The sequence below is a fragment of the Dendropsophus ebraccatus genome, chromosome 1 (assembly GCF_027789765.1).
Source record: "Dendropsophus ebraccatus isolate aDenEbr1 chromosome 1, aDenEbr1.pat, whole genome shotgun sequence".
NCBI classification, from domain to species: Eukaryota; Metazoa; Chordata; class Amphibia; order Anura; family Hylidae; genus Dendropsophus; species Dendropsophus ebraccatus.
In genome coordinates, this window is record NC_091454.1 from 11,289,182 (window position 1) to 11,361,270 (window position 72,089).

At 46.0% G+C, this 72,089-nt stretch overlaps 2 protein-coding genes across 2 annotated transcripts in view; both read right to left on the reverse strand.

Annotated features, from left to right (window-relative positions):
- Positions 1-11,555: 11,555 nt before the first annotated feature.
- Positions 11,556-46,090, reverse strand: PTN (pleiotrophin). Its single transcript, XM_069952059.1, has 5 exons — positions 45,721-46,090; positions 29,509-29,606; positions 26,350-26,523; positions 25,871-26,032; positions 11,556-12,679 (listed from the first exon to the last, which is right to left on the reverse strand). Exons 2-5 carry the CDS (start codon positions 29,603-29,605, stop codon positions 12,627-12,629), a joined length of 486 nt encoding a protein of 161 aa, XP_069808160.1. The 5' UTR covers position 29,606; positions 45,721-46,090; the 3' UTR covers positions 11,556-12,626.
- An 11,774-nt stretch (positions 46,091-57,864) lies between these two features.
- Positions 57,865-72,089, reverse strand: part of DGKI (diacylglycerol kinase iota) — a 152,509-nt gene continuing 138,284 nt past the window's right edge. Inside the window, exons 31-34 of the mRNA XM_069967037.1 lie at positions 67,238-67,340; positions 61,006-61,042; positions 59,932-60,031; positions 57,865-58,783 (exon numbers count right to left, since the gene is read on the reverse strand). Coding sequence (XP_069823138.1) covers positions 58,667-58,783; positions 59,932-60,031; positions 61,006-61,042; positions 67,238-67,340 — 357 coding nt within the window. The 3' untranslated portion in view covers positions 57,865-58,666. The remainder of the gene's footprint in view (positions 58,784-59,931; positions 60,032-61,005; positions 61,043-67,237; positions 67,341-72,089) is intronic.

The window sequence follows — 72,089 nt, forward strand, 5'->3', positions numbered from 1 at the left end:
CTTATGGTTTTATTATCATATTACTGGTGGTCCAGGAGTTTTACTATTATATCCCTGGTGGTCGAGGAGTTTTACTATTATATCCCTGGTGGCCGAAGAGTTTTACTATTATATCCCTGGTGGTCTTATGGTTTTACTATTATATCCCTGGTGGTCGATTATATCCCTGGTGGTCTTATGGTTTTATTATCATATTACTGGTGGTTGAGGAGTTTTACTATTATATCCCTGGTGGTTTTATGGTTTTACTATTATATCCCTGGTGGTCGAGGAGTTTTATACACTACATGTTCCTGGTGGTCTAGGATATTTTAGTAGTTGATACTTCCATGTTGGTCTACAGTGAGAATGAATCCTGGAGGGGAAGAGTGGGAAGACAAGGGTTAAGCCCTCATCCCCTGGCCTGCTGGAGGTGGTCGGGGAGAGGACTGGATGGAGGCAGGAGGCGACTCCCCCTGTGGTGCGGCCTCTGAGGCTCCAATGTCCCTGGATCCCGGTGACACTCGGGCTGTAACATTAGTGACCTGAATCCAATAGTAAATGTGGTTACAGAGAGACGGAGAAATCAATGATACATTAAGAGCCGGAGCGCGGAGAGAAGGCCGCCGCTTGGAAGGGGTCGCCACAAAGAAGGAGCGATATCGAGCCGGGAATATGGCCGAAAGGACAAAGGACTCTCCACAGGTGAGAGACTGATATATATATATAGCCCACACAATATCACCATATAGTGCTAAGGTAATAGAGCTGTATATAACCCACATAGTATCACCATATAGTGCTAAGGTAATAGAGCTGTATATAACCCACATAGTATCACCATATAGTGCTAAGGTAATAAAGCGGTATATACCCCACATAGTATCACCATATAGTGCTAAGGTAATAGAGCTGTATATAACCTACATAGTATCACCATATAGTGCTAAGGTAATAGAGCTATATATATAGCCCACACAGTACCACCATATAGTGCTAAATAATAGCTATAGATATATATAGCCACACAGTACCACCATATAGTGCTAAGATAATAGAGCTATATATACAGCCCACACAGTACCACCATATAGTGCTAAATAATAGCTATAGATATATATAGCCACACAGTACCACCATATAGTGGTAAGATAATAGAGCTATATATATAGCCACACAGTACCACCATATAGTGCTAAGGTAATAGAGCTGTATATAACCCACATAGTATCACCATATAGTGCTAAGGTAATAAAGCGGTATATACCCCACATAGTATCACCATATAGTGCTAAGGTAATAGAGCTGTATATAACCCACATAATACCACCATATAGTGCTACGGTAATAAAGCGGTATATACCCCACATAGTATCACCAGATAGATTGGGGAACCTCAGGTAGTGGAGCTATAGGGGAACCTCAGGTAGTGGAGCTATAGGGGAACCTCAGGTAGTGGAGCTATAGGGGAACCTTGTATGTTCTTCACTCAGCAACTGACATGAAGATTTATTTAGTACAACTTGTCCCGCAAAAAACAATCCCTCCTATGGCTTATCCACATGTGAGAACACTCCATTCCCACATTTCACCAGCCCATCTGGCATTTCCAGAAATTCCATATAGTGAGTCCAGCCCAGAATATACCTCCCGATGGTATACATCCATGTATATGTGTAGCTGGAGATATAGATAGATACGGCACCTAAATATTTCATACTAGGCCTGAAGCGGAGCAGCAATAAGATGGTGATCCGACGGCATCTGTAGAATAGCTGAATGCCGTCCGTGCCGTATCGATCCAGATCGCTGATCACATAGAATTATATATGAGAACACCACGCCGCCGTTTACACGGAGAAAGGATGACATCTATATGAGCCTACATCTTATTACCATCCAGATCTGAGACCCTTAGCTGGTCGCGCCATTGCGGTATCTGCTCACTGACGTGTAATACACCGCTACACACTGTAGGGGGCGCCGAGTATCTGATGAATACCTATAAGTCTATGAGTCACCCTGTTCTGTCAATGATAAATCCACCAATATTCAGTATATTTTAGCTCCGCCATACAATACCCCGCCTCTGACGTATACCGTACAGTAAGGATTTACCATTTAGAAGTCAGATTGTCGAAGCAAAGCGCAGCCTCCAATTAAAATGACAAGCTGAGCTCCAAGACACGCCGCGGCCCAGGAGAGCGTTACAGAAATCCCCTCGTACTTATCCGGGCAGCAGGAGATATATATATATATATACAGGGCCTGTGATATCTCACGTGTGCATAATGTATGAGACAGGAGCCGAGACTGGGTGCCCCTGGGCAAACACTCTGCAGGGGGGTGGGGGTACGGGCGTCTACCCCAATACAGGGTATAAACATAACAATACAGAAAAAACTGTGTTATAGCACTGCCATACTGTGCTGAAATAACAGTATAATAAAGTGACAAAATAATAGTGCCATATAGTGCACAGAAACAATACTAAACAGTGGCATAATAAAAGTGCCATATAATACACAGAAACAAAAGTGAACAATGACAAAATAATAGTGCTACATAGTACACAGTAAGAATGCTGTACAGAGCCAAAATAATAGTGCCATATAGTACACAGAAACAATAGTGAACAGTGACAAAAAAAATAGCGCTGTATAGTGCACAGAAAGAATAATGAACAGTGGCAAAATAAAAGTGCCATATAGTACACAGAATAGTGAACAGTGACAAAATAATAGTGCTATATACTGCACAGTAAGAATACTGTACAGAACCACAATAATAGCGCTATATACTGCACAGTAAGAATACTGTACAGAGCCAAAATAATAGTGCCATATAGTACACAGAAACATTACCGAACAGTACCACAATAATAATGCCATATAGGACACATGTACAATATTGTACAGTGCCATAATAATAGTGCTATACAGTACACAGAAACAATAGTGAACAGTGGCAAAATAATAGTGCCATATAGTACACATATACAATACTGTACAGTGCAAAATAATAGTGACATATAGTACACATGCAATACTGTACAGTGCAAAATAATAGTGACATATAGTACACATGCAATACTGTACAGTGCAAAATAATAGTGACATATAGTACTCAGAAACAATACTGTAGCGTTCCATAATAATAGTGCCATCCAGTTCACAATAGCAACAACAATGTACAATGCCTAACAAAGAGTGCAGAGTGACAACAATACTGTACAGTGCCTAAATAATGGTGCCAGACAGTGCCCAATAACACATACTGTCCAGTGTGAAAATAATATTGCCATAAAGTGCACAATACTAACAATATTGTAGACAGTAAATATAAACATGTGATTAAGTGCACAATCCCAACAACACTGTACAGTACCTACGGTGCAGAGTGCAGTGTACAGAGCCAAAATATGAATGCCATACAGTGCACAGTAACATTACTTTAACACGCTAAACACAGAGCGTAGAACAACAACAGTACTGTACAGTGCCAAAATAATAGAGCCATAATGTGCACAGTAACAGCTACACTGCACAGTGCCATACAGTGCACATTAACAACAGTACTGTAAGGTGGCTAAATAATAGTGCCATAGTGTGCACAATATCAACTACACTATACAGTACCAAAATAATAGTGCCATATAGCAACAGTACTGTATAGTGGCAAATTAAAGGGGTATTCCACTCAAACATAACTTTTGATATGTTGCTGCCCATAATGAGACTAACAATTCGTTCCATACTTGTTATTATCTGTTCAGTCGCCTTCCCCCAGTTCTGAGCTGCTGCTTTCTGTTGAAAACAAAAAAATCTGTGTGTGAGCGTTCTCTCTGTCTCCCTCTCCTCCACCCCTCCCTTCTGAGACGGCTGATGTAAACAAGTCCCTGTCAGGCTGTATCTGCTACTTTGTAATGCTAGGAAGGTTATTCTGTGGTCAAGTTGCTGATGAATTCAGTGTGATTATTCTCCTAGCATTACAAAGAAACTACAATGGTGCAGATAAAGCCTGCCAGGGACTTGTTTACAAAAGCCCAAAGTGCTTGGCAGTAACGGTAAAAGGCATAAAATGCCATAAAAACGCCATGAACTGCCCAGTGATGCCATGGTACAGCTATGTGATCCCTATATTGTAGCTTTAGGCTGCATCCAGCAGCTCCTCGGGGGAGGGGAGTCCAACACACATAGTAAAGGAATGAGCCAATGAGCGAGTGCAGCTCTGGCTGTGAGTGGAGCACATAATTCTGCAGATTGGAGTACGGCTTCTCCTTTGCAGCAACAAGAAATGGAAGTTTCTGTCTCTCTTCATTGACCATAATATTTATGTTGTTCTATATAACTCTTCTGCCAAGTGTTTGGATTGCAGCACAACACATTGCGGCCCATCTGGCGGTGTAAGGGTCAGCGCGCTCAGTATAGTATAGTATACGCCACATTCTACTGTTGGTGATACACCGCCATATGTTGATATTTCAGCAGAAAAAGGCGAAAGGGGAAATTTTGATTCCATTTTGAAGCCTGACATATTGTATTGTGATGTGTAGACGCGACAGCACAGACTGGAAAACACGTCAACGGCATCCACCTGTACAGCGCAGCGCTCCACATCTTCTACTACCAACGATCGGTTTACCTTCAGTATCATCATGGTAATTATGTAGGGTGAAAACACACCGTTTCCTGTCTAGGTGTATATATTGAGTGGTGATCAGCTCAAAGTGGGAACTCAGGGGCGTTTCCATAATAATCAGGGGTGGGGCCTAAATTCTCAATGTTGCCTTTGAAATAGAAGGAGAATATCAATGCAGTAGGACAGCCAATGGCTATGGGGTCCTTGGTAAAGGGTCTGGCCTTCATTGGTCGTATCTCCTATAAACTGTATTGGATTCCCCGCCCCTGAGGAACTGCAATGAGTGAGTAATTGGCCCAAAGGTCATGGAAGAAGTATAGGGTTGTGTAAAAGCAGACACCATTAATGGTCTTTGGCGTGGGGACTCTTTTCTCATAGGGCATCCAGAAGTATTGTTTATACCTTATGCCTATATAGATATGGGCAATGGGCTACTGGGTAAGAGTGAGACCTGGGTCTACAGGTACTAAAGCTAACAAGACACTACCAACCACTGCAACCATCACATGCTTGACTTACCAATCATAGCTATGGCTAGGATCAGATTAGCATTACCTGCAACTACCGGTCCCACCCTCCTCTTTAAAAAAACACACCAAAAGTGGGAATTCAGGGGTGTTCCCATATTAATCAGGGGTGGGGCTTAAATTCTCAATTTTGCCTTTGAACTAGAAGGAGAATATGAATGCAGTATTACAACCAATGGCTATGGGGTCCTTGGAGAGGGGTCTGGCCTTGGTTGCTCGTATCTCCTTTAAACTGTATTGGCCTCCCCGCCCCTGAGGAACTTCAATGGGTGAAGAATTGGCCCAAAGGTCATGGAAAGGGTACAAGGGAGGCGTGTAAAACCATTATGTGAAAACAGACACCATTTATGGTCTTTGCCGTGGGAACTGTTTTCTTGGTGCAACCTGAAGTATATTTTTATACCTTATGCCTATATGGATACGGCCAATGGACTACTGTGTAAGAGTGAGACCTGGGTCTACAGGTACTAAAGCTCATGGGCCTCTTACCAACAGCTGCAACCATCACACACTTGAATTACCAATCATAGCTTTCGCCCGCACCAGATTACCATTACCTCCAACTCCAGGTACCAGGGGTGGGGTTTAAATGTTCAATTTTGCTTTTGAAAAGGTAGGACAATATGAATGCAGTGGTGCAGCCAAGGACTATGGGTTCCAACCTTGACTGGTTGTATCTCCTATAAACTGTATTGGACTCCCCGTCCCTGAGGAACTGCAATGGGTGAAGAATTGGCCCAAAGGTCATGGAAGAAGTATAGGGTTGAACCATTTATGGTCTTTGCCATGGAGCCTCTTTTCTCATAGGGCAACCAGAAGTATTGTTTTATACCTTATGCCTATATAGATATGGGCAATGGGTAAGAGTAAGACCTAAACTTTTAGGTACTAAAGCTCATGGGTCCCTTACCAACTGGTGCAACCATCACGCACTTGACTTAGGATACCAAAATGCCTTGGAGGAGCACTAAGGTTTTGGGCACCTTCTAAACATTGCATGCTCTCTGAGAGGGTATATCACTGAGGGTTGTTCCATTGAAAGTCCAAAATACACGATGATGGGGGTCCACTGGCTTAGACCCTCCACCAATGTAAAAAATGAATGAATCCCATGGAATGATGGAGCCTGCATGGACACCTCATCTTGAAGTCTACAGGACACCATAGTAGGTCTGATTTCATTGGAGCGTTAGTCCTAGCACCATTATAATTGCCACTGGGGCACCTATAGAGCCCCACAACGAGCCCCTTTAAACCAGTTTTTGTCCACTATAAAGTCCCACAAACTAGTTCATTCTGCCATTGCTGCCTCTCGGAGGTTTCCGATGACCGGCAGTCCGCCTGCCGCTGCTGGGCGTCATTAAACTTTGTAATTAATGACTCTCTTTAGGTTCAGGACTCATATTGAAATTTACGAAAATAAATATAAATAATACGGTGTTACTATGGAAACTGTGGTTACTATGGTAATGGTTCGACTTTTTTTTTTTTTAGGGGAAGTTATTCCCGTCTTACTAAAAGACAGGTTGACAACTTTATAGACAACTTTTTTTTTTCAACAATTTTTTTGTATTCTTTACACATCTCTATGTGCTTTTTTATGTTTTTGTGTTTAGTCTATACTAGCCGCAGTGCAGGTTTTGTAGGATCGGGGTTTCCGGTGTTCAAGGAGCCCAATTCGAACATGCTTGAGTCCGATCGTTCGGCATTTCATTACTTGACGCTAGCTTAGCTTGGGTCTATCTTGGGTTCTAAACTCATGGAATCTTTGGGGGGTTCAAATGTATGTAGCCTACAGGAGGACTATGAGGCTACTATTAGGCCATGAACATGGTGGACAACACCAGTAGTTGAATCTCTCTAGGTTCTACTAGGGGTCTAAGTGTAGGAGGTACATAGGTAGACCTTGAGTCTTCTATATAGTGCATGAACATGGCGGACACCAACTCAAGTTAAATCTTTCAAGGTTCTATTGGGGGTCCAGGTGTAGGAGGTATAGATTAGTGTTGAGCAGAGATGTGGAACTGTTTGGGTTCGCCAATGTTCTCCTAACCCGAACATTCGGCATTTGACTCCCCATGGTTGCAGAAGTTGGAATCCGCTCTAGGGAGTCCAGGAAAACAGGAGCCATAGCTATGGCTGTATCCATGTTTTAGGACTCCCCAAGGCAGCATCAAGGGGGAGTCAAATGCTGAGCGTTCAAGTTTGGAGAATGTTACCGAATTATTATATGGTGAACCTGGCAATCCAGGTATTTGTTGCATTATATGATGGGAATCAAAGTTGCATCATCTTCCATTCACCTTCCCATCCACCGTAATACTTCGGTACCCACTCGAGAGGCTCCATGAACATTATCTCTCATTGTTTCCTACCAGAAAGGAGATTGAAAAAGACCACCAGATGCCCCATAGCCGGCAGCTCGTAAGCGTTCTGGAGGGACTATAGTGCAGGAATGCCAATGCCAGGACCACCGGAGTGGGAGAGTCAAAGGTCATATAAGCAAGGGATGGTATAGATATGTTCTCTAGGGTCAGTATTAGTGTAGGGGGTTTTCTCTCTAGGGTCTGTATTAGTCTAGGGGGTGTTCTCTCTATGGTCTGTATTAGTGTAGGGGTGTTCTCTCTATGATCTGTATTAGTGTAGGGGGTGTTCTCTCTATGATCTGTATTAGTGTAGGGGGTGTTCTCTCTATGATCTGTATTAGTGTAGGGGGTGTTCTCTCTAGGGTCTGTATTAGTGTAGGGGGTGTTCTCTCTAGGGTCTGTATTAGTGTAGGGGGTGTTCTCTCTATGGTCTGTATTAGTGTAGGGGGTGTTCTCTCTATGATCTGTATTAGTGTAGGGGGTGTTCTCTCTATGGTCTGTATTAGTGTAGGGGGTGTTCTCTCTAGGGTCTGTATTAGTGTAGGGGGTGTTCTCTCTAGGGTCTGTATTAGTGTAGGGGGTGTTCTCTAGGGTCAGTATTAGTGTAGGGGGTGTTCTCTCTATGGTCTGTATTAGTGTAGGGGGTGTTCTCTCTAGGGTCTGTATTAGTGTAGGGGGTGTTCTCTCTATGATCTGTATTAGTGTAGGGGGTGTTCTCTCTATGATCTGTATTAGTGTAGGGGGTGTTCTCTCTATGGTCTGTATTAGTGTAGGGGGTGTTCTCTCTAGGGTCTGTATTAGTGTAGGGGGTGTTCTCTCTAGGGTCTGTATTAGTGTAGGGGGTGTTCTCTAGGGTCAGTATTAGTGTAGGGGGTGTTCTCTCTATGGTCTGTATTAGTGTAGGGGGTGTTCTCTCTAGGGTCTGTATTAGTGTAGGGGTGTTCTCTCTATGGTCTGTATTAGTGTAGGGGGTGTTCTCTCTATGGTCTGTATTAGTGTAGGGGGTGTTCTCTCTATGGTCTGTATTAGTGTAGGGGGTGTTCTCTCTAGGGTCTGTATTAGTGTAGGGGGTGTTCTCTAGGGTCTGTATTAGTGTAGGGGGTGTTCTCTCTATGGTCTGTATTAGTGTAGGGTGTGTTCTCTCTAGGGTCTGTATTAGTGTAGGGGGTGTTCTCTAGGGTCAGTATTAGTGTAGGGGGTGTTCTCTCTATGGTCTGTATTAGTGTAGGGGGTGTTCTCTCTAGGGTCTGTATTAGTGTAGGGGGTGTTCTCTAGGGTCAGTATTAGTGTAGGGGGTGTTCTCTCTATGGTCTGTATTAGTGTAGGGGGTGTTCTCTCTAGGGTCTGTATTAGTGTAGAGGGTGTTCTCTCTAGGGTCAGTATTAGTCTAGGGGGTGTTCTATCTATGGTCTGTATTAGTGTAGGGGGTGTTCTCTCTATGGTCAGTATTAGTCTAGGGGGTGTTCTCTCTATGATCTGTATTAGTGTAGGGGGTGTTCTCTCTATGATCTGTATTAGTGTAGGGGGTGTTCTCTCTATGATCTGTATTAGTGTAGGGGGTGTTCTCTCTAGGGTCTGTATTAGTGTAGGGGGTGTTCTCTCTAGGGTCTGTATTAGTGTAGGGGGTGTTCTCTCTAGGGTCAGTATTAGTGTAGGGGGTGTTCTCTCTATGGTCTGTATTAGTGTAGGGGGTGTTCTCTCTAGGGTCTGTATTAGTGTAGGGGGTGTTCTCTCTATGGTCTGTATTAGTGTAGGGGGTGTTCTCTCTAGGGTCTGTATTAGTGTAGGGGGTGTTCTCTCTAGGGTCTGTATTAGTGTAGGGGGTGTTCTCTAGGGTCAGTATTAGTGTAGGGGGTGTTCTCTCTAGGGTCTGTATTAGTGTAGGGGGTGTTCTCTCTAGGGTCTGTATTAGTGTAGGGGGTGTTCTCTCTATGGTCTGTATTAGTGTAGGGGGTGTTCTCTCTATGATCTGTATTAGTGTAGGGGGTGTTCTCTCTAGGGTCTGTATTAGTGTAGGGGGTGTTCTCTCTATGGTCTGTATTAGTGTAGGGGGTGTTCTCTCTAGGATCTGTATTAGTGTAGGGGGTGTTCTCTCTAGGGTCTGTATTAGTGTAGGGGGTGTTCTCTCTATGGTCTGTATTAGTGTAGGGGGTGTTCTCTCTATGATCTGTATTAGTGTAGGGGGTGTTCTCTCTATGATCTGTATTAGTGTAGGGGGTGTTCTCTCTAGGGTCTGTATTAGTGTAGGGGGTGTTCTCTCTATGGTCTGTATTAGTGTAGGGGGTGTTCTCTCTAGGGTCTGTATTAGTGTAGGGGGTGTTCTCTATGGTCTGTATTAGTGTAGGGGGTGTTCTCTAGGGTCTGTATTAGTGTAGGGGGTGTTCTCTCTATGATCTGTATTAGTGTAGGGGGTGTTCTCTCTAGGGTCTGTATTAGTGTAGGGGGTGTTCTCTCTATGGTCTGTATTAGTGTAGGGGGTGTTCTCTCTAGGATCTGTATTAGTGTAGGGGGTGTTCTCTCTAGGGTCAGTATTAGTGTAGGGGTGTTCTCTCTAGGGTCTGTATTAGTGTAGGGGGTGTTCTCTGTATGATCTGTATTAGTGTAGGGGGTGTTCTCTCTAGGGTCAGTATTAGTGTAGGGGTGTTCTCCAGGGTCTGTATTAGTGTAGGGGGTGTTCTCTCTAGGGTCTGTATTAGTGTAGGGGGTGTTCTCTCTAGGGTCTGTATTAGTGTAGGGGGTGTTCTCTCTAGGGTCTGTATTAGTGTAGGGGGTGTTCTCTCTATGATCTGTATTGGTGTAGGGGGTGTTCTCTCTATGGTCTGTATTAGTGTAGGGGGTGTTCTCTCTAGGGTCTGTATTAGTGTAGGGGGTGTTCTCTAGGGTCTGTATTAGTGTAGGGGGTGTTCTCTAGGGTCTGTATTAGTGTAGGGGGTGTTCTCTCTATGGTCTGTATTAGTGTAGGGGGTGTTCTCTCTAGGGTCTGTATTAGTGTAGGGGGTGTTCTCTCCAGGGTCTGTATTAGTGTAGGGGGTGTTCTCTCTAGGGTCTGTATTAGTGTAGGGGGCGTTCTCTAGGGTCTGTATTAGTGTAGGGGTGCTCTCTCTATGGTCTGTATTAGTGTAGGGGGTGTTCTCTCTAGGGTCTGTATTAGTGTAGGGGGTGTTCTCTCTATGATCTGTATTAGTGTAGGGGGTGTTCTCTCTATGGTCTGTATTAGTGTAGGGGGGTGTTCTCTCTAGGGTTTGTATTAGTGTAGGAGGCGTTCTCTATGGTCTGTATTAGTGTAGGGGGTGTTCTCTCTAGGGTCTGTATTAGTGTAGGGGGTGTTCTCTAGGGTCAGTATTAGTGTAGGGGGTGTTCTCTCTAGGGTCTGTATTAGTGTAGGAGGCGTTCTCTATGGTCTGTATTAGGGTAGGAGGTGTTCTCTAGGGTCTGTATTAGTGTAGGGGTGTTCTCTCTATGGTCTGTATTAGTGTAGGGGGTGTTCTCTCTAGGGTCTGTATTCGTGTAGGGGGTGTTCTCTCTATGATCTGTATTCGTGTAGGGGGTGTTCTCTCTATGGTCTGTATTAGTGTAGGGGTGTTCTCTCTAGGGTCTGTATTCGTGTGGGGGGTGTTCTCTCTATGATCTGTATTGGTGTAGGGGGTGTTCTCTCTAGGGTCTGTGTTAGTGTAGGAGGTGTTCTCTAGGGTCTGTATTAGTGTAGGAGGTGTTCTCCAGGGTCGGTATTCGTGTAGGGGGTGTCTGCTCTGGGTCTGTATTTTTTAGAGGGTCTAATCTTAGGTCCCTGTCTGCTGGGTACGATGATTTGGGATAAGTATTTATTTACTGTGTCAGAGCAGAGGTCTATATTTATCAAGGAGTTCTGTTTTGTACTCCTTGGGGGCGTGATCCAAGTAAGTGGGCGGGGCATCAGTAGATAATATTTGACCAGCACATTGCACACCACCTAACAGTCTCTGACCTCTCGCCAGTATGTGTAGGATTTGATCCAATAGGGTTTATACTTTATACACAACATGAACAGAACTGAAGCCTCGTGTGTAGTTTTAAACGGTTTATTTCCTTGCAAATATCCCCCTTATAATAAAACACACAGACGTATTGATTAGTCGATTAAATACAGTCATTGCGTTAAACCATTGGATTATACATTGACCATTAGGACCCTTCGTCACCCTCACAATGCTTCATCGCCCGTCGTCACTTCTATCTCATCTCCACCGCCCATATGACATGCCAATAAAGTATTCATTGATGGGGTATGTACAAAAATCCTAGGCCCCCTCTAATTTTCTGACACTTGTTTCCCCTCCATACTGTGATATAGTTACTGGCTGCTAACACTAGGGGGAGCTGAATGGATAGGAATTTATATGTAGTAACTCCCATTAAACTCATTGGGATCTGTATTCATGTTTGTGGTGAGCTCCCCCTAGTGGTGGCCGGAGGTAAACATAATATTAGTATCTAACTTGAGAGTGGTTCACTCGCTCCCCTCTCATATGGGTTCACAGTAATAAAAAAAAAGCAATTATATTTTAAATTTTTGTAAATTTTTTAAAGAAAAAAAATCAATGTTAATGGCCTATGAACCAGTATCCTAAACCCCAATATAGGTGCACATGTAGGAATGCATTGTGTTTGACCTAATATAACAGGCACCATTGGAGTTGTAACCGTCTCCCACAATTCTTGCATGGTGGTCACATGACTTTTACCCTGACATCTATTGGAAGAAGACAGATGGCCCACCTGGTCTACAGTACATATGAAGATAACAATATAGACAAGATATAAACACCCCAAGCCTCACTTACACCCCCCTAAGCCCAAAAGATAGTACTACAAAATGCTACGGCCCCTTCCTACTGCTATATACACGTCTAATTAAGGGTAAATACTTTGTTCTTCAAAGTCACCTAACACAGTGTTACGGTTTAAAAGAAATCTTGCCCCCCCTTCCACCAAATACAACGCTACAGAGTACGTGCCCCCCTTCCCTTCGGCTACTAAAGGTAGAAAGGTAGATAATTTGTTATGCCATCTCGGGTCTGGCACCGATGCCCCCCCATATGTCTTCTTGATGGGCTTCCATGTTTGTCGTTGTCGCTCAGTCCACCATCTTGTCCTGCTTCTTCCCTTCCTTTTTCTTCTTTTTAGACTCTATGAGACATTAAAAAAAAAAACTTAAATGTGTCATAAACCAGACAAAGGATAAGTGGGAAGTGGTGTTTCAACAAACTTTGCATAAATCAATAGTACAAGTGAATGTAAGAAACTTTGTAATATATCTTATCAGACAAAAAACTATATATATCTTATAATCATATAATATATCTTATCAGACAAAACTACCAATACAAGTCTATGGAACGCTCTTCCTCCTATAATCTAGAAAACAATTTTCATAATTCTTGTTGGTCTTGTTAAGTAAGAAGTTGACCTCTGTATACCCATTAGTGTAGGTCTATAAATGGTTAAGATCCCTGGTGGTCTAGGGGACTAAAAGGATATTAGCATCTCTTGTAGTTTAGGAAAGTAAGAGGGTAATATTAGCATCCCTGGTGGTCTAAGAAGTAAGAGGATAACATTAGCATCCCTGTGGTCTAGGGGTAAACATAATTTCACCAGTCCCCCAACATAAGACCCGAAGCAAGAAGTTAGGGGGAGATGCTGAACACCTAGTGGGACGGAAAAGCCATCAGATTACACCTGAAAGAGTTGGAACTACCTGTATCTTTTTACTGCTCGAGTTTTGGAAGTCCCCCTGATATAAAGCTGTAGCCCCCCTGATATACAGCTGTAGCCCCCCTGATATAAAGCTGTAGCCCCCCTGATATACAGCTGTAGGCACTCCGACTGTATGGTGCCCGGTATGGCGATATATCGTACGGTAGTCCCATGTTATTTACCATGTCTCTGTCTATGTGTCAGTCTGTACTGCAGTTCCGGCATTTTATTCATAGACCATAGGCAGCATCATTATACAGCCCGGCCGCATCATTATACAGCCCAGCAGTATCATTATACAGGCCGGCAGCATCATTATACAGCCCGGCAGTATCATTATACAGGCCGGCAGCATCATTATTCAGCCCGACATCATCATTATACAGCCCAGCATCATCATTATACAGCTTGGCAGCATCATTATACAGCTTGGCAGCATCATTATACAGCCCGGCATCATCATTATACAGCTTGGCAGCATCATTATACAGACCGGCAACATCATTATACAGCCCGGCAGCATCATTATTCAGCCGACATCATCATTATACAGCCCGGCATCATTATACAGCTTGGCAGCATCATTATACAGGCCGGCAGCATCATTATACAGCCCGGCAGTATCATTATTCAGCCGACATTATCATTATACAGCCCGGCATCATTATACAGCTTGGCAGCATCATTATACAGGCCGGCAGCATCATTATACAGCCTGGCCGTATCATTATTCAGCCCGACATCATCATTATACAGCCCGGCAACATCATTATACAGCCCGGCAGCATCATTATACAGCCCGGCATCATTATACAGCCCGGCATCATTATACAGGCCGGCAGCATCATTATTCAGCCCGACATCATCATTATACAGCTTGACATCATCATTATACAGCTTGGCAGCATCATTATACAGACCGGCAACATCATTATACAGCCCGGCAGCATCATTATTCAGCCCGACATCATCATTATACAGCCCGGCATCATTATACAGCTTGGCAGCATCATTATACAGGCCGGCAGCATCATTATTCAGCCCGACATCATCATTATACAGCTTGGCAGCATCATTATACAGGCCGGCAGCATCATTATACAGCCCGACATCATCATTATACAGGCCGGCAGCATCATTATACAGCCCGACATCATCATTATACAGGCCGGCAGCATCATTATACAGCCCGACATCATCATTATACAGCCCGGCATCATCATTATACAGCCCGGCATCATCATTATACAGCTTGGCAGCATCATTATACAGGCCGGCAGCATCATTATACAGCCCGACATCATCATTATACAGGCCGGCAGCATCATTATACAGCCCGACATCATCATTATACAGGCCGGCAGCATCATTATACAGCCCGACATCATCATTATACAGCCCGGCATCATCATTATACAGCTTGGCAGCATCATTATACAGCCCGGCAGCACCATTATACAGCCCGGCAGCATCGTTACACATCCCGGCAGCATCGTTACACAGCCCGCCAGCATCATTATACAGCCCGGAAGCATCATCATACAGCCCGGCAGCCTCCAGTGTGAGGAGGACATAATAAATATGTATTTCCTGCCTGGCTGTGCGGCCCCCATAGTGTTAGATGACAGATGGGCCATGAAGGGGGACGCCATTAATTCTGACTGTGTTCAGCGATTCATCGACTGTGACGGCGAGAAGTGTACGAGAGCCCAGAGAGAGCGGCGAGTCAGAGCGCAAGGAGAGTCCAAGGCCTTCGTGTCACTCATCATTGCCATGCTACAGGAGGAAGAAAGCAGCGGGTGGCCTCCGGAGGGAGCGGGTCAGGGCTCAGGAGGAGGGGAGCACTGGTTTTATATTTTATCTTACTATCTTAATAATATTACTAATGTAATTGTAATTTACTTCTATTAAAAAATCTCTAGTCTTCCAGTACTTATCAGTTGCTGTATTACCTGCAGGAAGTGGTGTATTCTCTCCAGTCTGACACAGTGCTCTCTGCTGCCACCTCTGTCTGTGTCAGGAACTGTCCAGAGCAGGAGAGGTTTTCTATGGGGATTTCCTGACATGGACAGGGGTGGCAGCAGAGATCGCTGTGTCAGACTGGAGAGAATACCTCACGTCCTGCAGGACATGCAGCAGCTGATAAGTACTGGAAGACTGAATATTTTAACATAGAAGTAAATTACAAATCTATATAACTTTCTGAAACCAGGTGATTTGAAAGAAAAGGGAATTCTTAAAGGGACCTCATAGCAACATCAAGAAAGACCCCCTAATCCTAGTAAATTGAGCTGCAGTAAATGGAGCTCAGCGGGGGAGGGCCATGAGGAGCCATCAACAACCAATGGATGATGGGAGAGAGAGGGAAGAAAGAGAAGGGGCTGTAGAGAAATGTGAGAGTGGGGGGGAGAACGGGAAATGTAACTGAGCACCAATCTGCCAGATCATCGGCCTGTTACACAGCTCGAGGGCTGTATATACATATATATTTGTATGTATAGAAAAAAAGTAGAATGATTCTTACCTGTCCACATTCCGCAATGTCCTCCTAACTTGTTTCTTCATTCTCCACTGAGCGCAGATGCTTCTCTGTCGTATTGGGAACTGCAGGGCTGCTCAAACCCTAGTCCCAGCACAGATACATACTGAGTCTCCCCTGATGTCTATATAATATATGTTAGCGTTAGAATAAACATCAGTGTCAGTAGCACTGCAGCAGCGGCACAGTGTAGCAGGGCAGGCAATGATTGACAGTTGTTTCTAAGGTTCAGTATGTGCTGGGACTAGGGCTTGAGCAACCCTGCAGTTCCCCACACAGCTACTCAATGTTTAAAAAAAAAAAAATAATATTACATAGTTATATAACTTGTAAAAAACATAACAACACCAATCTTTATTTGCTGGAATCCCCCGGACTAAATGTATTTTTTAATATGTTATTACATAAGGAAAGTTAGACAAATTCCTAATATACTCTTATTATGGGAAATGCACATATACTGTTTTTTCCTCAATTAAGTAGATCATGCAGACTTCAATTCCTCTTAAAAAAGAAAAAACGCTGTCACGAATCAGGGCAGAGCTGGGTGTAATTCCTATGAAGCGTCCAGCAGGGGGCGCAGTACATGGAGAAATTACATTGTCATTTCGGTTGCATTGCAGTCATCTATAGCAGCTTGCGCACTCACCGGGTGGTAGGAAGAGGCTCCGCAGCACCCGTCTGGACGTTTCATAGGACTTACACCCAGCTCTGCCCCGATTTGTGACGTCACGGTTTTTTAGAGAAATTGAAGTCTGCCGGATCTACTAAATTGAGGAAAAAAGCAGTATATGTGCATTTCCCATAATAAATGTATATTAGGAATTTGTCTAACTTTACTTATGTAATAACATATTAAAAAATACTTTTGGCCGAACTTCTCCTTTAAGTCTCTTGTTCCCGCCTCCTTGCTGAGGATGCTATATCCTAATCTGCAGTACAATGTCCATTCTCCTCTGTGTTTGGCAGCATAAGAAGAATGGATGAATCAGGATTGGAAGTGAAGCGGTTGTGTCCCGGCTCCGGGTTGTCAGGGAAATGATGCGCTCCGGGGAGGGGGGGGGGGGCTCATTTTGAGGGACGTCACTCTCTCATTTTGGGTCGCAGACTAATAGCCAATAGCTACTCCGAGCGGACTCCAGGTTATTTGCTGCCACAAATCTCTATTCTAGTTCCCATTATCGCTTTCAATATCTGTTTCTTTATGGCAGTGAATGAGACTATAACAGAATCCGGTCTAGACAACGCTCTGTGAGTTACTACAGTGTAGCTGAGCATTGTCTAGCTGGTGTATTTGACACAGTGCTCTCTGCTGCCTCCTCTGTCCATGTCAGGAACTGTCAAGAGCAGAAGAGGGATTCTATGGGGATTTGCTACTGCTCTGGACAGTTCCTGACATGGACAAAGGGGGCAACAGAGAGCACTGTGTCAGACTGGAGAGAATCCACCACTTCCTGCAGGACATACAGCAGCTGATAAGTACTGGAAGACTGTCGATTTTTTTTTTTTAACAGAAGTAAATTACAATTACAAATCTGTAGAACTTTATCACACCCCTTCCTCCTCCTCCTCCTCCTCCGATTTGATTGTCAATTAGAAAACCACTTAGATTTCAGGAGACGTTGCGATGGCCGTGTAGCCGATCTGCGCCTAAAATAATCTCTTGTCATTATCAGCCGCTGAGATTTTTGACATTACAGCCGGGCGGCTGCCAACCTCGATTCAGCGACTTCTCCATCTTCTTCCCTCTACAATAGGCCATTGTCTTATTCCTGGAGTTATTACAGGGCAGCTACACAAAACCTACCCCCCCCCCCCCCCTTGTTGTACCAGGGTCCGAATAATGCACCTCATTCCCTCTGTACATCAAAGGGGGCTCCCGCGGGGGTCCCTACATTCTTTACAGAAACAAGAAACTGCAATGGTTGTGGGTCAATGGTCGCGGCAGAACAGGTGGGCTCCGGGATAAGATAGGGGGGGCGCCGCATCTCTATAGGACAAAAGGACTTTTCTCTGGGATTGGCCGGACGCCAGCGGCTAGAAGGATGTGATAGAGGAGGGTCCGGAGGTGACTGTACACACAGCGCACCATTGTTAGCACACATGGAGGCACACACAGGGCTGTAAGACACCATATCGGTCAGTTATCACGGGACCTATAAGGAAATAAGGCTCCGGCATGTGTGTATACAGGTGTATGGGATAAGCTCCCCCTAGTGGCAGCTGAAGGCAGACAGAACTTCAGCACTGAATGCTATGCTGGCACTGTTAAATGGAGGGCACTCTGCGGGGATAGTTTGTGGCACTGCTGGTACTATACATATGTGGGGCACTGCTGGTACTGTATATATGTGGGCAATGCTGGCACTGTATATCCATGGGCACTGCTGATACTGTATATATGTGGGCAATGCAGGTACTATACATTTGTGGGCACTGCTGGTCCTGTATATATGTGGGCACTGCAGGTACTATACATTTGTGGGCACTGCTGGTACTGTATATATTTGGGGCACTGCTGGTACTATACATATGTGGGGCACTGCTGGTCCTGTATATATGTGGGCACTGCTAGTACTGTATATATGTGGGGAACTGCTGGTCCTGTATATATGTGGGCACTGCTGGTCCTCTATATATGTGGGCACTGCTGGTACTGTATATATGTGGGCACTGCAGGTACTATACATATGTGGGCACTGCTGGTCCTGTATATATGTGGGCACTGCAGGTACTACACATATGTGGGCACTGCTGGTACTGTATATATGTGGGCACTGCAGGTACTATACATATGTGGGCACTGCTGGTCCTGTATATATGTGGGGCACTGCAGGTACTATACATATGTGGGTACTGCTGGTACTGTATATATGTGGGGCACTGCTAGTACTGTATATATGTGGGCACTGCTAGTACTGTATATATGTGGGGAACTGCTGGTCCTGTATATATGTGGGCACTGCTGGTCCTCTATATATGTGGGCACTGCTGGTACTGTATATATGTGGGCACTGCAGGTACTATACATATGTGGGCACTGCTGGTACTGTATATATGTGGGCACTACAGGTACTATACATATGTGGGCACTGCTGGTCCTGTATATATGTGGGGCACTGCAGGTACTATACATATGTGGGCACTGCTGGTATTGTATATATGTGGGGCACTGCAGGTACTATACATATGTGGGCACTGCTGGTACTGTATATATGTGGGGCACTGCAGGTACTATACATATGTGGGCACTGCTGGTACTGTATATATGTGGGCACTGCAGGTACTATACATATGTGGGCACTGCTGGTACTGTATATATGTGGGCACTGCAGGTACTATACATATGTGGGCACTGCTGGTACTGTATATATGTGGGCACTGCAGGTACTATACATATGTGGGCACTGCTGGTACTACACATATGTTGGTACTGCTAAGGCTGTATATCCATGGGCACTGCTGGTACTATACATATGTGGGCACTGCTGGTACTATACATATGTTAGTACTGCTAGTGCTGTATATCCATGGGCACTGCTGGTACTGTATATGTAGTGTCCCAGCACAGGTGTGCCACTAAGTTACTATTGCACCTGGGCAAAGTAACTGGTGTCAGGTTCACAGAGTGGGATATAGTCTAAGAGTGTTCTGAGTTTTCCCCACTAGGTGTCACTACTGTGTTTCTCTATGCTTTATTCCATGTACAGCTGAAGGAAACAATGGGTTAACTGTTGTATGTCATGTGTTCGTTTTCCCCCCTTTATCTGACCTATCCTCTTCTTTCTCTCTTGCACCACACAACCTCCACCAATCACTGGGAGGTTTAGTTCGCCCCTAGAAAAGGAGATTAATTCCTGGTGGGGGGAGTTCTCTAGTCAGTCAGTGAAGAGAGAGCGACCTAGAAAGACAGTTCCTGCTGCAGTGAAGCCAGGGCCTGGCTTAGGCCAGGACCTTTGTCAGGGACCAAGAGACTTAGCTTATTTTCTTTATGCAAGTAACCACCAGCATGCATTGCTAGTTGCCTCAGAAGGAAAGGACGTCCTCTGAGGATCACCTTGTCCACGCCAGGGATACTCTCTACACAGTACAGGGCAGTGACCTGTATCCAGTAAGGCATTGAACCCAGTGGAACAAAGTTGCACTTAGCCTATGTATTCCACTGCGTAACGCAAAGGTTCAGGCAGTCTGTTGGACCGAAGGCAGGGACCTGGGACCTCGTACTACCCTGCCAGGACGGGTACCCCGAGACTGTAAGTCATTCGGTGGTCAGTAAACATAAGTATGAGTATCTTCTCTTCCCCTCTACTACTCTCAGCTACGCTGTCCCGGCAGAGTACACAGCTACATTAGACAGGGCCCTCAAGACGCTCCTCCAGGCTACCGTAAATAGTGTCCAAGTGACCCTACACCCACCTAGCTGCCACAACATCGCTAAGCTAGCCCCGACCGGGCAGTCAACACTCCTGTTGCGTCCTGCATCCTCGTATATGTGGAGCACTGCTGGTACTTTATATGTGGAGCACACAGTGGCATTTAATTAGTAGTAGTGGGTGTGGCCTGTATGCATGGGCGGGGTTTGCATATAATGTACCTGTATATGGTTCAGCCGTATAATATAATATCATTCCATTATTTTTTTAGCTGATTTTACAAGTTGATGTTGACGGATCCCATTGGTTTATGATGTGGCCCATCAGGTTTTTGTGAGGAGAGCGGACAGATCCTTTGACCTATAACTGACTCTCTATTTTTAAATATATTGCTGCTGTTGATGGATCCTATAGGTTAATAGGTGCATTGGGTTTATGTTAGGAGAGCAGGCAGATCCTTTATATGGGACCTATAACTATCTAGTATTAGTAACTAGCGATCTATTTATAAATATATCCCTGCTGTTGACGGATCCTATTGGTCTATAACGGGGTCTATTAAGTGTATGTCAGGAGAGCGGACAGATCCTTTATAATGGACCTATCACTAACCAGTACGACTGATCTATTTATAAATATATCCCTGCTGTTGATGGATCCTATTGGTTTATAACAAGGTCCATTAGGTTTATGTCAGGTTTATGGACCTATAACTAACCAGTATGAAAGATCTATTTTTAAACATGTCCTAACTGTTGACGGATCCTATTGGTTTATAACAGGGTACATTGTGTCTCTGTCAGGAGTCCAGTGTTTTTTTTTACTCTACACATATCCAGCCATAACAAGGCATGGCGCTCCAGTCTATGGGGTCACCTCGCCCTCCGCGCTCTGATGCTCCGGCTCACACCGTCTCTTCCGTTCTCACCAGGGGAGACAGGACAGCGTTCCGGCAGATTTCTCCGCCTGACACAGTGACAGGCGGGTGACAGCGAGCGGCTGTGAGAACGGAGCAATTATCCCAGGCTCCTGCATTAAACATTGTGATTTACTAATACGACTCTAAGCCCCAGATAAGCTCCTCTTCTTCTCTCTTCTCGAGACTCAATTTTCCGAAAATTTCTTAAAGGCACAGGCCGCCAATTCTACTCAGCTAGCTGTATCTAAACTGATCGAGTACATACTTTAAAGATGTATTCCAGATCTCTGCTGGGGAGGGGGAGGGGGGTCTGTAGCTCTGGCTTATTAACATATTAACGTCACCAGACCTTTCACGAGGTAGTCACAATCCAAATGACAATAGATACAGAGAAATGACAAGATCAGTCAACAGCAGCAGTGGGGAAGTAAACCTCTTGTTATATGCAGACTACAGTGAAAACGCCAATAAAGACCAACAACCTATTCTCTACCATACAACTGTGTTCACAAACTCATTAGAAACATAGAAGGCAGGTAGTAGATCAGTCAACAGCAGCAGGAATGGGAGGTTTATTGTTACTCTTATTAATTTTACAGGCTTTTTCTTTTAGATTAGAGAAGGTTCTGAAAGCACGCTCGACATACCATGCTACCTGCTGCCATAAACAATTGCTCTCTAAGTATTGTTAATGTGGCTCCTTGTGGGCGGGGCTGTTAAAGTGGCTCCTCATGGGTGGGGCTGTTAAAGTGGCTCCTCGTGGGCGGGGCTGGTAAAGTGCCATGTACTTAATGTATGTGCCATACTATTAAAGGAGAGGTCCGGACACAGACTTTCCAAACAGACGGGCTCCAGCACTGGGGTCCTTCGCTTATCAGCTGCTGTATGCCCTGCAGGACGTAGTGTATTCTTTCCAGTCTGACACAGTGCTCTCTGCTGCCACCTCTGTCAGGAAGAGGTTTTCTATGGGGGTTTGCTACCGCACTGGACAGTTCCTGACATGGACAGAGGGGGCAGCAGAGAGCACTGTGTCAGACTGGAAAGAATACACCACTTCCTGCAGGGCATACAGCAGATGATAAGTACTGGAAGACTGGAGATTGTTTTAATAGAAGTAAATTACAAATCTATTTTACTTTCTGAAACCAGTTTATTTGAAAAAAATAAAAAAATAAAAATTGGGGTGAACTACCCCTTTAAGTAAGGGTATCCAAAAAGGGTTAAAAGGGCAACTTGTGCAGTCATATAATGCACATTACCCATCGCAGGGGGCACCACCTGCAACCTGAGATCTGCACCCGGCACAAATATAGACAGAATTATATAGCAGTATTATTTATTCATATGGCCGTGTTATCACTTTAGGCCGGGTTCACACTGTGTTTTCGGTCGACCGCATTTTTATGTACGTTAAAAAAAAACGGATGTGTTTTGATCCGGGTTTTTTTGTAATGAAAGTCAATGGAAATACGGATACAAATGTGAATGCATCCGTATTTTCATCTGCTTTTTTATGTTTTTTGTATAAAAAGGATGAAAAAAAGTTCTGCAAAACCGTAGTGTGATCCCGGCCTAAAGGATTGGTTGCCCCATCTACTGGGTTTGCTAGAAGGAGCCCAGCGAGGGGCCCACCTAGGTCTCTGCCCCTTCCTCGATGCCTCTGTATTCCTGGCATACGCACTCGGTAGTTGGCACTCGGTAGTTATGCAGTCAGGGCACAGGGCTTTCCCATTGCTCGGTGCCAGGCCCATTTCTATTCACACCGCTAAGTGCGATAAACACACAGGGAAAAAAAACCTCATCGGGGACAATCGACGTCCGACAAACATAACAGCTGGAGATGAAGACGGCCATTGAGCGAACCTGAGAGGCAGAGAGAGGAGCAGACCTAGTTATAGTCATATTAGTCAGTCCGGGCGAGGAGGCAGGAGCGCTCCCGTCTCTTCTTCTCCTAAGACGTCTTGTGAGACATCCGAGGACACGGCCATATATAAGACACCATTCCTGTGGCCCATCAGCAATGCTTTATTATGGAGGCCAATGTATGGTGGGTACAGAGGTCACCACCCACTTCACACCAGTCACTGTGCCAGGCACATACATGGCTTTGGCCGGTAGCCCACACAATACTAAGCTCCTGGGTTGGCATCATGTCTGGGTGCAGCATCTCAACTCCTCCACCCCAGGATAGGACAGGGTTGTAAGTGCTCACCCACAAGGGTCCCTCCTAGAAGTGCCAGTACCAGTGCCACCCTATCAGTGCCAACAGTATAATTACCAGTGCCCCATGACAATGCCAACAGTATAATTACCAGTGCCCCCATGACAGTGCCAGTACCTGTGCCACCCTATCAGTGCCTACTGAATAATTACCAGTGCCCCATGACAGTGCCAACGGTGCCAGTAACAATGCCAACAGTATAATTACCAGTGCCCCATGACTGTGCTAGTACCTGTGCCACCCTATCAGTGCCTACAGAATAATTACCAGTGCCCCATGACAGTGCCAACTGTGCCAGAAACAATGCCAACAGTATAATTACCAGTGCCCCATGACTGTGCCTGTACCTGTGCCACCCTATCAGTGCCTACAGTATAATTACCAGTGCCCCATGACTGTGCCTGTACCTGTGCCACCCTATCAGTGCCTACAGTATAATTACCAGTGTCCACTGCCTATTGTTAAGGTGGTTCTGTCTCTAGTAACAGCTAGATCAGGACGGAAGACAGAAACGGGGTGGAGCTTAGCTAGTGCTATGTGCAGGAGAGAGATAGGAAAGATTGTGTACCTGTCAGCCTTCACCATAGCACTACCAGTAACAATGATCCATAACAGTGCCTGCATTAATGCCCCCATAATGGTGCCAGTAACAATGCCCCTATAAAGCGCCAATGACAGCAACCCATAGCAGTGCCAGTGAGAAGGTCCCAATTAAAGCGACAGTGACAACCCATTGAAATACCAGTACCAATTCCCTATAACAGTGCCAGTAACAACGACCCAATAAGGCCGGGTTCACACTGCGTTTTTGCTGTCCGTTTTTTCGTTCATCTGTTTTAGGCAAAGAAAAAAAAGAACGGACGTATTTGTGCGCATCTTTTTTGACCCGTTTTCCCATTGACTTCTATTATAAAAAATAAAAAAAATAAAAAACGCATATTTTTAAGTGTACACAAAAACGTGTTCGACAATGTTTTTAGGACTAAAAAAACAGGCTGGCACCCCAGCAGAGCGCGCGGCACCCCAGTATTAACCCCCGCCATTATTCTTCTTACAGGAGTGGAGTGCCCCTTTAAATGCCAGCGACATGCTGCGGACAATATTTTGGGCATTTTCTGTATTTTCTTATTGGAAAATAAGAAAATCTTCAACAACAAATCCAGATACAATGTGACAGCGCTCCCAGACGGGGCGAGATGGGACCATGTGACCAGATATCTGCATTCTGGGTCAATGTGACAAAGCGCTGCCGGGCGAACGTTCTCCTGACTCCGATCCAGGACAAATCCAGCGAGCAGCGAAAGCTCGGGAAGACAAGAGGCTGGAGCCGCCGACCACATCCTTCTATCGTCCTATAACAACTCCACATCACAGAAAAACAGATACTTACATTCAAAAACAGCGCCACCACTGTCCTCAGGGCATGTGTGGTATTGCAGGTATCTAGTGCTATGTGCAGGAGAGAGAAAGGAAAGATTGTGCACCTGCAATCTGTCTGCCTCCAGAGGATCCTCACTGTCCCTGAGAGGTAAATCAAGGCTTCCTTCTCATCTCTGCCGTATGTACATACTCTATATGCCGCCGACCCCCCAGGATGTGTCACTACATAGTCTGACACTATTACCAGCACCGGGCTGCTGAGCTGTGGTTAATGCCGCCTGTCAGCATCACATGGGTTAATGCTTCCTCCCCCCGACCCCGATGTCATTGATAAGCCCGGCCAGGCCTCGGGGGCACAGACAGGAGATGCTCCCAGGAGTTCATTACACACTGAAGGCAGATCGATGGCAGAGAAAATGAGTTTGTCTGCCGAGTGCCGCAGGAGCTGATGTGGAGGGACGACAGGGGTCACCGCGCCAGAGTCAGCCCTGTCTGCTGTGCTGCCGAGTGTGCTGGAGACCACCGAGACCACCACACAGTGCATGCTGGGAAATGGGGGAGACAGCTGGGTGACATCCAATATGGGATGGATAGATAGATAGATAGATAGATAGATAGATAGATAGATAGATAGATAGATAGGTAGGAGATAGATAGATAGATAGATAGATAGATAGATAGATAGATAGACAGACAGACAGACAGACAGACAGACAGACAGATGATAGATAGATAGATAGGAGATAGATAGGAGATAGATAGGAGATAGATAGATAGATAGGATAGATAGATAGGAGATAGATAGATAGATAGATAGATAGATAGATAGATAGATAGATAGATAGATAGATAGATAGATAGATAATAGACAGACAGACAGATAGACAGACAAATTGATAGATAGATAGATAGATAGGAGATAGATAGATAGATAGATAGATAGGCGATAGATAGATAGATAGATAGATAGATAGATAGATAGATAGATAGATAGGAGATAGATAGATAGATAGATAGATAGGAGATAGATAGATAGATAGATAGATAGATAGATAGATAGGAGATAGATAGATAATAGATCTATTATCTATCTATATTCTAGCTATCAATCATCTATCTTCTATCTATCTCTCTATTAACATCTATTAAACAAGAAGCTTTCCAACCCTTATATGAAGTCCCCGACTCTCACCTTGAGGTTTGGGTTTGGTGATCTTTCCGCATGGCTTGGAGAGCGTCACGGTCTTCTGGCACTCAGCGTTGTGCAGCGCCCTCTTCAGGCTGCCGTTCCTTGTCTTCACACCTGATACTGGATTACATTCTCCCCAGTCTTGAAACTGGTACTTGCACTCCGCTGGTGGGTGAGATGAACAAGTGAGACGTCATTCACCACAATCATCAAGAATGACAGAAGAAGTGTAACCACCAGATGGCGTTAGAATAACACGAGGCCACCTGGAGGCTGCTTTATATACAGGGTCACATACGGCACTCACATAATAGAAGAACTACATGGGTTGTTTATACTATAATAATGCATCGAGTAATAAGGATGAATCACATTGAAAAGATAGATCTGTTTTAGTTGTAATGCCCTATCTGACCACACGGTGCGCTGTTCAGGGGAAATACACACATAAACAATAGAGAGGAACAGTATAAGATTCTCACCTCCAAACTGCTTCTTCCAGTTACAGGGGATCTTACACTTCTGGGTCTTCATGGTTTGCTTACACTCCTTTCCCGATCTGGTTCCTTCCCGTGTCCCCATTCCACAGTCTCCACTTGTGGCCACACACACGCTCCACTGCCAGTCCCCACAGTCTGACTTCTTGGCCTTCTTCTCTGTAGGGTCAAGTATCATGCGGTCACCCATCAATATGATTAAGATGATACAATGTACTATTTGGCATCATGAGGCTGGCGGCATACAGAGAGTGGGAAGACAAAATCAAATTGAGGCCCCTACTTGACACCAGCAAAGAACGAACCATCTGTGACTATAGGTCTTGGTGCCGCTGTGGTGGCTGCTATGACCGGTCATGGTCCAGTGCTAGTCCAGCACATAGGTGTGATGTTGGTACCTGCTTTGTTATGTGGCTGTATTCCCCAGAAATGGTTGGTGACCTGCCGGGTTGTAGTGGGCCCCTTGGGCTCCTGTCATGGTAGTCCTGAGTAGCAATTGACCCACCCGTACTATCGGTACCGCCACCCACAGAAGGGGGAAAAATAACCCAAGGTGTACAGTTAGTGTGTATGGGTGCTGGTGCGGAGGAAAGGATGACTGAGTCCCAGTGATATGAAAATACAACAGCTTTACTGTACAGTCTCTTGGTAGCACAAAACACTTTGTAGAATAGATAAATCTTTACACAGACTTTAGTGTTTGAACTCGTTTGTGCTAAGGAGATACTTGAAGAAGTAGGGTAGGGTAGAGGTAGTTGTAGCGGTGCTTAAAGAGTTGGAAGTAGAGTGAAGTAGCGTAGAGGAGAAGAGTTTGTCAAGGGAGTCCCAACCCAATGTAGCAATGTACTCTGCCGGAACTTGTAGAGAATACTTTAGAGTGAGAGGTTTCTTGTACCTCTGTATAGACTTTAGACTGAACCCCTTCTGCCCTACAGTGTCGAGTGACTCGTCGTCCTAGGGTGATGCAAGCCCCAGTCGTGGTCACCTAGGTGAAGCTAAGCTCCTGGGGGAGTCACAGTTACTTGTACCGCGAGATAGGATACGTAGACCTTCTTGGTAGCTTTGTCCTATCCAGGTTAGTTCCTAATAGGGTGATACAAGCCCCAGTCGTGGTTACCTTGGTGAAGCATAGCTCCCGGGGGTATCCTAATTACCTGCCCTGCGAGATAGGACACATAGACCTTCTTGGTAGCTTTGTCCTATACAGGCTAGTTCCTCTTGCATATCAGGATACTGCCCTGCACTTTTTAGACTGGTTCACGGCATGGGCTAGGATGTTCCCAGACTCTTCTCCCTTAGTAGTGTTTAGCACCACTGCATAGTAGATATAGTATAAGTACTGAAAGAACTGGTTGTCTATAGCTGCATCTGACCACACGTGTCTTAGACTCAACCCAGACTAGACTAAACTCTTATCCCGAAAGAGGGTCCTGGCAAAAGCCAGGCCCTGGCTTGGCTACAGCAGGGATGTCTGCTCTGTGTGTCCTTCTCCCACGAGAATCTGGTTAAGAACTGACGCTACACCTCCTCCCACCAAGTGACTACTTTCTACAGGGGCTAAGTAATGTACCCTGTGAGTGGTGAAAAGGAGTGTGTGAGAAAGAAAGAGAGAAAGAGAGAGAGAAAGAAAGAGAGAAAGAAAGGAAAGAAAGGAAAGAAAGGAAGAAAGAAAGAACATCATCTCCTATGGGTCAGCAAGAACACATGGAACACATAAAACAGTAACCCATTCCTAACTTCAGCTGTGCAATACATAAGAGCATACATACAAAAAATACTGACACCTAGTGGTGAAACCTCAAAGTGCATTCTATCACCACTTGACCTCTTTTGAAAGGTGCAAAGGAGAGATAAACAACACCTGTAGTGGGACACCACACCCCAATTCAATCTTTAAACCTAACAGCATCTTGTGTTATTACACATGGCAGTTACTACATGGTGACATGGGGTGGGTATTAGACATGGGGTGGGTATTAGACATGAGGTGCTTATTAGATATGGGGTGGATATTAGGCAAAGAATGAATTTTCGGGATGGGGTAGGTATTAGACATGGTGTAAATATTAAACATTGCGAGTATTAGACATGGTATAGGTATTAGACATGATGTGGTGTCCATATTAGACACACTGTGGGTATTATAAATGGTGTGGGTGTTAGATATGGGGTGGATATTAGACATAGGGTGGGTATAAGGCATGGAGTGGATATGAGACATGGGGTGTTTATTAGATATGGGGTGGATATAAGATATGGGGTGGACATTAGATATGGGGTGGATATTAGGCATGGGGAGGATATTAGGCATGGGGAGGATATTAGGCATGGGGAGGATATTAGGCATGGGGAGGATATTGGATATGGGGTGGGTATTAGACATGGGGTGGATATTAGACATAGGGTAGATATTAGATATGGGGTGGATATTAGATATGGGGTGGGTATCACACATGGAGTGGATATTAGATATGGGGTGGATATTAAATATGGGGTAGATATTAGACATGGGGTGGATATTAAATATGGGGTGGATATTAGACATGGGGTGGAAATTAGATATGGGGTGGGTATTACACATGGGGTTGATATTAGACATGGGGTGGATATTAGATATGTGGTGGATATTAGACATGGGGTGGATATTAGATATGGGGTGGACATTAGATATGGGGTGGACATTAGATATGGGGTGGATATTAGATATGTGGTGGATATTAGACATGGGGTGGATATTAGATATGGGGTGGACATTAGATATGGGGTGGACATTAGATATGGGGTGGATATTAGATATGTGGTGGATATTAGATATGGGGTGGGTATCACACATGGAGTGGATATTAGATATGGGGTGGACATTAGATATGGGGTGGGTATCACACATGGAGTGGATATTAGATATGGGATGGATATTAGACATGGGGTGAGTATCACGCATGGAGTGGATATTAGATATGGGATGGATATTAGACATGGGGTGGATATTAGATATGTGGTGGGTATTACACATGGGGTGGATATTAGATATGGGCTGGATATTAGACATGGGGTGGGTATTAGATATGGGGGGATATTAGACATGGGATGGGTATTAGATATGGGGGGATATATTAGACATGACATCAGACATGACTGTATTACCTTGCTTGTCTTTCTTCACCGTATCCGTCCCAAATACCGTGAGCACCAAGAGGAACGCCAACAGCGCCAGCGTGAATATTCCATGGTGATGATGCATCCTGGAGACAGAGAGAACAGACTGTAATAAAGCATGATGTCTATACCACTATGTGCTCTTCAATGACGCAGAGTCGGCCATACTGACGGCTATGGAGAGCTGTCTATGGTCACCCATCAATATACATGTTCCGGGTCTGTACACTTAGGTCTCTGTTCCACTCAGGCCCTATAACCTATTGGGGTCCAAAGGCCTATCTATGGAGATGACAACGATAGGTGGAGGATTCCCAGAATCCTTTGTGGCACTATCACTCTACATTCCAAACCAGAATCTCTCCAAGACGTTGGCTTCTCCATGACAAATGTCCAGTGGAAAGCGGTGAGAGACGTGAGGGAGATGAGACCATTCTATCTGCGGCTGCCGAGTCACATTAAAGCAATGGAGTGTTTCATTCTATTATTGATCGAGCGTGCAAGACGAGAAAACGTTTAGGAGTAAAAGAAAAAAGAAAAGCAACTATTGTTCATGTCGGTGAAGCATGTCAATGTGAGGGTCAAATACCAGGCAGCCACCATGAACCCCACCTCAGTGACAGATCCTGGGGATATCTAACCGCAGGGGTAATTCCCAACAAGGTTCCCCTAAAAAGCTGTGGGGGAGTAAGTGTGTCCACCTCCTGACTAAGGGGGACACATGCCCAAGACCACATGACCAGCCAGCCAGCCCAAGTGCTTTTTAGGTGTGTGTTCTTCTAAACAATGGATGGAGACCACGGGCCTTCCAGCAGTTGCAAAACTACAATTCCCATCATGCCTGGACAGCCTTTGGCATGATGGGAATTGTAGTTTTGCAAAAGCTAGAGGGCCAAAGGTTCCCCATCTCTGCCCTCAACCCTGGTTGTACTTGTGTGAACTTAAACCTGACCCTACTCTTATGACCCGTCTCGTTTCAGATTAGTCTATTGGATTATCTCTCCTATATATAGAATCCTGGGCTGCCTGGCTACTCTCCTGCCTACTGCTGATCTGTGCTCTGCTAGGAAAATAGACTCCTTTAATCTGTGATAACCTCCATGACCATCTCTGGACTCTTCTTAGCGCATCTCCTGCCTCTTGTGTCTGCCCCTCTCTGCAGCCCTAGGTCCCCACAGTAATGTCGTCGTCCCCCCCCCCCCCCCCCCAGCTCAAGGTCACAATAGTAGCGTCTACACCCCTTCCCCTGCAGCCCTAGGTCACCACAGTGGTGCCTGCCACTCTCTGCAGCTCTAGGTCACCACAGTAGCATCTGCCGCTCTCTGCACCCTAAGGTCACAATAGTAGTGTCTGCCCCTTTCTGCAGCCCTTGGTGACCACAGTTGCATCTGTCCCCCTCTGCAGCCCTAGCTCACAAAAGTGGTGCCTGCCCCTCTCTGCAGCTTTTGGTCACCACAGTGGTGCCTGACCCTCTTTGGAGCCCTAGCTTACCACAGTGGTGTCTGCCATCTGCAGCCCTAGGTCACCACAGTGTCTGCCCCTCTCTGCAGCCCTATCTTACTACAGTGGTGCCTTCCCTTCTCTGCAGCCCTATCTTACTACAGTGGTGCCTGCCCCTCTGTTAACCCTCTCTGCAGCCCTAGCTTACTACAGTGGTGCCTGCCCCTCTGTTAACCCTCTCTGCAGCCCTAGCTTATTACAGTGGTGCCTGCTCCTCTCTGCAGCCCTTGGTCACACAGTGTCTGCCCCTCTCTGCAGCCCTAGCTTACTACAGTGGTGCCTGCCCCTCTCTGCAGCCCTATCTTACTTCAGTGGTGCCTGCCCCTCTTTGCAGCCCTAGCTTACCACAGTGGTGTCTGCCATCTGCAGCCCTAGGTCTCCACAGTGTCTGCCCCTTTTTGGAGCCCTAGCTTACTACAGTGGTGCCTGCCCCTCTCTGCAGCGTTTGGTCACCACAGTAGTGCCTGACTCTCTCTGCAGCCCTCGGTCACCAGTGTCTGCCCCTCTCTGCAGCCCTAGCTTACCACAGTGGTGCCTGCCATCTGCAGCCCTAGCTTACCACAGTGTCTGTCCCTCTTTGCAGCCCTAGCTTACTACAGTGGTGCCTGCCCCTTTCTGCAGCCCTAGGCAGGGACAATTTACAGACATAGAGACTGTTATATCTCTTTCCTTTGGCAGCTGGAGTAGAATCAGACAGCCCACATCCTGAGCAGGGGGCGCCTGCCTAACATGTGGTTTGTGCTGCACCGACCCTCAGTCCCCTTTTCTTTAGGTAAAGACAAAGGACCTAAAATTGTTTTCTACACCTGAGTTCCTTAACCCAAGGACCCTCAGCTGCTGCAAAACGACAACCACCATGAGATTGGGGAACTCTGTCCTACACCCTCTATAGGCATCCAGTCTACCTTGCATTCACATTATCTCTTAAAGGGGCACTCTGGTGAAAAGATTTTTCTTTGAAATCAACTGGTGTCAGAAAGTTACAGATTTGTAATTTAGTTTTATTCAAAAATCTCCAGTCTTCCAATACTTATCAGATGCTGTATGTCCTGCAGGAAGTGGTGTATTCTTTCCAGTCTGACACAGTGCTCTCTGCTGCCACCTCTGTCCATGTCAGGAACTGCCCAGAGCAGCAGCAAATCCCCATAGAAAACCTCTCCTGCTCTGGACAGTTCCTGACATGGACAGAGGTGGCAGCAGAGACCACTGTGTCAGACTGGAGAGAATACACCACTTCCTTCAGAATATACAGCAGCTGATAAGTACTGGAACACTGGAGAGAATTCTTTTTTGCAGGTTACTCCATTCTCCCCAGAGCAGTTTGGGGCTGGGGGATTTGTCTCTTCATTACGCATTAGGCAGCCGTTCACTCCTGTCTCGGGGGGCAGATAACAGGTACGTTCCCTGATTGTAAGATGGTAGATATCCGACTGAAGAATTACGGGAAGGCATGATGAGAAAATTTGGCACAAACCTATTAATGCAGATGAGCGCTGCGAGGAGCCAAAGCTTTTACATCCCATTTAGCAGCATCCCGATCATTACTCCGCGCCTATAATTACTCTCTATGTGTAGTTACATCCGAAAATACAACAGCGACCGGGGCCTGAGAAACCCGCCGAACGTGACGCGTCTGATAAATATTTATACACAGTGATGGAGATAGATAGATAGATAGATAGATAGATAGGAGATAGAGAGATAGGAGATAGATAGATAGATAGATAGATAGATAGATAGATAGGAGATAGATAGATAGATAGATAGATAGATAGATAGATAGATAGATAGGAGATAGATAGATAGGAGATAGATAGATAGATAGATAGATAGATAGATAGATAGATAGATAGAAGATAGATAGATAGATAGATAGGAGATAGATAGATAGATAGGAGATAGATAGATAGATAGATAGATAGGAGATAGATAGATAGATAGATAGATAGATAGGAGATAGATAGATAGATAGATAGATAGATAGATAGATAGATAGATAGGAGATAGATAGATAGATAGATAGATAGATAGATAGATAGGAGATAGATAGATAGGAGATAGATAGATAGATAGATAGATAGGAGATAGATAGATAGATAGATAGGAGATAGATAGATAGATAGGAGATAGATAGATAGATAGATAGATAGATAATAGATAGATAGATAGGAGATAGATAGATAGATAGATAGATAGATAGATAATAGATAGATAGATAGGAGATAGATAGATAGATAGATAGATAGATAGATAGATAGGAGATAGATAGATAGATAGATAGATAGATAGATAGATAGATAGATAGATAGATAGATAGATAGGAGATAGATAGATAGATAGATAGATAGATAGATAGGAGATAGATAGATAGATAGGAGATAGATAGATAGATAGATAGATAGATAGATAGATAGATGATAGATAGATAGGAGATAGATAGATAGATAGATAGATAGATAGATAGATAGATAGATAGATAGATAGGAGATAGATAGATAGATAGATAGATAGATAGGAGATAGATAGATAGATAGATAGATAGATAGATAGATAGATAGCAGACACATCAGGCCTCTGGTACATGGTGATCTCTCTATATACAGTATATACAGTGAGTCTGGTCCCCGGCAGGGCTGGTGATGAGCCGTCTCCCTGCTCTCTCCCTGGGGTCGGCTCGGTGCCATCTTGCTTGGTGCTTCCTCTTCCCCCAGGACTCTTGTTTCTTTGCTCTCTCCAGCACCGGCTCCTATTTTTAGAGCCTCTCCCTGGATGGGCCCGCTAGCGCCTCCTCTCCGCCTGGGGTCACAGCTGATTTTTAATGAGCCCCAAACAAATTAATGATTCAACAACAACAAGTCTAATAGAAAGAAGAGCGAGCCCCCCGAGAAATCCAGAAGGAGGGCACACACCCGGGGACTGGCAGAGATTAATATGGAAACATCCCAGCCGAAATCCGGCCGCTCATCCATGATCCTATATAGAAATTCCCCATTATAATCTATGGCCTTACTACTTCTTACCGGCACAGAGCCCTTTAAATGGGGCGTCTGACTATGTACGGATACCCCCGACTACTACAGGACAAGACTATTTCTGACTATTGTTCTACACCTTAGTCAGGACACTGCATAGATAGTACATCTGGGCCTCTATATAGGAGATGGGGGGAGGGGGAGCAGCCGTAGAAGCCGCCTATTCAACCCACAGAAGTGACTTTTCTTCTTGTCCTCCCCCCTTTTACCAATCAGAGAGCAGAATATGGTGTTGCACCTTTTCGGTCCCCCCTTTGCACCTTTTCAAGACGCTTACTGACTATATGACTCGAATATATACACTTCAGAGATGTTCTTATGCAAATAAGCCCCAAAGGGGCGGGGCTTATAATGTCCTGAAAGCATATCTCTATCCACTCATTCCTGCCCACACACCTCCCCACCAATCCCAGGGAAGATCCCTTAGACCCCTGTAGGACGAGTTTTGCACTGGTGGGAGGAAGTGGAAGTTAGTTTAGTCAGTCACAAGCAAGACGAGAAAGTCCTTGCTGTAGTCAAACTGGGGCCTAGCTCTGCCAGGACCCCTGTCAGGGACAAGAGTGCAGATGCAGCTTAAGCTGATCAGTTTCCTCACTACCACAACCAAGATGCAGTGCTAGATACTACAAGGAGGACAAGTCGGGGAATAATCCAGCCCTTGCAGAGAACATCTCTAAAAAGTGCAGGGCAGTATCCTAGGCTACAAGAGGAACTGACCCGGATAGAGCAAAGTTACCATAACATATAAGATTTGCAAGACATGTCAGTCCCATAGACTGATAGGTGTATGCCTTGCTATTGACTTCTACACCCTGATCCCGAATACGCCACTAAACCCTTACTTCCAGGATCAGGGTATAGAAGTCAATGGCAAGGCGTACGCCTATCAGTCTGTAGAAGTCTTGGCAATCAATCCTTATGTGTACTCGGTTCCTCCAATAAAGATTATTTCAACAGACAGATAGAAACTATAGGGGAGATTTATCAAACATGGTGTAAAGTGAAACAGGCCCAGTTGCCCCTAGCAACCAATCAGATTCCACCTTTCATTCCTCACAGACTCTTTGGAAAATGAAAGGTGGAATCTGGTTGCTAGGGGCAACTGAGCCCGTTTCACTTTACGCCATGTTTGATAAATCCCCACCATGGGTTGAAATATTAGATTAGGCCCCATGGACCCCGATTCTATAGGGTAAAATATGGGCGGATATCGATACACGTTGCCCCATGTTTGCTGGCTGTGCGCTTCCTATGACAGCTCTGTCAATCCGCAGAGCTGAGCCGCGAGGTAGTCGCGCGCCTCCCCGTAATAAGATGTTTATCATCAGTTTCCTCCCTATAATTATACGGTTACATTGTCGCTGGCGTTCTCCGGTAATGACTCCACTGCAGGTAAACATTGTGATAATCGCTGCTGTCACTTCACTGCTCCCTCCTGGGGATTCAGCATTTGCAAACAAAGGTGCACACGCTCATCACAGATCACGTGACCTGTCATCCCATGATATTAGGCCTGGGCTATTCAGTCTTCGGAAAACTTTTCCGCCTTACTGTACAGAAAAACAATATGTCCAAAAACATACTGCCCTCGTTTCCCCCCTCTCCCACTGTCTGATATTCCAGTCCTGCCTGTGCACTGATGTCATTGCTCTCCCGCTGCTCCCGCTGTCTGATATTATGGTCCTGGCTGTGCACTGATGTCCTTGCTCCCCCACCTCTCCTGCTGTCTGATTTTCCGCTCCTGGCTGTGCACTGATGCCCTCGCTCCCCCGCCGCTCCCGCTGTCTGATCTTCCAGTCCTGGCTGTGCACTGATGTCCTTGCTCCCCCGCTGCTCCCGCTATCTGATCTTCCAGTCCTGGCTGTGCACTGATGCCTTCGCTCCCCCGCCGCTCCCGCTGTCTCATCTTCCGTTCCTGGCTGTGCACTGATGTCCTTGCTCCCCCGCCGCTCCCACTGTCTGATCTTCCAGTCCTGGCTGTGCACTGATGCCTTCACTCCCCCGCCGCTCCCGCTGTCTGATCTTCCGTTCCTGGCTGTGCACTGATGCCCTTGCTCCCCCGCCGCTCCCGCTGTCTGATCTTCCGTTCCTGGCTGTGCACTGATGCCCTTGCTCCCCCGCCGCTCCCGCTGTCTGATCTTCCGTTCCTGGCTGTGCACTGATGCCCTTGCTCCCCTGCTGTCAGATCTTCCAGTCCCGGCTGTGCACTGATGCCCTCACTCCCCCGCCGCTCCCACTGACAAACATTCAGCTGATTGCCTTTCAACATAAGCTATTACTTAAAACGATTATCATTCGGAGCAGCCAAGTGCAGCCGGTAATCGTTTAGTGTAATAGGGCTCTATGGGTCTGGTCTGGAGTCTTGACTATGGGTCTGGTCTGGAGTCTTGACTATGGGTCTGGTCTGGAGTCTGCACTGACTATGAGTCAGGTCTGGAATCTGCACTGACTATGAGTCTGGTCTGGAGTCTGCACTGACTATGGGTCTGGTCTGGAGTCTGCACTGACTATGGGTCTGGTCTGGAGTCTGCACTGACTATGGGTCTGGTCTGGAGTCTGCACTGACTATGGGTCTGGTCTGGAGTCTGCACTGACTATGGGTCTGGTCTGGAGTCTGCACTGACTATGGGTCTGGTCTGGAGTCTGCACTGACTATGGGTCTGGTCTGGAGTCTGCACTGACTATGGGTCTGGTCTGGAGTCTGCACTGACTATGGGTCTGGTCTGGAGTCTGCACTGACTATGGGTCTGGTCTGGAGTCTGCACTGACTATGGGTCTGGTCTGGAGTCTGCACTGACTATGGGTCTGGTCTGGAGTCTGCACTGACTATGGGTCTGGTCTGGAGTCTGCACTGACTATGGGTCTGGTCTGGAGTCTGCACTGACTATGGGTCTGATCTGGAGTCTGCACTGACTATGGGTCTGGTCTGGAGTCTGCACTGACTATGGGTCTGGTCTGGAGTCTGCACTGACTATGGGTCTGGTCTGGAGTCTGCACTGACTATGGGTCTGGTCTATGGTCTTCATTGACTATGGGTCTGGTCTGGGGGCCTAACAAGTTCTTCCTAACCAGTAAAGTTACCCTCAGAGCACAGGTAATAACAACCCGGACCCCCACAAATCACCACAAGTGAATAGAGTGCACCATACGTCTTCTATTCATTTACTATGGGGTTTCTGAATATTGCAGGTTTTCTTCCGTTTTTGTCATTGGTGGGGGTCCCAGCAGCAGGACCACCAAGATGCCCATTACTAACCCCCAGGACAATTCCGGCTCATGTCTCATTCATTATGATCAATGTAAAACAAGGCCGTCTCTCCATTAGTGTTACAGGGTATGGCTGTCATCCACACCTCTCAGCATCCCGTATGGGGCTTCCAGGGCGGCTGCGGACATCCACTTAGACAGTCATCATCCGGCCCATTATCTGGGATCTGTATCCCCTATTAGCGGTGTCTTTTACAGGCACAGATTGGAGGCCTCTGTATCCAGAGCTTGCCATCTGTTCCTGCCGACTATCCTGGCTCCCGACCATCTCTCTACCTCTCTCGACCTGCTCCGTCTGCTGCGTTAATCGCCTGCCAGGTTCCACTAGATCAGTGTTCGCGTCGCTGACATCTACTTTCTTGCATTGTACTCACAACAGGGAACTTGTCACTTCCAGCAGGAAGCAGAAGACGCGGGCATGATGTATACCGGTGATTTACGACAGAGAATCTCAGCGCCGGGACTGCATCGCGGGGACTATTTTATAGCATCCAGCGTACTGTAATCGCTGCTGTCAATCACCGCAACCAGACACGTCTGCACTTCTATCAAATGGAATTTACTGTCCCGAATGGGAAATAGTCACAAGTGCTAGAAACTTCCTCAATTCTCGGTGCTGACCTGTTCCTTCCAGACTCCATACCCACCAGGACTGTCTGGACATGTAATAGAGGGCTGCAGGACAAGGGATTTCTGGGAAATTGGCCATTTCCCCCATTATAATCCATCAATAGTTGCTATAATAATGCTGCAAGGACCTGAGGTGGTGGATCCACTGGGCCATGGCAAGAAGTGGTGTAAGCTGCACTAGGGAGCAGAGTCCGCTGGTCTTCACCGGGTGGTTACTGTTGGTGTCCTTCTGGAGACGGCCTAGGTATAACATTGTACAGAATTGTAAGATGAACTTGTAGTCAAAGACTGGCAAAAAGTGGTGTAAGCCACACCAAGTAACGGAGTCTAAGGGGCCGATGGTCTTCACCAGGTGGTTACCCTTGGTGGCCTTCTGGAGACGTTGTACAGAATCGTAAGATGAACTCATAGTCGGTAAGAAATGGTGTAAGCCACACCAAGTAATGGAGTCTACGGAGGCGGCCAAGGTGTAGTGTAGTACAGAATCGTAGGGCAAACTCCTAGTCCAAAATGGGCAAGAAGGGCAGGTGGTAGGCAAACTGAGTCAAAAAGCAGGGACAAAGAGGTGGGGTATTTCCAGAGGCAGGAAATGTATAGGGTCAATGGCGAGCAATAACCAATTACCGATGAGCTGGACCTTTAAATTTTAGAGAGCCGACAGGCATGCGCTCCATAGGAGGCATGGAGTCTGAAGAGGTAAGTGAGGAGAATAAACGCCAGGCCCACGAGTGCATCCATGCCCTGACGGAAGGGATACAGTGCTCCTCTATGCTCATGGGTGGGTCATGGCTGTAACCACAACAGTTGGTTGACATTCTGTCAAAGGATGCTCCAGAGCATCCATACCTGTGTTCAGCCATAGTGGGCACAGAGGTAGCATTCACACCTAGGTCCTAAAGGATCCCAAAGACCCAGTTACACCTGAGTTATTATAGATTTGCATCAGATGAGCCCCAAGTGCTGGATGGTCCATAGAGACTCAGTGGGGCACTATTTATGATGGACCCTATTACCTATGCCAATAAAGTAAGAATAAGATAAACTTTACTGAAGTAGTAGTGGTTGGTAACAGCCCATACCATACCCTTTAGGGTCCATCTCATTCCACCATAAAGCCAGAACCAAGATGGAGATACCAATGGAAGACGCCATATTGGAACCTGTTCGGACTGGACAGTCTTAGCTTGAACCCATCCAATTATGTCCAATTATAATGATATTGGGTGACTACCGACAGCACCTCAGGGTAGAATAAATGGGAAGCTGAGGGGCATATAGGATGGTTATTGGATGGAGTTTCTCAGCCATGGAACCCTATAGGCTTTGTGTACCAAGTGCAAACAACGGGGCAGGAAAGGGGTCAATATGGATTCATAGATCCGGATATAAAACCCTCCGGTTCTCATGGATAGGACAGAATCTCTGTAGCTTTACTCTAAATTCATCCTCCCTTCCCGTCTCCAAGGACAACACACAACAGAGCCACAAAAATGGGAGCAGGTTCAGAGTAAACCTCTTCCCCGGCCCCCAACAGAGGGACTGAATGAGGCTCATTCATCACGGGAGGAATGGAGGCGTTCGGGGAGTGTGGAAAGGAAATGAGCTCTGGAGAACCCAGCCGCCCGAACGACAAGACAATGACTGCAGCTATCTGACCAAAAGTATGTGCCCCCTCTTCTATACATTGTGAGAGGGGGCACTGGGGTCAATGGGAATGCAGCGACATATCCCGCTTTCTCACCTAGTCAGTTATGGTGGTGAAATTTCTCTAATCCAATAATCCATAAAATCCAATATTCTGGGACGTGTTTGCAGCTCATGAGTCTGGAAGCTTTCAAATTCGGTAACTTTCTAAATCATTAAAATTATTTCAGACCCCAGATCACACAGCAAAATTAATTCAGACACTAGATAAAGCCCCCAAATAAACGTAGGCCTCAGATCAGACCCCAAAATGAATTCCGACCCCGGATCAGACCCAAAGCTTAATTCAGATCCTAGATAATACCGAAAACCCAGATCAGACCCCACAATTAATTCATACAATAGATTAGACTCTAGAATTAATTAAACTACTAGAATTGAACCCAAAACATAATTCAGCCCCCAGATCTGACCCCAAACTAAATTCAAAATCAAGATCAGACCCCCACAAATAATTCAGACCTAAAAATGAATTTATATCCTGGATCAGACCCTAAAATGTTTTCAGATCCCAGATCATGTGACAGGATAGGCTGAGACAAACAATAAATCAGAGTCCAGGCTAGACCCCCATGAGGAACTCAGGCTCCAGATCAGACCCCAAAGTTAATTCAGACTCTAAATCCGACACAAAATCCTACATGGACAGAAGTGGTCATCTCTACCTGTGGGTCATCTCTATCTGTGGGTCACCTCTATCTGTGGGTCACCTCTATCTCTGGGTCACCTCTATCTGTGGGTCACCTCTATCTCTGGGTCACCTCTATCTCTGGGTCACCTCTATCTCTGGGTCACCTCTATCTGTGGGTCACCTCTATCGCCGGGTCACCTCTATCTCTGGGTCACCTCTATCTCTGGGTCACCTCTATCTCTGGGTCACCTCTATCTCTGGGTCACCTCTATCTCTGGGTCACCTCTATCTGTGGGTCACCTCTATCTCTGGGTCACCTCTATCTCTGGGTCACCTCTATCTCTGGGTCATCTCTATCTCTACGTCACCTCTATCTCTGGGTCACCTCTATCTCTGGGTCACCTCTACCTGTGGGTCACCTCAATCTCTGGGTCACCTCTACCTGTGGGTCACCTCTATCTGTGGGTCACCTCTATCTCCTGGTTACCTCTATCTCTGGGTCACCTCTATCTCTGGGTCATCTCTATCTCTGGGTCACCTCTATCTCTGGGTCACCTCTATCTCTGGGTCACCTCTATCTCTGGGTCACCTCTATCTCTGGGTCACCTCTATCTCTGGGTCACCTCTATCTCTGGGTCATCTCTATCTCTGGGTCACCTCTACCTGTGGGTCACCTCTATCTCTGGGTCACCTCTATCTCTGGGTCACCTCTATCTCTGGGTCACCTCTATCTCTGGGTCATCTCTATCTCTGGGTCACCTCTATCGCCCTGTCACCTCTATCTCTGAGTCACCTCTATCGCCCTGTCACCTCGATCTCTGGGTCACCTCTATCTCTGGGTCACCTCTATCTCTGGGTCACCTCTATCTCTGGGTCACCTCTATCTCTGGGTCACCTCTATCTCTGGGTCACCTCTATCGCCGGGTCACCTCTATCGCCGGGTCACCTCTATCGCCGGGTCACCTCTATCGCCGGGTCACCTCTATCGCCGGGTCACCTCTATCGCCGGGTCACCTCTATCTCTGGGTCACCTCTATCGCCGGGTCACCTCTATCGCCGAGTCACCTCTATCTCTGGGTCACCTCTATCTCTGGGTCACCTCTATCGCTGGGTCACCTCTATCTCTGGGTCACCTCTATCGCCGGGTCACCTCTATCGCCGGGTCACCTCTATCTCCGGGTCACCTCTATCGCCGGGTCACCTCTATCGCCGGGTCACCTTTATCTCTGGGTCACCTCTATCGCCGGGTCACCTCTATCTCTGGGTGCTGCCACACCTGGTCCTGATATAACTCAGCTCTAGCTGGCAGGACTCAGGGCTGGGCCCAGAACCAAACACAACTGATATAACAGCATAAGACCTTCCCATCATGGCTTCCCCTTCCATCCTGGCACTGACAGCTCGGAGTGATGGTTAGGAAGCTGCGGGGTCATCATACAGGGCACAGGTGCCCAGACAGGGAGGAGACAGGAGACAACTGGTACAAGGTGGCTGCCAAGTGACAGCACCGCGGCGGAGGTCAGAGGCTCTAAGCTCATGCGTCCAGCTGGTCAGGAGAACACGAGTACAAGACGACTATTAATATAATCACAATCCTATTAAAGCGTGAACAGACTGTCCAGACGAGAGCGCAGGATCAGCGCTCACACAGGAGGAAATCTTCACTTAACCATTCAGTCTCCTCACAGATTATCACAGTCATGTCAGGGAACACAGGGATCAGAGGCTATTCTGATATCCCAGACAGTGCCCAGGTTATACCAGCACTATATGTATATAATTATATACAGGATATACCCAGGTTATACCAGCACTATATATAATTATATACAGGAGATACCCAGGTTATACCAGCTGTACATATATAATCATATACAGGAGATCCCCAGGTTATACCAGCTGTACATATATAATTATATACAGTATATACCCAGGTTATACCAGCTGTACATATATAATTATATACAGGAGATACCCAGGATATACCAGCTGTACATATATAATTATATACAGGAGATACCCAGGTTATGCCAGCTGTACATATATAATTATATACAGGAGATACCCAGGATATACCAGCACTATATATAATTATATACAGGAGATACCAAGGTTATACCAGCTGTACATATATAATTATATACAGGAGATACCCAGGTTATACCAGCTGTACATATATAATTATATACAGGAGATGCCCAGGTTATGCCAGCACTATATGTATATAATTATATACAGTATATCCCCAGGTTATACCAGCTGTACATATATAATTATATACAGGAGATACCCAGGTTATACCAGCTGTACATATATAATTATATACAGGAGATCCCCTGGTTATACCGGCTGTACATATATAATTATATACAGGAAATACCAAGGTTATACCAGCTGTACATATGTAATTATATACAGTATATCCCCAGGTTATACCAGCTGTACATATATAATTATATACAGTATATACCCAGGTTATACCAGCTGTACATATATAATAATATACAGGAGATACCCAGGTTATACCAGCTGTACATATATAATTATATACAGTATATACCCAGGCTATACCAGCTGTACATATATAATTATATACAGGAGATCCCCAGGTTATACCAGCTGTACATATATAATTATATACAGTATATACCCAGGTTATAGCGGCTGTACATAAATAATTATATACAGGAGATCCCCAGGTTATACCAGCTGTACATATATAATTATATACAGTATATACCCAGGTTTTACCAGCTGTACATATATAATTATATACAGTATATACCCAGGTTATACCGGCTGTACATATATAATTATATACAGGAGATACCCAGGTTATACCAGCTGTACATATATAATTATATACAGTATATACCCAGGTTATACCAGCTGTACATATATAATTATATACAGTATATACCCAGGTTATACCAGCTGTACATATATAATTATATACAGGAGATCCCCAGGTTATACCAGCTGTACATATATAATTATATACAGTATATACCCAGGTTATACCAGCTATACATATATAATTATATACAGGAGATACCCAGGATATACCAGCTGTACATATATAATTATATACAGGAGATACCCAGGATATACCAGCTGTACATATATAATTATATACAGTATATACCCAGGTTATACCAGCTGTACATATATAATTATATACAGAAGATCCCCAGGTTATACCATCTGTACATATATTACTATATACAGGAGTTCCCCAGGTTATACCAGCTGTACATATATAATTATATACAGTATATACCCAGGTTATACCAGCTGTACATATATAATTATATACAGAAGATCCCCAGGTTATACCATCTGTACATATATTACTATATACAGAAGATCCCCAGGTTATACCATCTGTACATATATAACTATATACAGGATATACCCAGGTTATACCAGCTGTACATATATAACTATATACAGGATATACCCAGGTTATACCAGCTGTACATATATAATTTTATACAGTATATACCCAGGTTATACCAGCTGTACATATATAAATATATACAGTATATACCCAGGTTATACCAGCTGTACATATATAATTATATACAGTATATACCCAGGTTATACCAGCTGTACATGTATAATTATATACAGAATCACATGGTAAGTGGATGTTCTCTAAGACAAATCCCTTTAAGCGTCTCCTTCCACTCCTTTACCTCCAGGGCCCTGGTGTGTAGTGGTAACAGGGGGGTTATAGCTGTATCTATTACATACGGCCCCTCATAGAGCGCAGTAAGGAAGAACTCCAACCTCAACCCACGAGCCGGGTCCCTCCTCCTATTAGAGGTGACATCATGTATCAGTGGGCTCCACCAATCCAGTTCTATCTATGATGTCACCCCTATTAGAATAGTGGAGAGGTGTGAGTGCAGGGGGGGCTGCAGGGTGGGACAGCAGAGAGCTGATGGATCTATATGTTGGCATAGCAGAGAGGTGTTTGTAAACATGGTCTGTTGTATGGAGGAGCAGAGGGACACTACTGCGCAGAGTCTTTGGGATGGAGTAGCAGAGAGTTCACAATGTCTGTGGTCCACAGGGGTGGGATAGCAGAGCTGTATCAGTGCTGAGGGTCTGTGAGGTAGAATAGCAGAGCTGTATCAATGCTGAGGGTCTGTGGTGGAATAGCAGAGCTGTATCAGTGCTGAGGGTCTGTGGTGGGATAGCAGAGCTGTGTCAGTGCTGAGGGCCTGTGTGGTGGGATAGCAGAGCTGTATCAGTGTTGAGGGTCTGTGGTGGAATAGCAGAGCTGTATCAGTGCTGAGGGTCTGTGGTGGGATAGCAGAGCTGTATCAGTGCTGAGGGTCTGTGTGGTGGGATAGCAGAGCTGTGTCAGTGCTGAGGGTCTGTGTGGTAGGATAGCAGAGCTGTGTCAGTGCTGAGGGTCTGTGTGCTGGGATAGCAGAGCTGTGTCAGTGCTGAGGGTCTGTGGTGGAATAGCAGAGCTGTGTCAGTGCTGAGGGTCTGTGTGCTAGGATAGCATTGCTCTATCAGTGCTAAGGGTCTGTGTGGTAGAATAGCAGAGCTGTATCAGTGCTGAGGGTCTGTGTGCTGGGATAGCAGAGCTGTGTCAGTGCTGAGGGTCTGTGGTGGAATAGCAGAGCTGTGTCAGTGCTGAGGGTCTGTGTGCTGGGATAGCATTGCTCTATCAGTGCTAAGGGTCTGTGTGGTAGAATAGCAGAGCTGTATCAGTGCTGAGGGTCTGTGTGCTGGGATAGCAGAGCTGTGTCAGTGCTGAGGGTCTGTGGTGGAATAGCAGAGCTGTGTCAGTGCTGAGGGTCTGTGTGCTGGGATAGCAGAGCTGTGTCAGTGCTGAGGGTCTGTTCGGTGGAATAGCAGAGCAGTGTCAGTGCTGAGGGTCTGTGAGGTAGAAGAGCAGAGCTGTATCAGTGCTGAGGGTCTGTGTGGTGGGATAGCAGAGCTGTATCAGTACTGAGGGTCTGTGTTGTAGAATAGCAGAGCTGTATCAGTGCTGAGTGTCTGTGTGGTAGAATAGCAGAGCTGTATCAGTACTGAGGGTCTGTGTGGTAGAATAGCAGAGCTGTATCAGTACTGAGGGTCTGTGGTGAGATAGCAGAGCTGTATCAGTGTTGAGGGTCTATGGGGTGGGATAGCAGAGCTGTGTTAGTGCTGAGGATCTGTGAGGTAGAATAGCAGAGCTGTATCAGTGCTGAGGGTCTGTGTGGTAGAATAGCAGAGCTGTGTTAGTGCTGAGGGTCTGTGTGGTAGAATAGCAGAGCTGTGTTAGTGCTGAGGGTCTGTGTGGTAGAATAGCAGAGCTGTGTTAGTGCTGAGGGTCTGTGTGGTAGAATAGCAGAGCTGTGTTAGTGCTGAGCGGCCTGTTGCTCTGTCTCTGGTGCTGAAGCGGGGGGGGGGGGGGGGGGGGCAGCCACTTACTTTAACACCTCTCCGGTCCCCCGGTCTCCTCTCTCTCCCGGCTCCGGTCTCCTCTCTCTCCCGGCTCCGGTCTCTCCTCTCTCCCGGCTCCGGTCCTCCGGTCTCCCGGCTCCGGTTTCTCCTCTCTCCCGGCTCCGGTCCTCCTCTCTCCCGGCTCCGGTCCTCCGGTCTCTCTCCCGGCTCCGGTCCTCCGGTCTCTCTCCCGGTTCCCCGGCCCGGTAGGATCCTGAGCTCAGCCCCGGCGCCCTCCGTGCACTTTGCTGCCGCTGCTTCTCTCCTCTCTGTCGGGATTTGTCGGGATTTCTCCGGGATCTGTGCTCGTCCCCGGGAGCCAAACTAGTTGTGAGTCGCTGCTGTCTCCGCCTGTTGGTGCCGGCGGGATGTGTCTGCTGGGAGCGGGGGAGGGGGAGGGGCAGCACAGGGGCCCTCAGCCTCAGGGGTCTGCCATGGCCTGGGGCATATCCTCACCCTGCCCCTGGGAGTCCTGCCCTGGTCTGGGGCATATCCTCACCCTGCCCCTGGGAGTCCTGCCCTGGTCTGGGGCATATCCTCACCCTGCCCCTGGGAGTCCTGCCCTGGTCTGGGGCATATCCTCACCCTGCCCCTGGGAGTCCTGCCCTGGCCTGGGGCATATCCTCACCCTGCCCCTGGGAGTCCTGCCCTGGTCTGGGGCATATCCTCACCCTGCCCCTGGGAGTCCTGCCCTGGTCTGGGGCATATCCTCACCCTGCCCCTGGGAGTCCTGCCCTGGCCTGGGGCATATCCTCACCCTGCCCCTGGGAGTCCTGCCCTGGTCTGGGGCATATCCTCACCCTGCCCCTGGGAGTCCTGCCCTGGTCTGGGGCATATCCTCACCCTGCCCCTGGGAGTCCTGCCCTGGCCTGGGGCATATCCTCACCCTGCCCCTGGGAGTCCTGCCCTGGTCTGGGGCATATCCTCACCCTGCCCCTGGGAGTCCTGGTCTGGTCTGGGGCATATCCTCACCCTGCCCCTGGGAGTCCTGCCCTGGTCTGGGGCATATCCTCACCCTGCCCCTGGGAGTCCTGCCCTGGTCTGGGGCATATCCTCACCCTGCCCCTGGGAGTCCTGCCCTGGCCTGGGGCATATCCTCACCCTGCCCCTGGGAGTCCTGCCCTGGTCTGGGGCATATCCTCACCCTGCCCCTGGGAGTCCTGGTCTGGTCTGGGGCATATCCTCACCCTGCCCCTGGGAGTCCTGGTCTGGTCTGGGGCATATCCTCACCCTGCCCCTGGGAGTCCTGCCCTGGTCTGGGGCATATCCTCACCCTGCCCCTGGGAGTCCTGCCCTGGCCTGGGGCATATCCTCACCCTGCCCCTGGGAGTCCTGCCCTGGTCTGGGGCATATCCTCACCCTGCCCCTGGGAGTCCTGGTCTGGTCTGGGGCAATTCCTCACCCTGCCCCTGGGAGTCCTGCCCTGGTCTGGGGCATATCCTCACCCTACCACTGGGAGTCCTGCCCTGGTCTGGGGCATATCCTCACCCTGCCCCTGGGAGTCCTGCCCTGGTCTGGGGCATATCCTCACCCTGCCCCTGGGAGTCCTGCCCTGGTCTGGGGCATATCCTCACCCTGCCCCTGGGAGTCCTGCCCTGGCCTGGGGCATATCCTCACCCTGCCCCTGGGAGTCCTGCCCTGGTCTGGGGCATATCCTCACCCTGCCCCTGGGAGTCCTGGTCTGGTCTGGGGCATATCCTCACCCTGCCCCTGGGAGTCCTGGTCTGGTCTGGGGCATATCCTCACCCTGCCCCTGGGAGTCCTGCCCTGGTCTGGGGCATATCCTCACCCTGCCCCTGGGAGTCCTGCCCTGGCCTGGGGCATATCCTCACCCTGCCCCTGGGAGTCCTGCCCTGGTCTGGGGCATATCCTCACCCTGCCCCTGGGAGTCCTGGTCTGGTCTGGGGCAATTCCTCACCCTGCCCCTGGGAGTCCTGCCCTGGTCTGGGGCATATCCTCACCCTACCACTGGGAGTCCTGCCCTGGTCTGGGGCATATCCTCACCCTGCCCTGTGGGGATGAGGAGTAAGGGGAGTAACAGGAACATAGAGAAGGGGAAGGTTCCCAATCAGGAAAGGTGCAGGGAGGAACAGAGAGGAAGAGACACACAGGTGAGTGCTACAAAAAGAAGAGGAGAAACAGGTAGAACACCAGCACAGCACTGCCATAAAGAGAGGAGAAACAGGTAGAACACCAGCACAGCACTGCCATAAAGAGAGGAGAAACAGGTAGAACACCAGCACAGCACTGCCATAAAGAGAGGAGAAACAGGTAGAACACCAGCACAGCACTGCCATAAAGAGAGGAGAAACAGGTAGAACACCAGCACAGCACTGCCATAAAGAGAGGAGAAACAGGTAGAACACCAGCACAGCACTGCCATAAAGTGAGGAGAAACAGGTAGAACACCAGCACAGCACTGCCATAAAGAGAGGAGAAACAGGTAGAACACCAGCACAGCACTGCCATAAAGAGAGGAGAAACAGGTAGAACACCAGCACAGCACTGCCATAAAGAGAGGAGAAACAGGTAGAACACCAGCACAGCACTGCTATAAAGAGAGGAGAAACAGGTAGAACACCAGCACAGCACTGCCATAAAGAGAGGAGAAACAGGTAGAACACCAGGATAGCACTGCCGTAAAGAGAGGAGAAATAGGTAGAACAGCAGGACAGCACAGCCATAAAGGGAGGAGAAACAGGTAGAACAGCAGGACAGCACTGCCATAAAGAGAGGAGAAACAGGTAGAACAGCAGGACAGCACTGCCATAAAGAGAGGAGAAAGAGGTAGAACAGCAGGACAGCAATGCCGTAAAGATTGGAGAATCAGGTAGAATTAAAGTACAGCACTGCCATAAAGAGAGGAGAAACAGGTAGAACACCAGCACAGCACTGCCATAAAGAGAGGAGAAACAGGTAGAACACCAGGATAGCACTGCCGTAAAGAGAGGAGAAATAGGTAGAACAGCAGGACAGCACAGCCATAAAGGGAGGAGAAATAGGTAGAACATCAGGACAGCACTGCCATAAAGAGAGGAGAAAGAGGTAGAACAGCAGGACAGCAATGCCGTAAAGAGAGGAGAATCAGGTAGAATTACAGGACAGCACTGCCGTAAAGAAAGGAGAAACAGGTAGAACACCAGGACAGCACTGCCATAAAGAGAGAAGAAATAGGTAGAACACCAGCACTGCCATAAAGGGAGGAGAAACAGGTAGAACAGCAGGACAGCACTGCCATAAAGAGAGGAGAAAGAGGTAGAACACCAGCACAGCACTGCCATAAAGAGAGAAGAATAGGTAGAACACCAGCACAGCACTGCCATAAAGAAAGGGGAAACAGGTAGAACACCAGGATAGCACTGCCATAAAGAGAGGAGAAACAGGTAGAACACCAGCACAGCACTGCCATAAAGAGAAAAGAAACAGGTAGAATAACAGGACAGCACTGCCATAAAGAGAGGAGAAACAGGTAGAACAGCAGGACAGCACTGCCATAAAGAGAGGAGAAACAGGTAGAACAGCAGGACAGCACTGCCATAAAGAGAGGAGAAACAGGTAGAACAGCAGGACAGCACTGCCGGAAAGAGAGGACAACATAGAGAAGAAACAAGCACTATATCACCTATATATGCACAGTATAGGACCCACATGCACATTATGGAACTTATAGGCACAGTATAGGACCTATATACATATAAGTGCTCTATAGTCCACAGGCTCCGGTATAGGATTCAGCTGTACAGTGTTACACACACTATAGGCCCCCCTGACTATGTGCGGCTACTATAAGGGGCTCAGTATAGGTCCCCCTGACTATGTGCGGCTACTATAAGGGGCTCAGTATAGGCCCCCCCCCCCCTGACTATTTGCGGCTACTATAAGGGGCTCAGTATAGGTCCCCCCCTGACTATGGGTGGCTACTATAAGGGGCTCAGTATAGGTCCCCCTGACTATGTGCGGCTACTATAAGGGGCTCAGCATAGGTCCCCCTGACTATGCGGCTACTATAAGAGGCTCAGTATAGGTCCCCCTGACTATGTGCGGCTACTATAAGGGGCTCAGTATAGGTCCCCCTGACTATGTGCGGCTACTATAAGGGGCTCAGTATAGGCCCCCCCCCCCTGACTATTTGCGGCTACTATAAGGGGCTCAGTATAGGTCCCCCCCTGACTATGGGTGGCTACTATAAGGGGCTCAGTATAGGTCCCCCTGACTATGTGCGGCTACTATAGGGGCTCAGCATAGGTCCCCCTGACTATGCGGCTACTATAAGAGGCTCAGTATAGGTCCCCCTGACTATGTGCGGCTACTATAAGGGGCTCAGTATAGGCCTCCCTGACTATGTGCGGCTACTATAAGGGGCTCAGTATAAGCCCCCCCCCCCCCCCCCCCGACTATGTGCGGCTACTATAAGGGGCTCAGTATAAGCCCCCCTGACTATGTGCGGCTACTATAAGGGGCTCAGTATAGGCCCCCCCCCCCCCCGACTATGTGCGGCTACTATAAGGGGCTCAGTATAAGCCCCCCTGACTATGCGGCTACTATAAGGGTCTCAGTTTAGGTCCCCCTGACTATGCGGCTACTATAAGGGGCTCAGTATAGGTCCCCCTGACTATGTGCGGCTACTATAATGGGCTCAGTATAGGCCCCCCTGACTATGTGCGGCTGCTATAAGGGGCTCAGTATAGGTCTCCCTGACTATGTGCGGCTACTATAAGAGGCTCAGTATAGGCCCCCCCCCCCCCCGACTATATGCGGCTACTATAAGGGGCTCAGTATAGGTCCCCCCTGACTATGGGCGGCTACTATAAGGGGCTCAGTATAGGTCCCCCTGACTATGTGCGGCTACTATAAGGGGCTCAGTATAGGTCCCCCTGACTATGCGGCTACTACATGGTGCTCAGTATAGGTCCCCCTGACTATGCGGCTACTACATGGTGCTCAGTATAGGTCCCCCTGACTATGTGCGGCTACTATAAGGGGATCAGTATAGGTCTCCCTGACTATGTGCGGCTACTACATGGTGCTCAGTATAGGTCCCCCTGACTATGCGGCTACTACATGGTGCTCAGTATAGGTCCCCCTGACTATGTGCGGCTACTATAAGGGGATCAGTATAGGTCCCCCTGACTATGCGGCTACTACATGGTGCTCAGTATAGGTCCCCCTGACTATGTGCGGCTACTATAAGGGGATCAGTATAGGTCCCCCCCTGACTATGTGCGGCTACTATAAGGGGCTCAGTATAGGTCCCCCCCTGACTATGTGCAGCTACTACAAGAGGCTCAGTACAGGCACCCTGACTATGTGCGGCTACTATAAGGGGCTCAGTATAGGTCCCCCCCTGACTATGCGGCTACTACATGGTGCTCAGTATAGGTCCCCCTGACTATGTGCGGCTACTATAAGGGGCTCAGTATAGGTCCCCCTGACTATGTGCGGCTACTATAAGGGGCTCAGTATAGGTCCCCCTGACTATGTGCGGCTACTATAAGGGGATCAGTATAGGTCTCCCTGACTATGTGCGGCTACTATAAGGGGCTCAGTATAGGTGGGGGCTTCCTAGGTGACAGTGACAGGACTATGATCCTAGGAGCGGCGGCCCCCTCCCCCATAGATTATTCCTATCTCATCCTGGACGTCCATGTTGTGAGTTGCCCCCATTGTTATGGGTACAGGGGCCCCTGGGGGTCACCTAAGCTGTATCACATAATCCCCCTCTCCATGCATTATACATCAGCAGGAGATTTATCACACTTCTGCAGCATGTATGGCGGAGCCCCCCGGGAGCGCCTGCTGCAATCTCATGTCCCAGGGGCCCCGGAGGCGGCATGGAGGGCCAATTAACCCTGCTGCTCCCTGACATGGTTATAGTGTCTATATGAGGGCAGGGTCAGGACATGCGCCCCCTTGTGTCAGTGTGTGGTGCTGGGGGTCACCAGAGGAGATCAGTGAAACCATCGTAGCTGCCTGATGGGTGTGTGAGGTCATAGGGGTATAGGGGCCACGACTGACCCTGGTGACCCTGCCACCCGGGACTTACACCCCCGATACCACATGGAAAGGCAAATGCAGGCTACATTAACTAGTTTGTTGACTAATGTTATTTGGGGGCTGTATGGTGGGATTACAGTATTTAGGCACTATATGGCTGTATTATATGAGCACTATATGGCTGTATTATATAAGCACTATATGGCTGTATTATATAAGCACTATATGGCTGTATTATATGAGCACTATTTGGTTGTATTATATGAGCACTATATGGTTGTATTATATAAGCACCATATGGTTGTATTATATAAGCACCATATGGTTGTATTATATAAGCACTATATGGCTGTATTATATAAGCACTATATGGTTGTATTATATAAGCACTATATGGTTGTATTATATAAGCACTATATGGCTGTATTATATAAGCACTATTTGGTTGTATTATATAAGCACTATATGGCTGTATTATATAAGCACTATATGGTTGTATTATATGAGCACTATTTGGTTGTATTATATGAGCACTATATGGTTGTATTATATAAGCACTATATGGTTGTATTATATAAGCACTATATGGTTGTATTATATAAGCACTATATGGCTGTATTATATAAGCACTATATGGCTGTATTATATAAGCACTATATGGCTGTATTATATAAGCACTATATGGCTGTATTATATAAGCACTATATGGTTGTATTATATGAGCACTATATGGTTGTATTATATAAGCACTATATGGCTGTATTATATAAGCACTATATGGCTGTATTATATAAGCACTATATGGTTGTATTATATGAGCACTATATGGTTCTATTATATGAGCACTATATGGCTGTATTATATGAGCACTATATGGTTGTATTATATGAGCACTATATGGCTGTATTATATACACATTATTACAGTTTATTATTTGAACATATGTTTTTTTTTTAGCACTATATGGCCACGTTTTTCTGGGCCAAATAACATTCCATTATTTCAAAATAGCGGCTGTTAGTTTGAAATAAACGCTGGCCAAAAAAATGGCCATCAAGCGGCCAAAAAGAGGTGTTGTGTGGTTGTGACCTATGGCTGTAATATATAAGCATTAAGTGGTTGTATTATATAAGCACTATAGGGGACACTTATCAAACATGGTGTAAAGTGAGACTGGCTCAGTTGCCCCTAGCAACCAATCAGATTCCACCTTTCATTTTCCAAAGAATCTGTGAGGAATGAAAGGTGGAATCTGATTGGTTGCTAGGGGCAACTGAGCCAGTTTCACTTTACACCATGTCTGATAAAACTCCCCCTATATGGCTGTATTATCTGAGCACTATATGGCTGTATTATATGAGCGCTATATGGCTGTATTGTTTGGGGCACTACTGTATATGATTGTATTATTTGTGTACTATGAAGCCGGGTTCACACACAGTATGACACTGGCCGTTTTGTGACCCAGCCGTGTCACAGAACAGCCGGTGTCAGTAAAGTTCATCCTGGCCGGTACAATGGGAAGTGCGGCCGGAGCTGCACTTTCCATTGTGTGAACTGACAGTTCTGTGCAGCTGCTATTCAATGAACATAGCTATGGTTGTATTATATGAGCACTATATGGTTATATTATTTGTGTACTAGATAGCTGTATTATCTGTTTATTATATGCTTGTATTATCTGAGCCCTATATGGTGAACCCAAAGGGGGAAGTGTCTGTAAGATAATACTGTGTGGCCCCCGACTGAAAATCCAACATGGCCAATCCTTCTATCCCCAGACTTAGGGGACATGCTGAATGCTAAGTTACCTCCAGAGGAGTCTGGCAGCGGTTTACTTTCTAATCAAAGGGGTTCTGCAGCAGCTCAGGTGTGTGTTCTGTTACCCACTCATCACTCCTCATAGTGTATATTACAGCAGAACCTTATGTCAGTGATTGTTGATCAGTAAGCATCTTTTCTTAAAGGGTTAAGGGCGGTAAAAGTTGCAGGGGGGCGCAGTCTGCAGCAGCAGATGCCTATTGTAGGAGGTAAAAGCTGCGCCACAAGATGCAACACTATTATTTTCTTGTTGTCTCGATCCCCTACAAGAATGTATCGCAATAACGTGAGCAAAGCTGGAAAAATAAAGTCGTTGCGTCTGGTAAATGTTGCAGGTGGGCGTAGCTTTGGCTACAAAGCCTCCGAATCGATACAAGGTCTCAGATTTCCCCTGGTAGTTTCTATTATACAGGATCAGTAATGGGGGAGTAAATACTGGAATGTGTTTTATTAACCATTATAAATGGATCATTTAGCCGGAGAAGAAACCACTCTGCCGTCCCGGAGGTTTTCTCCTCCATCTCCCGGCTGAGCCGAGTGCATTACGGTAATGGATGCAGCAATTTCACGAGTCTGCCAGTCGGCGTACGCGCAGCCTCTTCATGAGACTCTACATCCGCCGTCTGTGATGGCTGCCACCTGTTACATAGGAGACGTCAGGCGGAGTGTAGTCTCAAATCCTCGGGGTCGAATCAATTCTATCAATTTTGTTCCTTTAATTTACATTTTTTTGCCCAAAAAATTAAATTGGAAATTTTTTTCAAATTCACATTTTTTAACATTTTTTTTAATAAAAGGAGCAAAACTGATACAATGTGTCAGAGCTGAGGGGGGCGGAGCACAGATATTCTCTCCTTAGTATCATGCTCCGCCCACTCAGGACCTGTACTAGGGATAACGCTGTGTTTTCGGCGTGAAGTTTTCAAAAATTTTCAATTATAAACAGAATCCATTTGGGACACTTGTAGCATATATGCAGTGCCCCCTAGATTTGTGTCCCGCACCTATCTTAGTATAAATCCAATTTCTCTGACACATTAAACCCTGTGATTTTCTGTGGGTCAGGCTGGTGATCACTTGACCCAGTTACAGTAATGAAATGGATGGCGGCAGTTGAGCTGGAATGAAACAGATGGCACTGTAGGACTAGCTTGTCTGATGAATGAGTCTTTGGGTTTCTTTCTGGACTGTTTGTAGACAGCGGAGGCGGTTGGGAAGCTAATAACAGTCAGTTATGCACTTTGTGTAGCTACCATTGACTTTAATGGGTGTCATGAAAACAGTGTAGCTTATAAGCCTATGCCAGAAGAAAATCTGGGACACTTGTGGCATATATGTAGTCCCCTATAGAGTCCACTTTCTCTGACACATTAATCTCTGTGATTTTCTGTGGGTCAGGCTGGTGATCATATGACCCAGTTACAGTAATGAAATGGATGGAGGCAGCTGAGCCGGAATGAAACAGATGGCGCTGTGGGACTAGCTTATTCAATGGATGAGTCTTCTGGTTTTTTTGCAGGCCTGTTTGTAGACAGCGGAAGTGGTCGGGAAGCTAAAAACAGCAGGGAGTTACGCACTTTTTGTAGCAACTATAGACCCTAATGGGAGTTGTGAAAACAGTGTAGCTCATGGGGCTACGCCAGAAGAGAATCCGGGATACTTGTTGCATATGTATACAGTGCCCCCTAGATACAATCTTCAGATCCAGGGCTCACTCTCTGAGTCGACTTTCTCTGACACATTAAACTCTGTGATTTTCTGTGGGTCAAGCTGGTGATCACATGATCCAGTTACAGTAATGAAATGCATGGAGACAGCTAAGCTGGAATGAAACAGATAGCATTGTAGGACTAGCTTGTCTAATGAATAAGTCTTCAGGTTTCTCTCTGGTCTATTCATAGCTGGCAGAGGTGGTTGGGAAGCAAAAAACAGCAGAAGCCGTTGAGTTATGCAATTTATGTAGCTACTATTGACTTTAATAGGAGTTGTAGAAACAGCGTAGCTCATGGGGCTATGCCAGAAGAAAATCTGAGACACTTGTGGCATATATACAGGGCCCCCTAGATCCGGGCCCTGAACTATCTTCATATCCTCTGACACGGTAAACTCTATGATTTTCCGTGGGTCAGGCTGGTAATCACATGACCCAGTTACAGTAGTAAAACTCATGGATGCACCTGAGCTGTGATGAAACAGATGGCACTGTAGGACTAGTTGGGAGATGTAGTTTCCCAGCCGGTTGCCATGATGTAAAAATGTGAATCTGGGGCTAGGAGCAGCGTAGACAAGTGGGAAAGGTGTCAAACAATCAGTGAGGAATGAGTGACTGCACCTATAGGCTTTTTGTGAATTTTTTAATGGGATCACTGGAGTTCCCCTTTAAGCACGCTGCAAAGCTAAGCAATTTTGCTTAACTCTCGCAGGCCCAGAAGACAACTCAAAGCCTTCTTCATCTTTGACTATAAACTGATGGATGACAGTTTTAGGATATAGTTTTACAGGTTTACATGGTGCGTTACTCAGCTTTCCCTGGACCCTGAAAGAATAATCAGGCAAAGCACAATTTGGAGGGATTTATGTAGGTAGACTTCTTAGTCCACCATCTGTGACATATTGGTACCTTAATGTTCTGATCTATGTGATTTCTTCCAACAAAATGGCGGCGCACACTGCGCAGACACAAAGCCTTAACCCCGCCCCCTTCACCTAAACTTCCTGTACTACCCTAAAGAAGGAAGAAAACATGGCCGCCTCTTAGGAGAACTATTTGCTTTGTTTCTTTTGTTATTCTTCATATTCTGCACTTAGCAGAAGGAGGAAAAATAAGATTATGGAAATATTTCCTGGATTGTCTGTTTTGTGCCCCTTTAAGGAAGAACTCCACCATCTGCAGAACACGTTGTCCTAATGTCTGGACACCAGTCCTGTCTAGCCCCGATCCTGACAGGCATGGCTCCTTGCTGATCTATTAAGACGCCACAATCGATATTATGCTTCTTACTCTTTACATCCTCAGGACACGTCCGGTCTATGGGAGTTTATTATACGTCGTCCATCATTACCCTTCACTCTCACCTGACACATTTACTTGTCCATAGTCTATGATTTATATTATGTCTGTTCAGTGGCTTGTTATATTGTTATCATAGAACTGCATAAAACCTTCAGAGTGTTCATATTACAGCTACAGCCTGAGTAATGGGTGAATTGTTTGGCAGTATTATTACCGCTGAGTATCATCAGCTCCAGGGGACATGACTCCAACTTTTGGTGTATTATCTGCCTTATTACACTTTATATTTTATTCAGAATGCTCTTTACTAGACAATCTTATATGGCTACATACTAAATCATTACAAACTATAATACTGCTCCTATGTGCAATAATATAACTACTATAATACTGCTCCCTATATACAGGAATATAACTACCATAATACTGCTCCTATATACAAGAATAAAACTACTATAATACTGCCCCCTATATACAAGAATATAACTAGTATAATACTTCTCCTATATACAGGAATATAACTACTATAATACTGCTCCTATATACAAGAATATAACTACTATAATACTGCTCCTATATACAAGAATATAACTACTATAATACTGCCCCCTATATACAAGAATATAACTACTATAATACTGCTCCTATATACAGGAATATATCTGCTATAATACTGCTACTATATACAGGAATATAACTACTATAATACTGCTCCTATATACAGGAATATATCTGCTATAATACTGCTACTATATACAGGAATATATCTGCTATAATACTGCTCCTATATACAGGAATATAACTACTATAATACTGCCCCCTATATACAGGAATATAACTACTATAATACTGTCTCCTATATACAAGAATATAACTACTATAATACTGCTCCTATATACAGGAATATAACTACTATAATACTGCTCCTATATACAAGAATATAACTACTATAATACTGCTCCCTATATACAGGAATATAACTACTATAATACTGCCCCTATATACAAGAATATAACTACTATAATACTGCTCCTATATACAGGAATATAACTACTATAATACTGCCTCCTATATACAGGAATATAAATACTATAATACTGCTCCTATATACAGGAATATAACTACTATAATACTGCCCTTATATACAGGAATATAACTACTATAATACTGCTCCTATATACAAGAATATAACTACTATAATACTGCCTCCTATATACAGGAATATAAATACTATAATACTGCCCCCAATGTATAAGAATATACTACTGCGGTGTAGTGAAGGTTACTCTTTAATAAAAGGACACTTCATTTAGACTTTATTAACCTAAAATGTCTGACAGAGAACAGTAGTTTGCAACGATCTATGTAATAATGTTACAAATCAAACGTCACAGGTTATGTCATGGTATATGAGCGCTGATATATATATATCTATATATTTGTGAATGTGACAGGATGTCTTCTCATGTTGTATTATTATACGGTATTTTAGGTCATGTGGTCTTCTCTTTATAAAATAATTATAATATATTAATCGGTTTTCTTGCCACATGATGAATAAATTAGAATATGTTTGTGCCCGGATCGTAACCACGCTCATTCAGAGTAGATTCCAGTCTCTTTTTAATGAGTTGGTTAAAAAAAAAAACTAAAAAAAATAAAAAAAATAAAAACAAAAGAAATAAAAGCTGTGAGGTTGATAACACTGTGCCGGCCTCAGAGTCCTTCGTTCTGCCGGATCGGGAGAGGTATGACCAAAGTGAGGAGATAAGACAATGGACGGGATCATGCGTCTTGTTGGAGTACACAGAGAAAGAGAGAGAGAGGGTTCCACATGGGGCGAGGGCTCGGCCCCACCTCTGCCATCCTTCACTCCACTATCGTCGTTCCTCAACACTTCAAGTGAGTGGCAGTTCCGTGGCGAGTCTCATTAGCCCTTAAGAAACTGGAAAGTGCACCCTGCACTGGAAATCTTGCATGTGGAAGGGGTGCCTCCTCCGACCAGTTTCCTCCTCCTGGGTGGCAGGGGGTGACCTTCCCCAGGACCATTCGGCTACGCGTGTCTCTTCTCTTTCCAAATTGGTTTCTGCCATTTTGGTGCCCTCATCAAACCGCTGTCTCAAGGTCTTCATTTGAAAGAAGTTGCTTCGCTTGACATGTTTCCAAGTAAGAGGCAAGTTCGTAGTCTCCGGCTTCTTGGGCTATTTCCAGAGGCGTCTGTCCCTGATGAAGTAAAAGGGAAAATGAGGTCAAAATTTTATACAAAAAATATATATATTTTTTTTTTTGCAAGACTTCTTGATCACTATGAGGGGCAAGTGGACATCACCTCAATTCAGAATTTGGGAGGGTAGAGTTTTGGGTCTTCACCATCCAAATGAACATGATGCCCAGTAGATGCCATCTTATGAGTGCCTTATCTCCTCCAACCAACATTGGCAAGAGCCTCAAATTCAAGTGGATGGTGGAGGTAAGGTAAAGCCACAATCTAGTCCAGAGGGGTTCTAAACTGGCGGGCCTTGGTGGCAACTGCTAAGTTAAATCTCTACGAGCATCAATTTTATCCTCCCGTGAAAGATAAAAGATTTCTCCATTGACCACCTCGCCTGGATAGGAGGACCTACTTAGAATAGAAAAGGAGACCCTTCCTGCTAGACTTTTCTAATGGTGGTTGGAAATCCAACATGCACAATCCTTCTCACACCCAACATTCTAGTCTGATTCAGGAGAGCACTAGAACGATTAGATGGTTGGCCAATTCAATCAAAAATCGGTGAGTTCGGTCAACATTGGTCAATATGGCCAGATCCACGTTCTAACGTTACAACCACTTACATTCTGGATTAAACCGGGAAATCAGGGACATCAAATGTTCATTATAGTAACTGATTATAGTTTTTATGAGTTTTTTTGGTCCAAAAACACATGACCAATCTTTTCTTTGGCAGGCATCAACAGTCATCGGGCCTGTTTCGGTCAACCTTCATCTAATATGTATGGCCATCTTTACAGTATGTTAGATACTCATGGGCTATCAGCTCCACAAGGCAGAAGACAACCAAGTCGGAGAGGTTAGTAACAGTAAGTAAAGGAGGGTTTCAGAAGGTTTTGGAGATATCCCATAGGTGACATGTCTTACCCTACGCAGACTCCCTGGGATCAATAAGAACTAAGGGTTATGACGTGACCACCGAAAAGCCCAATAGGATTGTACATGAGGTCCTCCTCAAAGCCGAAAGAAATCTTGTAGGAGCAATCTTAGCTACACACCACTCATGGTCACATTACCCATAACCTTTGCTAGTTTTAAGTTTTTGAAGCAGAAGGGATACATTAGGTCAGGGATGAGACGGCAAAAGTCCTTGCGTTACCTTAGAATCCCTTTTCAACACACAGGCACCGGCGTCTATGAGAATTTGGCAAACGTGTCGGTGTCCCTGGAAAGCAGCTTTGTGCAACGCCGTCTCTCCTCTAAAAAGTAAACACATACGGGCACATTTATACTGGTGTAAATTGCTGTAAAATTTGGTAATTTTCAACTATAGCTTCACTTTAGCCTACTCGTAGGAACACATTTTGCACCAGAGGCATAAAGTGCATGCTTTCCGCTCAGTGTACAGGAGCGGGGACCCCTGTACACTGTAGTAGTAAGAGTCCCTGCTCCTGTACCGGCAATGCGTATAGCACCGGCCCTCACATTTTGCAGAATTAGGTGCTTAGAACACCCAACCTTGTGAATGATGATGATTGAGCATGAATACATACAGTGTACAGGTGCAGGGACTCCTGTCTGTAACAGGCGTCCCCGCTCCTGTCAGAGTGATTTAGCTGAAAAAAATTCCAAACTTAGGGTAATTTTGACAAAAATTGGTTCATTCTGCACCAATTTACTTGCCTTTATCTAAAACATTTGTTTCAGGTACTCGAAGCAGCTCACTCAACAAGGTGCGGTGGCTTAACGTGAAAGGTGGCATGGTTTGGCAAGGCTTAAAATTCGACTTATGGTGCCAAGATGTGCAAAAATGTTACAGCAAAGTGACAGCAAACTTATCAGACAGCATCAGCCGCAGCGATATATATTTAGCACTTCCCGTCTAGTTTCGGTTTCCGCTGTCTAACTGTTAATTAAAATTGTGCCAGAGTTTGCAGGATTATAAATCAGCTATAAAGGGTGACTGTTCATGTATATCCGAAGTACAAAAAGACACATAACAGATATTCTTAGCCCCCAAGGACATGTAATATAGGTCTTAGTTGGAACAGAAAGTAATGCATCCATCCAGAGCTGCATTCATAATTCTGCTGACTTATGGTGGTGTGGTCTCTAGTAGTCAGATGTATCGGAAATACATCTAGCAATTACAGATGCGCCCGTCACCAGCAGTTTCCTGAATGTAGTTTGGAAAGTGACTGATTTAAGTGGCTAAGAGGAGAGATTAACTTACGTGGTTCTGTCCACCATGTCCAAGAGATCCTCAGGTCCTGAAAGGAAGAAGAAAAGATGGGAATAAGAATTTAAAGGAAAATTCAATTTCTTAATAACAATGCTGAGTAACAATTTGGGAACTCAGAGCAGTATTACCCAGCTAAGCCAATAGGTCACATGTCTGACACCAGGGTGGTTGAGGTAAACAGCTTTTTCCAAGGGCAATCAGAAGTATTTTCACGATAACACCATCAATCAATAGAACAAATTCAAGGGTGTGTGGAGTCCAAGGGGAGTGGGGATTCGTCTCTGGTTGGGACCTTCCCTTTTCAAAGAGGCGGGGAAATGGTTCAAGGTATTTATATACTATTGGTTTTACAAGCATTTAACCAAACTGTTTCCAGTTTCAAAGAATACCAAATAGTGAATACTCGACCAGTCGTGTCAATCCTTCCAAAGAACGATGGCTGGAGTCTTCAAAAAGAAAAGACCCAATGGAGGGGAAAGAACCAAGATCGATAGAGAAGACCATGACTTTTCTTGAGGACTCACAGCTTCTAATTAGCAAAGACCCAACTTGAGCCCCAATGGCTGGAAGATCCAAAAAGTATAAAAAGTGAGTGAAAAGTAACAAAATGGATTGAGGTGATCACAGAGATCATGACTTTGCCCCTGCAAGGCTCCGAGACTTAGATAAGTTCTTCAAGATTGAGAAATCCAGCAAAGTAAATAATTAAAGAGTACATGTCATCATAAAAAAAACTTTTGACATGTCACAGACATATGTCAAAAGTTTTGACCGGTCGGCATCTGAATGTTCAGACCGCCAATGATCAGGAGAACCAGCTGGGAGAAGACCAAGCGCAGCCCGTCCTTTTCTGGTGTTCTGTGCCCTGGTTGGCTGAATAGTGTAAAGTCTATAGGGACGTACAGGTTTGACAGACACAAAGCGGGGGAGGAACAATAAAAGCATGTCAAAAATGTTTTCTACTGACAGGTACTCTTTAACCAATCAATTCAATCTTTCCAAGAGAATGAAGCTTCAAGAAGAATACCCAATGGTTGGAGGACCCAAGAACATCATGACTTTTCTCGAATACTCAAGGCTTCTCAAAGGCAAAGTCACCATCTCTGTGATTGTCTCAATTTGTTTCTTTTCAATACCTTTTCATTCTCTTGCAACTTCCAAAATTTGGATCTCCTCCATTTGCCTCTTTGAAGCTTTAAAAAAGAATCAACTCAATGGAGAAGTCCCCATGGATGGAAGACCCAAGAGTAAACAGAGAGTAAAGACCAACAAAATGAGATGGAGGTGGGTGATCATGGAGGTCATGACCAGTGTTTAGCGGACGCGCCGCACTTTTTGGGTCAAGCAACGTTCCGCAAACTAGAGCGCTCAGCGTTTGCCTCATGGCGTCATGAAGATGAAGCTGAACTTCTCCAGATGCCATCAGTCAAATGCCATGCATTCAGGATTTGAAAAACATTGCTGAATCTGAACAGTTTGAGAAGTCCTCTCAATGTTAGTCATGAGTTTGCCAGTGAGAATCTAGAGACTGAGGAAAGTCCATCATAGTGAACACTTGACGAATCAGGTCAACCCGTCCAAAGAACAACGCTTTCAGTCTTCAAGATAAAGACCTAAATGTTGGAAGTCAAAAGAGTGGAGATTGTGACTTTTCTCAAACATTCAAAGCTCCTCAGTTATGATTTCCATGACTGTCTCGATCCGTCTTGTTGCTTTCAACTTTTGATATTTTTCTCAAAGACTCAAATCTTCTCAATGGCAAAGATCCGACTCGATGATGGAGTCCAAATGGCCACCAGACCCTAGCGAATGCAAAGTAAGTGAAAATGGACCAAGATGATCGGGGAGTTCGAAAACTAAGAAAAGTCCATCAAGGTTTAGAAGCCCATCGTATGGTTGTCATGACCATCATGTTGAATGGTTTCCACCAGCAATGGTTTCCACAAACCCTCGGACTTCTCAAGGACTTAATATTTCTGTGTCGTCATTTTATTTTAGGGTGGAACATTCATAAATACCAAACCAATGATGAATCGATGTAGTCATGTCCTTAAAATTCTTCACTGCAACGCGGGATTAGGAAGGTGGGAAAAAAACACTTATTGGGAGTAAGTAATGAGGAGTCTCGAGATTTGTGATGATTCGTGTAACATAAATAATGAATTGATGGCTTCAGTTCTAGACTCGGAGGGGAGGTGGTGGTAGGGGAGGTGGTGGTAGGGGGGGGGCTCCAATGCTCTTTGGCCCTATTGCTCTTTTCTAATGTAAATCTCCAAGAAAAGAAAAATGGCAAAACAAAAGATCCCCTCGTTTTCCCTGTTTCCGTAGACGAGCCCTCCGTAATTACTGACATTGATCTACCCCGGGGACTGTCACCGGGACTTCAAGGGACTGAGGGCCTCACAGATGGGAAATGAGAACCTAGGTATGTCAGGTAATGATTTTCTGACTGTTCGGAGTCTCGTGGTTGATGTCGCCTTCGGAGAGAACAGATCTCGTCCTTCCTGGCGATTCTCGAAAGACGTCTCAGCACAAGCGGACATCAATCAGAAAACTGTTGTCTTGTGGAATCTGAAGTCGCGCCTTAATTATTTATGGGATACCTGAGAAGATTTCCTGGAAACACTCTAGCACATGGGGACTGGTTTATCGGTGGTTTCTCCTGGGGACGATTCGGCATATGAAATCTTGCCTTTGCTATGAGAGCTAATGATCCGGCCTCTTCTCCTCCCAACACGGACGGAGGGGCCCCCCACCTGAGGCTGTAGATACAATACCTCCCAGTGTGGACAATCATGCATTCAACTGAACACCCCCTTTAAGTGACATCACAGTGCTGGGGCGATGATGTCACTAGCTCAAGTCTGAAGACTGTTATGTCACCTCTGCACCACTGCGTTCTTATATAATGTTCTCTAACCAGTATCCCAGGAGGCAAACAGTGTATAGAAGGAAACTATACAGCAGTACAGAGAAAGTATATACTGTAATGCAGCGTATAGGAGGTCAGTATAGCAGTATATAAGGGCAGAATAGAAGGAGTATATAGAGATGTGTAGTGTATAGAAGGATGTGTAGAAGCAGAATATAGTGATGAAGCATATAGGAGGTCAGTGTATAGAGAGGTGCAGTATATAGAGTGGTGCAGTGTATAGGGGCAGTATAGGAGGAGTATATAGAGTTATGCAGTCTATAGGGGCTGTATAGGAGTATATAGAATGGTGCAGTGTAAAGGGGAAAGAATAGAAGGGGTATATAGAATTGTGCAGTGTATGGGTAGTATAGAAGCAGTATATAGAGTAATGCAGTGTATAGGAAGTCAATATACAGGAGTATATAGCAGCACAGTGTATAGCAGTATATAGTGTAGTGCAGTATATAGGGGCAGTGATGTAAGGAGTATATAGGTCATGCAGTATATAGGGGCAGTGATGTAAGGAGTATATAGGTCATGCAGTATATAGGGGCAGTGATATAAGGAGTATATAGTGTAGTATATAGGGGCAGTGATATAAGGAGTATATAGGTCATGCAGTATATAGGGGCAGTGATATAAGCAGTATATAGGTCATGCAGTATATAGGGGCAGTGATATAAGGAGTATATAGGTCATGCAGTATATAGGGGCAGTGATATAAGGAGTATATAGTGTAGTGCAGTATATAGGGGCAGTGATATATGCAGTATATAGGGGCAGTATGGAAGCAGTGTATAGTGTAGTGCAGTGCATAGCGGGAGTATATAGAGTATACAGGAGCAGCGATATATGGTATAGTAATACATATGATTTTCCTCCTCTCTAAAGATGCTGGCGCTGACCCACAGGGGGCGTCACCCACATGGGGGGCAGCGTCACCCGGGCACCAGCACTGAACCGTCCCAAATCCTCCTCCACAGCTCACACAAAAAGGGAAGAAGCCTGAGAGGAGCGGCCATTCCCAGACTGTCAGTCAGTGCCCAGCGGGTGCCCACACAGGAGACAAAACCGGGCCGGCTGTGAGGGGGGCGGAGGGGGAGGGAGCAGCGGGGGGCGCCACACACAATGGGGGCCGCAGGGAAAGAGAATAGCCAGAATAGCAGCCACTGTTGTGAGGATTGTGAAAAGATGGCAGCCAGGGACGGGGAGCTGAGGTCATGGGCAGGCTGGCGTCACTGTAACCCTTACACTCCCACCACCTATGCCCTGCTGCTGGGCCACACATGTAGCAGAGCTGAGTTTGCCGGCTGTAGGCCTGGGTTTAGCGGATGTATCCGGGTCTAGTTTGCCAGAAGTAGCAGAGTTAAGCGTGTTTACTAGGTGTAACAGAACCCAGTTTATTAGATAGAGCAGAGCTGACTTTGTCGTATGTTGACAAAGCTGTCATGTGTAGCAGTCCTGTCTGAAGGATGTAGCTGGGCTGAGCTTGTTTTATGTAGCAGTGCTGACTCTGATGCAGTTTAGCTGAGTTTGTCTAATGTGGCAGTCCTGTCATTCTCATGCAGTTTGGCTGAGACAGTCATGTAGTAGTGTTGAATCTGTCTGATGTAGCTGGGCTGTGTTTGTCTGGTGTACGCAGGGATAAATTAGCCTGATATAGTTTAGCTGAGTGTGTCATATGACACAATCCTGTCGGTCTGTGGTAGCCTGGATGAGACTGTCAGATGTAGCAGAGCTGACTGTGCTGTGATGTAGCAGAGCTGACTGTGCTGTGATGTAGCAGAGCTGCCTGTGCTGTGGTGTAGTGTAGCAGAGCTGACTGTGCTGTGGTGTAGTGTAGCAGAGCTGACTGTGCTGTGGTGTAGTAGCAGAGCTGACTGTGCTGTGGTGTAGTGTAGCAGAGCTGACTGTGCTATGATGTAGCAGAGCTGACTGTGCTATGATGTACATAGTAGAGCTGACTGTGCTGTGGTGTAGCAGAGCTGACTGTGCTGTGGTGTAGCAGAGCTGACTGTGCTGTGATGTAGCAAAACTGACTGTGCTATGATGTAGCAGAGCTGACTGTGCTATGATGTACATAGTAGAGCTGACTGTGCTGTGATGTACTAGAGCTGACTGTGCTGTGATGTAGCAGAGTTGACTGTGCTATGATGTACATAGTAGAGCTGACTGTGCTGAGGTGTAGCAGAGCTGACTGTGCTGTGATGTAGTAGAGCTGACTGTGCTGTGATGTAGGAGAGCTGACTGTGCTGTGGTGTAGCAGAGCTGACTGTGCTGTGGTGTAGTGTAGCAGAGCTGACTGTGCTGTGGTGTAGCAGAGCTGACTGTGCTGTGGTGTAGCAGAGCTGACTGTGCTGTGATGTAGCAGAGCTGACTGTGCTGTAGCAGAGCTGACTGTGCTATGATGTAGGAGAGCTGACTGTGCTGTGGTGTAGCAGAGCTGACTGTGCTGTGATGTAGCAGAGCTGACTGTGCTGTGATGTAGCAGAGCTGACTGTGCTATGATGTACATAGTAGAGCTGACTGTGCTGTGCTGTAGCAGAGCTGACTGTGCTGCGATTTAGCAGAGCTGACTGTGCTGCGATTTAGCAGAGCTGACTGTGCTGAGGTGTAGCAGAGCTGACTGTGCTGAGGTGTAGCAGAGCTGACTGTGCTGTGGTGTAGCAGAGCTGACTGTGCTGTGATGTAGCAGAGCTGACTGTGCTGTGATGTAGCAGAGCTGACTGTGCTGTGATGTAGCAGAGCTGACTGCTATGATGTAGCAGAGCTGACTGTGCTATGATGTACATAGTAGAGCTGACTGTGCTGAGGTGTAGCAGAGCTGACTGTGCTGCGATTTAGCAGAGATGACTGTGCTGAGGTGTAGCAGAGCTGACTGTGCTGTGGTGTAGCAGAGCTGACTGTGCTGTGATGTAGCAGAGCTGACTGTGCTGTGATTTAGCAGAGCTGACTGTGCTGAGGTGTAGCAGAGCTGACTGTGCTGTGGTGTAGCAGAGCTGACTGTGCTGTGATGTAGCAGAGCTGACTGTGCTGTGATGTAGCAGAGCTGACTGTGCTGTGATGTAGCAGAGCTGACTGTGCTATGATGTACATAGTAGAGCTGACTGTGCTGAGGTGTAGCAGAGCTGACTGTGCTGTGATTTAGCAGAGCTGACTGTGCTGAGGTGTAGCAGAGCTGACTGTGCTGTGATGTAGCAGAGCTGATTGTGCTGCGGTGTAGCAGAGCTGACTGTGCTGCGGTGTAGCAGAGCTGACTGTGCTGCGGTGTAGCAGAGCTGACTGTGCTGTGCTGTGTCCACATCTCACCATTCTCCAGGATGTACGTTACGATGTCCGCCTGCCCGGCCCTGGCCGCTACTTGTAGCAGAGAGCAGCGATCCGGCCCCTGGATCCGTAGGCTCGCTCCTTTCTCGCAGCACTCAGTGACCTGGGGGGAAAACACAGGAAATCAGACTGAGATAGGCCAGAAAATAAAATAAAATCCAAGTCCCTATGACAACACCTCTGTGCTCTGATGCTTAGTGTTATCATAGGGATCTAAAACAACCTCTCTCTCAAATTACTTTCACAGATAATATATAATAAGTTGCAGGCCCTGTGTTCCTATGACAACACTTCTGTGCTCTGACACTTATCATAGGAACCTAAAGCACCCTCTATCAAATTACTCACACAAATAACATATAATAAGATGAAAGCCCTGGGTCCCTATGACAACACTTCTGTGCTCTGACGCTTAGTGTTATCATAGGGATCTACCGCAATCTAGCTCTCACATTACTTTCACAGATAACATATAATAAGATGCAGGCCCTGGGTCACTATGACAACACCTCTGTGCTCTGACGCTTAGTATTATCATAGGGACCAACTGTAACCTAGCTCTCATATTACTACCACAGATAACAGAATACACAATACAGGCCCTGTGTCCCTATGACAACACTTCTGTGCTCTGAGTCTGACGGTGTTATGATAGGCATCTACAGCAACCTACCACACAATGTAATATAAGATGCAGACATTGGGAACCTATGACAACACCTCTGTGTTCTGTCACTTTAGTGTTATCATAGGGATCTACCGCAATCTAGCGGCCATATTACTACCACAGATAATATAAGATGCAGGCTCTGTGTCCCTATGACAACACTGACACATCAGAATGAAGGTGTAGTCATTCAAGATATTTTAAGGTTCCAAGGAGCTTCTTCCCCTTTAAGGAAATCAGATTGTAAGCTCCGATGTAGCAGAGTCCACGCAGCGGACGCCACGCTGAGATAACCGCTTTGTCAGACAGAAAATTGCTGCTTGTTTATCGAACGGCGCAAACAAAGGGCGAAGAAGCAGCCGCGACCGGACGCCATAATGGTCCCAACTGCAATTGTCATAATGGGAAGGAGGAAAGTGAGCGGCGTGAATGGAAGACGCAATTACGGGAGGACGCGGCGTCGCCTCAACATGAGCGCCTCTCATGGGAACAAAGGGCGAGGAAGGGGCGAGGAGATCGCAGCCCCCCCACCCATAATAATAGCAGAGCTGATCCTGCGTATCACTCCGCTATGCTGCAACTGCCATGGTCAATACAGGACCGGAGTGTGTCACATGTAGCTGTCCTGTCTGTGTGATATAGCTGAGCTGAGTGCGTCATATGTAGCTGTCCTGTCTGTGTGATATAGCTGAGCTGAGTGCGTCATATGTAGCTGTCCTGTCTGTGTGATGTAGCAGAGATGAGTGTGTCATATGTAGTAGGCCTGTGTGTGATATAGCTGAGCTGAGTGTGTCACATGTAGCTATCCTTCCTGTGTGATGTAGCTGAGCTGAATGCGTCATATGCAGCTGTCCTGGCTGTGAGACGTAGCTGAGCTAAGTGTTTCATATGTAGCTGTCCTGTCTGTGTGATATAGCTGAGCTGAGTGCGTCATATGTAGCTGTCCTGACTGTGTGACCTAGCTGAGCTGAGTGTGTCATATGTAGTAGGCCTGTGTGTGATATAGCTGAGCTGAGTGTGTCATATGTAGCAGTCCTGTCTGTGTGATTTAGTTGAGCTGAGTGCCTCATATGTAGCAGAGCAGAGTATGTCATATGTAGAAGTCCTGTCTGTGTGATATAGCTGAGCGCGTCATATGTAGCTGTCCTGTCTGTGTGATATAGCTGAGCGCGTCATATGTAGCTGTCCTGTCTGTGTGATATAGCTGAGCGCGTCATATGTAGCTGTCCTGTCTGTGTGATGTAGCCGAGCTGAGTACGTCATATGTAGCTGTCCTGTCTGTGTGATGTAGCTGAGCTGAGTACGTCATATGTAGCTGTCCTGTCTGTGTGATGTAGCTGAGGTGAGTATGTCATGTGTAGCTATCCTGTCTGTATGACATACCGTAGCTGAGCCGAGTGAGTCATGTGTAGCAGTCCTGTCTGTGTGATGTAGCAGAGCTGAGTATGTCATGTGTAGCAGTCCTGTCTGTGTGATGTAGCTATCCTGTCTGTATGATATAGCTGAGCTAAGAACGTCATGTGTAGCTGTCTGTCTGTGTGATGTAGCTATCCTGTCTGTATCATGTAGCTATCCTGTCTGTATCATGTAGCTATCCTGTCTGTATGATATAGCTGAGCTGAGTATGTTATGTGTAGCAGTCCTGTCTGTATGATATAGCTGAGCTGAGCATGTCATGTGTAGCAGTCTGTCTGTGTGATGTAGCAGTCTGTCTGTGTGATGTAGCAGTCTGTCTGTGTGATGTAGCTGAGCTGAGTATGTTATGTGTAGCAGTCCTGTCTGTGTGATGTAGCAGTCTGTCTGTGTGATGTAGCTGAGCTGAGTATGTTATGTGTAGCAGTCCTGTCTGTGTGATGTAGCTGAGCTGATTATGTCAGCGGATCACAACCAACAGGAGACAAACGGGTGATGGATCTAGTGATCAGACACTGGTGGCGCCCCCTTGTGATATACAGACCACCCCCTGGTTCACTCTAAAGGGATTATGTGGAATAAAATATATACAGTGTAATCTTTTTTTCTTCCCCTCCTGTCCCCAGGTTATGTGAGGTATTACAACTTCCATTCACTTCAATGAAACTGAGCTGTAACACAACGCACAATGTAAGCCAACAGTGGTGCTGTTCATAGAGGAAAGCGGACATGTTTTTCTAATCCTGGACAATCCCTTTAAGAGTTTCTGCGGCCTTGGTTGGTAATCTTCCTACCCATCCTCCATGCTGTGTATCTTGTACTCCCCCATGATCACGCTCCCTCCTCCTCCTCCTACCTATCTATTCTCCCCCTCATGGCCCTGACATTCCTCCTCCAGGACAGCCATGGCCGACTACAAGTCTATGTAACCCCTTCACTCCCTCAGCCAGACATGGCGGACAATACATTCCTGCCTGGACTGGACGCCCACTAACTTTAGCCTCTCCCCTCCATTATGGGGTCACCATTTTACGGTTTCTCTTTAGGCCAGTGTTACCCAACATGTCGCTCGCCAACTACAACTCCCATCATCCCCTGAGAGCCCTCGGCTGGTGAGCTACAGGATGGGGAAAACTGACTTGAAGGTATCACTTTTGATGGTGTAAGGTGATGCGGAAGGAGACCTTAAAGTGGTTACCCAGGATTAGAGAAAAACATGGCCGCTATCTTCCAGAAACAGCACCACTTCTGTCCTCAGTTTGTGTCTTGTATTGCAGCTCAATTCCACTGAAGTGAATAGAGCAGAGTTGCAGTACAACCTGAGGACAGGGGTGGCGCTGTTATTTTTGAAAAACAAAGATATGTTCTTCTAATCCTGGATAATCACTTTAAGGGGGTTATCCAATATTATAAAAACATGGCCCCTTTCTTCCAGAGACAGCACCGCCCTGGTCTCCAGTTTGTGTGCAGGTTTTACAACTCCATTGAAGCGAATGGAGCTTAATTACAAACGGCACCTGAACTGGAGATAAGAGCGGTGCTGTCTCAGGAAGAAAGGGGCCATGTTTTTCTAATACTGGATAACCTCCTCAAAGAGGTTGTTAAAAAAAAAAAAACTTTAAAACTTTCTGACACTAGTTGATTTGAAAGATTTGTAACTATTTAAAAAATCTCCAGTCTTCTAGTACTTATCAGCTGCTGTATGTCCTGCGGGAAGTGGTGTATTCTCTCCAGTCTGACACAGTGCTCTCTGCTGCCACCTCTGTCCATGTCAGAAACTGTCCAGAGCAGGAGAGGTTTTCTATGAGGATTTGCTGCTGCTCTGGACAGTTCCTGACATGGACAGAGGTGGCAGCAGAGAGCAGAGTGTCAGACTGGAAAGAATACACCACTTCCTGTGCGACATACAGCAGCTGATAAGTACTAGACGACTGGAGATTTTTAAATAAAATTAAATTACAAATCTATATAACTTCCTGACACCTGTTCATTTGAAAGAAAAAATAAAAACCCGCCGGAGTTCCCCATCAAGTTCTGTGCTACCAGTACTTATTGTGGATTCCCAATGATCTAGAATATAGGGGCGTGAATTTACTTATCACCAGACTATTCATTGTCTTTGAAATTCAGTACGGTTCTTCTCTGCCATATTTTTCTTTGTTTAAAAACATGCAAATATTTTCAAAAATTCTACGTAAAATTCTGAATTCTAAGCGGGTGCAAATCAGACTAATAAAAAAATTCTATACACGGCGGCAAAATAGAGTGAAAGGCGAATCTGATTGACCATTGTCCTCCTGCATTCATGCCACCGATCCCGCCATAATCGATGCGATCAGATCATCCTCGATCATGGCGATCAATGCTGATTAGGGTCTTAATGAAAAGAGTGGAGGGGGGGGGGGGGGTTCCCTATAATGGTGCACACCCTAAAAAATATTAGTGTTAAACGAACTTGCCGAAGTGTTTAGGTTCTGCAACGTTCTCCAAACTCGGACTTTTGGCATTTGACTCTGGAGAAGGTGGATGTCGCCCTATTGAGTCCTGGAAAAAATGGATACAAACCATAGGCCATGGGCTGTATCCGTGTTTTCCTGGAAGCCCTAGCATCCAACTTCTCCAGAGTCAATTGCCGAGTTTGAAGAACGTTGCGGAACCCCAACAGTTTGACAAGTTCAAAACTAATCACGATATATAAAAGGCTTCTTACAACTACACGGTGATATAAAAGTCAAAAAGTTATGACTATGAAAA

Bases quoted from the DNA above. Each gene is read 5' to 3' on its own strand.
- PTN (XM_069952059.1), bottom strand. From the start codon at position 29,605: ATGCATCATCACCATGGAATATTCACGCTGGCGCTGTTGGCGTTCCTC. The intron at 26,033-26,349 runs GTGAGAATCTTA...CTCACCCACCAG, and splicing joins CTGGAAGAAGCAGTTTGGAG to CGGAGTGCAAGTACCAGTTT. The intron at 12,680-25,870 runs GTGAGAGTCGGG...AATGTCTCATAG, and splicing joins CACCAAACCCAAACCTCAAG to AGTCTAAAAAGAAGAAAAAG.